At 48.7% G+C, this 71,742-nt stretch overlaps 2 protein-coding genes and 1 long non-coding RNA gene across 11 annotated transcripts; all 3 read right to left on the reverse strand.

Annotated features, from left to right (window-relative positions):
• Positions 1-22,743: 22,743 nt before the first annotated feature.
• On the reverse strand, positions 22,744-25,298 carry LOC125515123 (auxin response factor 5-like). 2 transcript variants are annotated; one of them, XM_048680551.1, is made up of 4 exons: positions 25,180-25,298; positions 24,239-24,285; positions 23,345-23,535; positions 22,744-23,074 (listed from the first exon to the last, which is right to left on the reverse strand). In XM_048680551.1, the coding sequence occupies exons 2-4, from the start codon at positions 24,251-24,253 to the stop codon at positions 22,972-22,974; spliced, it is 309 nt and encodes a 102-aa protein (XP_048536508.1). In that variant the 5' UTR covers positions 24,254-24,285; positions 25,180-25,298; the 3' UTR covers positions 22,744-22,971. The 2 variants fall into 2 exon arrangements, with proteins under 2 accessions (XP_048536508.1, XP_048536507.1); XM_048680550.1 differs by lacking the exon at positions 25,180-25,298 and adding an exon at positions 25,043-25,094.
• A 4,571-nt stretch (positions 25,299-29,869) lies between these two features.
• On the reverse strand, positions 29,870-35,975 carry LOC125513558 (mitochondrial import inner membrane translocase subunit TIM22-4-like). Its single transcript, XM_048678684.1, has 5 exons — positions 35,821-35,975; positions 35,216-35,638; positions 31,060-31,250; positions 30,893-30,965; positions 29,870-30,273 (listed from the first exon to the last, which is right to left on the reverse strand). The coding sequence occupies exons 2-5, from the start codon at positions 35,361-35,363 to the stop codon at positions 30,188-30,190; spliced, it is 498 nt and encodes a 165-aa protein (XP_048534641.1). The 5' UTR covers positions 35,364-35,638; positions 35,821-35,975; the 3' UTR covers positions 29,870-30,187.
• A 231-nt stretch (positions 35,976-36,206) lies between these two features.
• Positions 36,207-41,189, reverse strand: LOC125513559. Of its 8 annotated transcripts, XR_007286020.1 has the most exons (4): positions 40,193-41,184; positions 39,321-40,075; positions 37,776-37,886; positions 36,769-37,463 (listed from the first exon to the last, which is right to left on the reverse strand). It is a non-coding gene; the product is annotated as an uncharacterized LOC125513559 (long non-coding RNA). The 8 variants fall into 8 exon arrangements; XR_007286019.1 differs by having other exon boundaries at positions 36,207-37,463; positions 37,776-40,075; positions 40,193-41,188; XR_007286021.1 differs by lacking the exon at positions 36,769-37,463 and having other exon boundaries at positions 37,559-40,075; positions 40,193-40,596; positions 40,709-41,185.
• Between the last annotated feature and the right edge of the window lie 30,553 nt (positions 41,190-71,742).

Genomic DNA, 71,742 nt, shown 5'->3' on the forward strand with positions numbered 1-71,742 from the left:
ACCTAACTTTCAAAGTGGTGGTTTCCTGCAATTTACTCTCAAGCCTTGTTTAGTTAATCCTCTCCCCAAGAGGATTGGAGGGGATTGGCAAGGATTGGTTCGTATTTTGACTTATATAAGAGGTTTAAATCCCCCTCAAACCCCTTCAATCCATTCGGATTCACACGCAACTGAACAAGGCCTCATGGGTCTTTGTCATTTATTATTTTCATTAGTGCTTTTGTGTATCTTAATTTGCTACAAGTTTTCAGTCGTGTAGCTATGGTCTATAGCATCAGTCTTCTCGGTTTTAATTTTGTTCCTCTGTTTATTTTATTTTATCATTTTATTACTTATCTAGTACCCACTTAATCTGTTTATCTTATTTCTTCATTTTTCCCTTAGTCTATTATTTTTTCCAGTCTTGGTTTAGTTCTTATTAGCAGTCATTAGTTTTCAGTCAATTTATTTAATAGTGGCGATATTTGGTGTCGGGTTCTTCAGATCGATTCAAGGATTCAACGATGACGACTAAGGCTCCGGGGCGCTGGTCCTTAGGGCCACATGCACGAGGACTTATCGGATATCATCGACAAGGTCAGGCCGGTTTCGGTATGGGAGCGCGACAGCGGCGTGTTGGCGACTCGTTCTGGCGACGATAATGGTATTCGATGATCCATGGACCTTGATGTAATTTTTATTATATTTGAGGTATTTTGTACTTTCAATAAATCTTTATGATATATTTGATCATGTTTGAAGAAAAAAGCGACCTGGGAAGAACTCACTGACATGCAGCATTAGTTTCCATCGACGACTTGGGGTCAGACCATTCCACAAGGGGAGGGGGTGGGGTGGGTATGTCATGGCGTGTGAACCCAATGACACTGACAGAGGGAAGGGGGAGCCTAGTGGGCCAAGGCCCTGTAGCCAACAACTATCTACTTAAGGTGTCGTCTTCTTAATCACGGGGCATCAAAGATTAAGCTGCCCTTCCTCCTAAAACCCTAGGATTTGAAACTCCTCCGCTCAAATCCCATGGACCATGAACTATATACCGCCTTGCCCAGTGTGCTGCTAGGGATGTCATGACCGTGACAATAACCACCCGATTTCTTGACTTAGTGCACGTTCCTCACCCATGGTGACACACTCGGGACCTAATAGCCCCTCAACTGTGATGTGCTTCAACTTCAATAGTGTCTCTCAGAAACAATCAAGCACTTGTACACAAATACTGTACTAAATCAAAGACATTTGTTTTTGAACAAAGGGGGTACTTACACAAACTTCATGACTCATCCCCCTTAGAGGCATCATGTTACCCATCTCATATGGGAATTTTCACTGACTGTGGTGTGATCGAAGTCAACATTCACCAATTTTGTACAAAAATGATCTCACACCATCGCCATCGGCCTCACACCCTATCACACTGGCCTTGCGCCAAAATATCGCTCCCGCTAGGATATGGATCGAACCACGGCTCACGGACATGGTGCTGACAAGGTGTGCTTACATTACATGAATACACATGACTTCATGATTCGTCTAACTCCCTCGAAGATGATCTTGACGCGCTCCACAGGAAGATGATCATCGCCCTTGCTAACAGCAATGTGCTCACCATCTTTGCCTTATCGCTCCACCAAATAATGATCGCCCGTCCCGAGGCATTAGCATGGGTCACCTCTCCTGGACAAGCACGGCTTGAAATCTTGGACCTCAGCCCTGCATGGGTTTGCCAAGGATCCATCACATCAAATAACACTAACTAGAGTACACCATTTCGTGTTGTAATTTGAAACATACACGAACATATACCTGCTATGATCATGATTTGGAAGCTAACCAAATCAACAAGCTCGGATTATTTTCCAAATACCGACAATTGTGAATGAGTTGTCGTGTGTAACGCGATGTGAATGTCAAGCTATAAATCTTAGACGATAATATGATCAGTTGAAACACAGGGTTTAGGGTTTTGCATGAGTCATTGACATCCAGCCTCACGTCTTAATATATAGATGATCACAATTACAATTACATACGTATACAAATACATGTACAAGGACAATATAGTAGACCCTACTTTACATGCCCCCTCAATCTGAACTACATACAAGATTCAGATTGGTTCTAAAACGGTCTAGCATCTGTCTAGTAGCGGGTTTAGTAAATACATCCGCTAACTGATCATCTGTAGAAATAAACCCGACTTCCAATTCACAAGCAGCTACTCGTTCTCTCACAAAATGGAAATCAATCTCAATGTGTTTTGTCCAAGCATGAAACACTGGATTCGCCGTCAAGTAAGTTGCCCCTAAGTTATCACACCACAATATAGGAGTGCGCTGCCGTGGGACTCCAAGTTCTGTGAGAACTGAGTCTATCCAAATGGCTTCAGCCGCGCCATTGGCCAATGTCTTATACTCTGCCTCGGTGCTTGACCTTGAGACTGTGGGTTGCTTCTTCGAGCTCCAGGATACAAGATTGGGTCCAACAAATATAGCAAAACCACCAGTAGAGCGCCTATCATCAACATAGCCTGCCTAGTCTGCATCGGTGAATATACTCACTCCAGTAAATCTGGACTTACGAATCCGTAGTCCCATGTCTAGCGTACCTTTGACATATCTCAGAATACGCTTGACTGCTTCCCAATGATCCTTCGTTGGCTGAGACAGGAACTGACACACTTTGTTCACTGCGAAGGAGATATCAGGACGAAGCCATTGTCTCAGACAGGAACAAAGCCAAGTTGTGAGAGACGCTGACACAGCCGAGCATACCAGGCATGCTGCGACTGTTTGAGTCCGTAGATAGACCTCTGGAGTTTGCAGACATGAGAGGGAGAACGAGCATCCTCAAAACTAGGGGGCTGCTACATGTAGACATCTTCGGCCAAAAAACCATGGAGAAAAGCATTACTCACATCAATCTGTCGAAGACTCCACCCGCGGGAGACAGCAAGAGAGAGGACCGGACGAACCGTGGCAGGCTTCACCACGGGGCTGAAAGTATCTCCATAGTCGATCCCTTGCTGTTGAGTAAAACCACGAGCAACAAGGTGAGCTTTGTGCTTGTCAACAGAACCATCCAGTCGATGCTTGGTCTTGAAGATCCACTTGCAGCCCACAACATTAACACCACGAGGCCGAGGCACCAACACCCATGTGTGCGTATGACGAAGGGCAACAAATTCCTCAGACATGGCGGCACGCCAAGCCGGTTCACCATGAGCATCACGATGAGAAGTGGGTGCGGCGAAGAATGCACGTCGACGAGTGTCGTACCGCACCGTGCCATCCGTGTATGTCTTGGCCTTATCTGTATGATCACGGTGACGGGTGACCATAGTGTGCCCGGGAGCCGCATCATCGGTAGATGGTGGTGGCGAGGACGGAGACCCGACCAGTGGTGTCGCGGCTGAACGATCTTCAGCAGTAGGCAACATGGGCCGGGGAGACGCGTCGGGCCTCATGTAACGCCCGGATAATCTTGCTACAGTAATCCCACGCTAATCATGCCATGTCATCCCGATTACTGTTGCTAAACGCCCGTTAGTTCAAACCGCGTCAAATTCAAATTTAAAATTAAAATTAATGTCGGCAATAAAAGTTTTCAAAAATTGAAACAAAAATGTTCGGTGGTTGCCAAAAATTACAAAGGTAATTATGGTGCAGCAAACACATTTTTATAAAATGTCTAATTAATTTAAAAGGTTTAAAAATAGAAGTGCAAATAGATAAAAACAAAACAGGAAAAAAAAAGAGAAACCCCCCTGGGCCGTGGCCCAACTGGGCCAACCCAACCGGCCCAGCCGGCCACCCCACCAGGCCGGCCCACCCCCCCCCCGACTAACCCCACCCCGACCGAAACCCTAACTCCCCTCCCGCACGATCCCCACCCCACTCTCTCGTCCCTCTCGCCCCCGATCTGGATCGGGGCTCAACCCTGACCGCGCCTCGCCGAAGTTGCCGTTGCCGCCCGTGGATTCCGCTGCCCGCTGCCAAGCTTCGTCGCCGGATCCGTGGCCTCCTCGTCTCCTCCTCACGCTGCCTCGACCACGCCTCCTCGCCGGACGCCATCGCCGTTGTCATCTCCAACGACGCCGCCGTCCCCGTCCTCCTCCCCGCGCCCACTGCCCGTGCCCTACTCCTCCTCTCTGAGCCCCCCTCCCTCCTATCTCTGCCGTGGTCGCGCCCTCTCCCCTCACGCCCGCGCGTTGCGCCCACCAGCCGGCCCCCGTCCTCCGCGCGCGCCCACCCTTGCCGTTTTCGCCGTCACCGCATCGGCCATGGCCTCGTCCGCCGCTCACGCACGCACGCGCCCGCGCACGCCTGCACCACTCCGCATCGCCCCGCTCACCGCTGCGTGCCCAGCCACACGCGCCTCGCTGCCGCTGCCGCCAGTGTTGGCCACGCTCGCCTCGCCCCGGCTGTGGTCTCCCTCGCCAACCGTGCCGGGCCGTGCCTGCGCTGCTCCCGCGCCGCTGCTCGCCCCGGCGCGCGCCTCCCCTACTTCTTCATCGGCTTGCCCGCGCCGTCACCTGAACCGCGCCGCCTCTGCTCGTCCCGTGCCCCGCCTCCGCCTCTGGCCCCGCAGGCCACCGCCGCGCCGGTGGCCAACCCCGGCACCCCACCGCTCGCCGGCGACACCCCGCCGTGCCCTGGTTGCCTCGCCCCCCCCGGACGGGCTCGACCCCGCACGGGGCGCCCGTAACCGCATCGCGGGCAACCGCACGCCCGGTATGGCCCTAGGCCACTGACCGAACAGGGCCCACCCTGAGAACAAAAAAAAGAGAAAAGGAATTAAAAATAAATAATAAATAAAATTATTAAATTAATTAATTAAAGGATTAATTAACTTAATTAATCTTGCTTAATTAAGCTAATTAATTAACTAAACTAATTAATCCTGATAAGATTAGCCTAAGCAGATAACTAAACCCTACTTAAAATAACAAAGTATGACAGGTGGGTCCCACTGGACCCACGCATCAGTTGACCCAGTCAACCCCTGTTGACTGGTGACGTCAGCATGACATCATGCTGATGTCATAAATCCAAATTTTGAATTAAATTAAATAATTAATTAAATTCCAGAAATTAGTAAAATCTTTAGAAAATCATATCTTTTAATCCGTAACTCGGATTAAATTATTTTCAACATGAAAGTTGCTCGGAACGACGAGACGAATCCGGATACGCAGCCCGTTCGCCCGCCACGCATCCCTAGCATAGCGAACACGCAACTTTCCCCCTCCGGTTCATCTGTCCAACGCGAAACACCGGGGATACTTTCCCGGATGTTATCCCCCTTCACCGGTATCACCTACTACCGCGTTAGGGCACCTCTAACGCCGTTACTTGTCATGTCATGCATCACTATGCATATGCTTGCTAATATTTATTGTTTCTTCCCCCTCTTCTCTCGATAGACACCGAGACCGACGCCGCTGCTACCCAGTACGACTACGGTGTTGACGACCCCTCTCTCTTGCCAGAGCAACCAGGCAAGCCCCCCCTTGATCACCAGATATCGCCTACTCTCTCTATACTGCTTGCATTAGAGTAGTGTAGCATGTTACTGCTTTTCCGTTAATCCTATTCTGATGCATAGCCTGTCATTGTTGCTACAGTTGTTACCTTACCTGCTATCCTACTGCTTAGTATAGGATGCTAGTGTTCCATCAGTGGCCCTACACTCTTGTCCGTCTGCCATGCTATACTACTGGGCCGTGATCACTTCGGGAGGTGATCACGGGCATATACTATATACTTTACACTGTTACATTACCTGTGATACTGTTCGGAGATGGGGGCTGAAGGGGCAGGTGGCTCCATCCCGGTAGAGGTGGGCCTGGGTTCCCGACGGCCCCCGGTTACTTTGAGGCGGAGCGACAGGGCAGGTTGAGACCACCTAGGAGAGAGGTGGGCCTGGCCCTGGTCGGCGTTCGCGGATACTTAACACGTTTAACGAGATCTTGGTATTTGATCTGAGTCTGGCTACTGGCCTATACGCACTAACCATCTACGCGGGGACAGTTATGGGCACTCGACGTCGTGGTATCAGCCGAAGCACTTCGTGACGCCAGCGACTGAGCGGCGCGCGCCGGGTTGGACCGCGTAACGTGACTTCCTTTGTAATGGAGGTTGCTAGGTCTGCTCTCCGGCCGCGTACGCAACGTGCAGGTGTGCTAATGGGCGATGGGCCCAGACCCCTGTGCGCTTAGGTTTAGACCGGCGTGCTGGACCTCTCTGTTGTGCCTAGGTAGGGCTGCGACGTGTTGATCTTCCGAGGCCGGGCATGACCCAGGAAAGTGTGTCCGGCCAAATGGGATCGAGCGTGTTGGGTTATGTGGTGCACCCCTGCAGGGAAGTTAATCTATTCGAATAGCCGTGATCTTCGGTAACAGGACGACTTGGAGTTGTACCTTGACCTTATGACAACTAGAACCGGATACTTAATAAAACACACCCTTCCAAGTGCCAGATACAACCGGTGATCGCTCTCTCACAGGGCGACGAGGGGAGGATCATCGGTTAGGATTATGCTATGTGATGATACTTGGAGGACTTCAGTCTACTCTCTTCTACATGCTGCAAGACGGAGGCTGCCAGAAGCGTAGTCTTCGAAAGGACTAGCTATCCCCCTCTTATTCGGCATTCTGCAGTTCAGTCCACATATGATACCCCTTATTCCATTTGATACCCATGCATATGTAGTGTAGCTCCTTGCTTGCGAGTACTTTGGATGAGTACTCACGGTTGCTTTCTCCCCCTTTTTCCCCCTTTCCTTTCTTCCTGGTTGTCGCAACCAGATGTTGGAGCCCAGGAGCCAGACGCCACCTTCGACGATGACTCCTACTACACCGGAGGTGCCTACTACTACGTGCTTCCCGCTGACGACGACCAGGAGTAGTTTAGGAGGATCCCAGGCAGGAGGCCTGCGCCTCTTTCGATCTGTATCCCAGTTTGTGCTAGCCTTCTTAAGGCAAACTTGTTTAACTTATGTCTGTACTCAGATATTGTTGTTTCCGCTGACTCGTCTATGATCGAGCTCTTGTATTCGAGCCTTCGAGGCCCCTGGCTTGTAATATGATGCTTGTATGACTTATTTTATTTGTAGAGTTGTGTTGTGATATCTTCCCGTGAGTCCCTGATCTTGATCGTACACGTTTGCGTGTATGTTTAGTGTACGGTCAAATCGGGGGCGTCACAAGTTGGTATCAGAGCCGACTGCCTGTAGGAATTCCCCCTCCACACTCCTTGGCCGAAGTTGAGTCTAGACATTACAAAATCTTTTACTAACATGGCTGTGTGCCTTACGGGCCCACATCGCCATCTGGGTGGTATTAGGCTCTTTTACTCCTCGATCCTTACTCTGGGACACTGAACTCTCTCCTACTCGGGTTAAACGATTTTACTAACTCTAACACTAGGATCCCGTGACCACGTTCACCCCGAAGTTGGATAAGCCCTAGTTATTCTTTAGAGTAGTATCTGAACATTATCCACATTGTCATTTGACTCCTGTGAAAACATCTTTGTTTTCAGATGGAACCCACGAGGCAGGTCGTGCGCCACACGACGGCCATTGGTGCCTCAGGATCACCTGTTGTGTTAGTTGAGATGATGACCTATCTGGGTTATCGCTGGCACCCTGAGTACACCGTCTATGAGGAGTATCAGGACTTCAACCAGGAGCAGTACCGTGCCATCGTCCACCTCTACTCTCGGGAGTATGACTCCACTACCGTGCTGCACACTGCTCATGGTGTTGGAGTGACTATCGATATGGCGGTCCACGATGCTGCTTATGCTGCTCTGGCACGTCTTCGTGGAGAGTATCAGGAGTTGGATACCTCCCCCTTCAGGCACATTGCTATCGCATCCGATGTTGGTGCGGAGGGATACTACACTGCTGCCTACTCCACTGTCACCCGAGAGCCCTTCTACCATCAGAACCTTGTTCAGCATGCTGATGGGCTGGATAGAGCTAACCGAGCTCTTCGCCACGAGTTGTACACCACCCGTCAGCACCTGTATCGTGCTCTGACGCTGTTGCACCCCTCTGTCCGCTCTGGTGATCTGCCGCGTTCTGCGATCTACCCTGCCCGGACCGTGATGCCCCAGGGCGTCGGCTGGCCAGATGTGGGAGGCTACTCTCCTGCATTGGGTCCTCTCCTACCACCTGCGCATCGGGTTCCGCACCAGAGTATCCGCGGAGCCCAGGCTACTCGCGTGGAGGTCTTCCCTTCGCGTCACTACCAGCTGTCGGGCTACACCTACCTCTGCAGTACCGCATGGGATTGACGTAGACTTGCTTATTAGGGTTAGATGCATTCGCCGCGAGCCTGTGTGCCGCCTATGATGTCTTAGCCTATGTACTGAACACCGTGTAACGAACTCTATGCATTATCTCTTTTGTAAGATATGCCGACTACTATGTAGTATCTATCGTGCTGCTTTCGTTGTGCATGTTTCATCATGAATGATTCTCGTCTTTGCAAATTTCTCAATGCTGAACTACCCCTGTTATATATTAGTAGGATGGTTAGACCAGGTGGTCGTGGTCGTGGTGGCAACGCCCCACCACCGCCTGAGTACATGACTGGTATGACCCAACAGCTTGAGATGAATCGCCAGTTCATGGAGAACATGATGGCTCAGTTTCCTCGCCCCAATATGAACCAGCAGCCAACCCCAGTAACTCTACAGGATTTCATGCGCCTGAACCCAACTGTGTACCGCAGCTCAACTCAGCCTCTGGATGCTGATGACTGGCTCCGTGACATCACCTATGAGATGGAGTCTGCTGATGTAGCCCCTGCCAGCTATGTCACCTTTGCTTCCTTCTTCCTGAAGGGACCCGCGGCTCAATGGTGGGACAGCCACAGGCGTACTCTGCCAGCTGGAACAATCATCACCTGGCCAGACTTCCAAGCTGCCTTTCGAGCTCGCTTCATTCCTCAGGGAGTCATGGACCGGAAGAAACGTGAGTTCCGCAACCTCACCCAAGGCAACAAAACTGTGGAAGCTTACCAGCGGGAGTTTCTTGACTTGTCCCGCTATGCTGAAGAGGACATTGCTACTGATGCACGCAGACAGGAGAAGTTCCGTGATGGCCTTCAAGCTGACATCAAGCTCGCACTTCTAGTGCATGACTTTGCTGATTTCGCCACTCTGGTGAACAAGGCCATCAATGTCGAAACTGGTCTGCAGGAATACCAGAGCTCTCACAGGCGCAACCGTGACACGGGCTCATCTTCGGGCCCGTCTTCGCAGAAGCGCAAGATATGGATTCCCAACAGCATGTACCAGCCGAACGCACCTGCCCCAAGGCAGACCTATGCTGCACCTCGTCTGCCTGCTCCTCCAACTAGGCAGCCAAGACTTCCAGCTCCACCACTACAAGCTCCTGTTCCCACTCCTAATAATGGTCTGTGCTACAAGTGTGGTCAACCAGGTCACCTTGCCAGGAACTGCAATCAGAATCAGAATCAACTGTCCCTTCCCGCAACTGGCCGTGGAAGCAACCAGCCCCGCAACAACAGTGCCAAGTCTTATGGTCGTGTTCATACCAACCACGTTGATCTCAACGAAGCTCAAGACCAGCCTGCTACTGTGATGGGTACACTCCTCGTAAATTCAGTACCAGCATCCGTTTTATTCGATTCAGGAGCATCGCATTCATTCATGTCAGAAGATTTTGCATACAAGCATGACGTTAAATGTGAGGACATGAACACTTCGGTATTGGTAAAAACCCCCGTGGGACAATGTCAAACCTCACTGGTTGGCATCGATGTCCCCGTGGAAATTGAAGGGCTGGAATTCTATGCCTCTCCCATTATCCTGAAGTCGTCTAACATCGACCTCATTCCGGGAATGGATTGGTTGAAAGCGCATACTGCTTCTATAGTTTGCGCCACTAAGGTCGTCCATCTGCTACACCCTTCTGACGAAATAATAGCTTACCAAGCTCATCTAGTTCAGAACGCCGAGGCACGACTTTATGTCTTGAATGCGTTGAACGTTGCGCCACTCGAGGGCATTGAAAACATTCTCGTCGTTCGTGAATTCCAAGACGTCTTCCCAGAAGAACTTCCAGGGATTCCCCCTGCTAGAGCTGTCGAGTTCATCATCGACTTGAAACCCGGCACCACCCCTATAGCTAAACGACCCTATAAGATGCCGCCGCATGAACTCATTGAGATTAAGGAGGAAATCGACAAATCTCTTGTCAAAGGTTTCATTCGCCCAAGTTGCTCTCCTTGGGGAGCACCTTCTCTTTTTGTTAGGAAGAAGGATGGGACAAACCGATTGGTCCAAGACTACCGTCCTATAAACCAAGCTACCATTCAGAATAAATACCCTCTTCCTCGGATCAATGATCTTTATGATCAACTGGCTGGCTCATCAGTGTTCTCCAAACTCGACTTGAGGTTGGGTTACCACCAGATCCGTGTTCGTGAGGAGGACATCCCAAAAACCGCCTTCGTGACTCGGTATGGATCATACGAGTACACCGTCATGTCATTCGGCTTAACGAATGCTCCCGCCACCTTCTCTCGTCTGATGAACTATATATTCATGGATTACCTCGACAAGTTCGTCGTGGTTTATCTGGACGATATCCTTGTATTTTCCAAGAACGAGGAAGAACATGCTGGACATCTTCGACTGGTGCTAGAAAAACTTCGAGAGTATCAACTGTATGCTAAGTATTCCAAGTGTGAATTCTGGCTCCCCGAAGTAACCTATCTTGGGCATGTCATCTCCAAGGATGGTATTGCCGTCAACCCTGAACGAGTTCAGGCTATTCTCGATTGGACTCCTCCAAAGAATGTCAAGCAAGTCCAAAGTTTTCTCGGTCTCGCCAGCTATTGCCGTCGATTCGTCGAGAACTTCTCCAAGATTGCCAGGCCTCTGACTAATCTCTTGCATAAGGGTGTCAAGTTCGAATGGACAGACATGTGTCAGGAAAGTTTCCAGGCGCTCAAAGACAAGTTGACTTCTGCCCCCGTGCTTGCTCCACCTGATACTAAGAAGGACTTCGTCATTTACTGCGACGCTTCCCGCTAAGGATTAGGCTGTGTCCTAATGCAAGAGCGCAGAGTGATTGCTTATGCCTCTCGTCAATTGCGCCCTCACGAAGAAAACTACCCAGTTCACGACCTCGAGCTTGCTGCTTTCATTCATGCACTGAAGCAGTGGCGACATTACCTTCTCGGTAATCGTTGCGAGATCTTCACCGACCATCAAAGTCTGAAGTATCTGTTTACTCAGCCAGATTTGAACCTACGTCAGCAAAGATGGATGGAGACTGTTGCAGACTTTGACATGGATATATCATATACCCCCGGCAAGGCTAATGTAATGGCTGATGCCCTGAGCCGCAAGTCTTACTGCAACCACCTCCAGGTTCACAAAGTTCAGCCCTCGCTTGTCGAAGAATTTAGAAAGCTGAACCTCCATATTGTTCCTCCTGGAGCACTTGCTCCCCCTCCCCCGGAGTTCCGCAAGATGAATCTTCTTGTTGTTACTAAGGGTTCTCCAAATACCCTGGCTGTTGTACCAGATCTCGTAGCTGGTATAAAGACTATTCAAGGTTATGACTCTGAAGTCCATAAGATTAAACGCCATCCAGCAGAAGGAAAGCACTCATTCTTCTCTATCGCCGACGTTGGTGCCTTGTATTTCAAAGGCCGCCTAGTGGTACCATGTTCGAAGAAAAACCTGGATAAGACTAAAAGGGTTATGCAAGAAGCCCATGATATGCCTCTGTCCATCCATCCTGGTAGTACGAAGATGTACCAGGATATTCGTCAAAGATTCTGGTGGTCTAATATGAAACAGGACATTGCTCGTTATGTTGCTGAGTGTGACATTTGTCGCCGAATCAAAGCAGAGCATCAAAGGCCTGCTGGAACTCTGCAACCTATCTCTATTCCTGAATGGAAATGGGACCATGTTGAAATGGACTTCGTCACTGGATTTCCCAAATCGCAGAAAGGTAATGATACTATTCTTGTCGTCATTGACCGGCTTTCCAAAGTTGCCCATTTTCTGGCGGTCAAACAGACAATCACTGCTAGTCAGCTTGCTACTCTCTACATGTCCAGAATTGTTTCACTTCACGGAATTCCACTGGTTATCAGTTCAGACCGTGGCAGCTTATTCACTTCAAGATTCTGGGCAAGTTTCCAAGAAGCTATGGGGACTCACTTATCTTTCAGTACTGCGTTTCATCCGCAGTCACAAGGGCAAGTTGAACGTGTCAACCAAGTTCTCGAAGACATGCTTCGAGCTTGTGTAATCTCATTCGGCAAGAAATGGGAGGAATATCTTCCATATGCCGAGTTCTCTTATAATAATAGCTATCAAGCTAGTCTGAAGATGTCCCCCTTCGAAGTGCTATATGGACGAAAGTGCCGAACCCCTCTGAACTGGTCAGAAACTGGGGAACGTCCACTCTTTGGTCCGGATATTATCCAACAGGCCGAAGAACAAGTTCGCATTATTCGCGAGAATCTCAAGACTGCTCAGTCACGTCAGAAAAGTCAGTATGACCGTCATCACCAAGACATGGTCTATCAACCTGGCGAAAAGGCTTATCTTCGAGTTACACCAATGAAGGGTGCACACCGCTTCAGGATCAAAGGAAAGCTAGCTCCCCGCTATATTGGTCCTTTCAATATTCTCGAAAGGCGTGGAAAAGTGGCATATCAACTGGAGCTTCCGCCGAACCTTTCTCAGGTTCACGATGTGTTCCAGGTGTCACAACTCCGACGCTGCTTCAAGGACCCAATCCGAGCAGTGGATCATGAAGTGCTTGAATTGCAACAAGACCTCTCCTATAAAGAGCATCCGGTCCGCATTCTTGACCAAGCTGAACGCCGCACACGTCAGAAGGCGATCAAGTTCCTCAAGGTCCAGTGGTCGAATCACTCTGAAGACGAAGCCACCTGGGAATGCGAGGATCGTCTTCGTGATGAATACCCCGCACTGTTTCCTTCTACCTCCTAAATCTCGGGACAAGATTTCTTGTAGTGGAGGAGATTTGTAACGCCCGGATAATCTTGCTACAGTAATCCCACGCTAATCATGCCATGTCATCCCGATTACTGTTGCTAAACGCCCGTTAGTTCAAACTGCGTCAAATTCAAATTTAAAATTAAAATTAATGTCGGCAATAAAAGTTTTCAAAAATTGAAACAAAAATGTTCGGTGGTTGCCAAAAATTACAAAGGTAATTATGGTGCAGCAAACACATTTTTATAAAATGTCTAATTAATTTAAAAGGTTTAAAAACAGAAGTGCAAATAGATAAAAACAAAACAGGAAAAAAAAAGAGAAACCCCCCTGGGCCGTGGCCCAACTGGGCCAACCCAACCGGCCCAGCCGGCCACCCCACCAGGCCGGCCCACCTCCCCTCCTACTAACCCCACCCCGACCGAAACCCTAACTCCCCTCCCGCACGATCCCCACCCCACTCTCTCGTCCCTCTCGCCCCCGATCTGGATCGGGGCTCAACCCCGGCCTCGCCTCGCCGAAGTCGCCGTTGCCGCCCGTGGATTCCGCTGCCCGCTGCCAAGCTTCGTCGCCGGATCCGTGGCCTCCTCGTCTCCTCCTCAAGCTGCCTCGACCACGCCTCCTCGCCGGACGCCATCGCCGTTGTCATCTCCAACGACGCCGCCGTCCCCGTCCTCCTCCCCGCGCCCACTGCCCGTGCCCTACTCCTCCTCTGTGAGCCCCCTCCCTCCTATCTCTGCCATGGTCGCGCCCTCTCCCCTCACGCCCGCGCGTTGCGCCCACCAGCCGGCCCCCATCCTCCGGGCGCGCCCACCCTTGCCGTTTTCGCCGTCGCCGCATCGGCCATGGCCTCGTCCGCCGCTCACGCATGCACGCGCCCGCGCACGCCTGCACCACTCCGCATCACCCCGCTCACCGCTGCGTGCCCAGCCACGCGTGCCTCGCTGCCGCTGCCGCCAGTGTTGGCCACGATCGCCTCGCCCAGGTTGCGGTCTCCCTCGCCAACCGTGCCGGGCCGTGCCTGCGCTGCTCCCGCGCCGCTGCTCGCCCCGGCGCGCGCCTCCCCTACTTCTTCATCGGCTTGCCCGCGCCGTCACCTGAACCGCGCCGCCTCTGCTCGTCCCGTGCCCCGCCTCCGGCTCTGGCCCCGCAGGCCACCGCCGCGCCGGCGGCCAACCCCGGCACCCCACCGCTCGCCGGCGACACCCCCCCGTGCCCTGGTTGCCTCCCCCCCCCCCCCCGGACGGGCTCGACCCCGCACGGGGCGCCCGTAACCGCATCGCGGGCAACCGCACGCCCGCTATGGCCCTAGGCCACTGACCGAACGGGGCCCACCCTGAGAACAAAAAAAAGAGAAAAGGAATTAAAAATAAATAATAAATAAAATTATTAAATTAATTAATTAAAGGATTAATTAACTTAATTAATCTTGCTTAATTAACCTAATTAATTAACTAAACTAATTAATCCTGATTAGATTAGCCTAAGCAGATAACTAAACCCTACTTAAAATAACAAAGTATGACAGGTGGGTCCCACTGGACCCACGCATCAGTTGACCCAGTCAACCCCTGTTGACTGGTGACGTCAGCATGACATCATGCTGATGTCATAAATCCAAATTTTGAATTAAATTAAATAATTAATTAAATTCCAGAAATTAGTAAAATCTTTAGAAAATCATATCTTTTAATCCGTAACTCGGATTAAATTATTTTCAACATGAAAGTTGCTCAGAACGACGAGACGAATACGGATACGCAGCCCGTTCGCCCGCCACGCATCCCTAGCATAGCGAACACGCAACTTTCCCCCTCCGGTTCATCTGTCCGAAAACGCGAAACACCGGGGATACTTTCCCGGATGTTATCCCCCTTCACCGGTATCACCTACTACCGCGTTAGGGCACCTCTAACGCCGTTACTTGACATGTCATGCATCACTATGCATATACTTGCTTAAATGTTTATTGTTTCTCCCCCCTCTTCTCTGATAGACACCGAGACCGACGCCGCTGCTACCCAGTACGACTACGGAGTTGACGACCCCTCTCTCTTGCCAGAGCAACCAGGCAACCCCCCCCCCTTGATCACCAGATATCGCCTACCCTCCTCTATACTGCTTGCATTAGAGTAGTGTAGCATGTTACTGTTTTCCGTTAATCCTATTCTGATGCATAGCCTGTCATTGTTGCTACAGTTGTTACCCTTACCTGCTATCCTACTGCTTAGTATAGGATGCTAGTTTACCATCAGTGGCCCTACATTCTTGTCCGTCTGCCATGCTATACTACTGGGCCGTGATCACTTCGGGAGGTGATCACGGGCATATGCTATATACTTTACACTGTTACATTACCTGTGATACTGTTCAGAGATGGGGGCTGAAGGGGCAGGTGGCTCCATCCAGGTAGAGGTGGGCCTGGGTTCCCGACGGCCCCCGGCGGTTACTTTGAGGCGGAGCGTCAGGGCAGGTTGAGACCACCTAGGAGAGAGGTGGGCCTGGCCCTGGTCGGCGTTCGCGGATACTTAACACGTTTAACGAGATCTTGGTATTTGATCTGAGTCTGGCCACTGGCTTATACGCACTAACCATCTACGCGGGGGCAGTTATGGGCACTCGACATCGTGGTATCAGCCGAAGCACTTCGTGACGCCAGCAACTGAGCGGCGCGCGCCGGGTTGGACCGCGTAACGTGACTTCCTTTGTAATGGAGGTTGCTAGGTCTGCTCTCCGGCCGCGTACGCAACGTGGAGGTGTGCTATGGGCGATGGGCCCAGACCCCTGTGCGCTTAGGTTTAGACCGGCGTGCTGGCCTCTCTGTTGTGCCTAGGTAGGGCTGCGACGTGTTGATCTTCCGAGGCCGGGCATGACCCAGGAAAGTGTGTCCGGCCAAATGGGATCGAGCGTGTTGGGTTATGTGGTGCACCCCTGCAGGGAAGTTAATCTATTCGAATAGCCGTGATCTTCGGTAACAGGACGACTTGGAGTTGTACCTTGACCTTATGACAACTAGAACCGGATACTTAATAAAACACACCCTTCCAAGTGCCAGATACAACCGGTGGTCGCTCTCTCACAGGGCGACGAGGGGAGGATCATCGGTTAGGATTATGGATTATGCTATGCGATGCTACTTGGAGGACTTCAGTCTACTCTCTTCTACATGTGCAAGACGGAGGCTGCCAGAAGCGTAGTCTTCGAAAGGACTAGTTATCCCCCTCTTATTCTGGCATTCTGCAGTTCAGTCCACATATGATACCCTTTCCATTTGATACCCATGCATATGTAGTGTAGCTCCTTGCTTGCGAGTACTTTGGATGAGTACTCACGGTTGCTTTCTCCCCCTTTTTCCCCCTTTCCTTTCTTCTGGTTGTCGCAACCAGATGTTGGAGCCCAGGAGCCAGACGCCACTTCGACGACGACTCCTACTACACCGGAGGTGCCTACTACTACGTGATGCCCGCTGACGACGACCAGGAGTAGTTAGGAGGATCCCAGGCAGGAGGCCTGCGCCTCTTTCGATCTGTATCCCAGTTTGTGCTAGCCTTCTTAAGGCAAACTTGTTTAACTTATGTCTGTACTCAGATATTGTTGCTTCCGCTGACTCGTCTATGATCGAGCTCTTGTATTCGAGCCTCGAGGCCCCTGGCTTGTAATATGATGCTTGTATGACTTATTTTTATTTTATTTGTAGAGTTGTATTGTGATATCTTCCCGTGAGTCCCTGATCTTGATCGTACACGTTTGCGTGTATGTTTAGTGTACGGTCAAATCGGGGGCGTCACACCTCACGTCTCAATATATAGATAATCACAATTACAATACCAAGTTGAAACATAGGGTTTAGGGTTTTGCATGGATGGTTGACATCCAGCCTCATGTCTCAATATATAGATAATCATAATTACAATTACATACGTATACAAATACGTGTATAAGCACTATATACTAGACCCTACTTTACATGATCTTCTCTTTCTCAGAGAGTTTAACACATTATTGTTGTGAGAAAATACATATATGAAAAGAGTAGAACCCAGAGGCAATGTGCATAGCATTTAAATGGCGTGTCGCATCACCCATGCTCAAGCTAGTTTTGTTAGAAATATTATGTGGTCTACCCTCTATTCCTCCGCGCTTTTCCGTGGTGCCGCTCACAATCGCATATCCGAGGCTAGGGGGTAGGGACCTTCTTATACTGTGTTTCCAAAGAGTCCGCCTCTTATACAGTTATAAGATTCCTAGTCTTTAAACTAGTTTCCGGATAGAGTCCAGATCAAACTACCAACCATGATATAATTTTTTTGTTAGTGGATCATATCCGTCGAGTCCCTGAAGCACGCGACTGTGAGCAACGCGTCATAATAGAGTATAAATTCCTCTAATTATGTAGATCAATATTAGTGCTGTAATCTAATTGCACGATCTAGCTTCTTCCAATTATCAGGGTATCCGGGTAGTCTTTCCAATATATAAAGCATATTGTATTCCACCGATAATTGACCGGCTTCCTTAAGCATGCAACACTTAAGTACATTCCAGCAAGAGTAATTCCATGCACAAAACACATGTATAATTCCATATGAGGTATTCCGAATATTAATGATAATAAGTATTTGAATATAGTTGCAGGACACATAATCCCAACATCTCCCACTTGTCCAAAACGATCATTCAAAAAATTCGTAAACCCATAGCTTGAACATGTTTACCAAATACCACCTGACTAAGTAACTTAGCCAAGGGATCGGCAACCATATCAGTACTAGGTAGAAACTCTAAAGAAACAGACTTAAGTATATTAATTACACCACGTATATAGTGATACCTTCCCTCAATATGTTTGATCTTGCTGTGGAACTTGGGATATCTGGAAACCTTTATTGCAGCCTGATTATCACAATACACCACCACTGGTTTGCTAGCACTTTCAACAATCTTCAAAGTCGAAAGAAATTCCTTCAGCCACTTCCTTCAGCCACACCGCCTCCTTCACAGCTTCTGACGCAGCAATATACTCCACCTCCATGGAAGATAATGCCACTGAATCTTGCTTCTTACTACTCCAAGATATAGCGCCACCAGCTAATGTAAATAGATACCCACACGTAGACTTCCGGTCATCCAGATCACCCTGCCAATCAGCATCAGTATAGCCCTGCAAGTGTAGATCCGTTTGGTTAAAACAGAGTGAATAATCTAGTGTTCCTTGAACATAACGAAGAGCATGCTTAATTTGATTCCAATGCCCAATTCATGGATTCATTTGATATCTACTCAACACTCCAACAGTATAGCACACATCAGGGCGTGTGAATAAAATGGCATACATCAAAGATCCCAAGGCAGAAGCATATGGAGTCTTCTCCATTCTCTTCTTTTCCTCGGGAGTTTTAGGACACATCCCCTCACTAAGTTTAATTCCTACAGCCATGGGCACTAAAGCAGGCTTGCAGTTTTCCATAGAGAAACGTTTAAGAACAGATTTTAAATAATTCCTTTGAGACAAACTCAAAGTACCTTTATTCCGATCTCTAAGTATTTCCACTCCTAGAACATAGGAAGCGTTTCCCATATCTTTCATTTCAAATGTAGAAGATAACCAAGTTTTAACTTCTACCAACATTTCCTTACTACTAGAAGCAATAAGTATATCATCAACATAAAGTGACAACAGTGTAAAATTTCCTCCCACTATTTTAAAATAAATGCAATGATCTCCTTCCATCATAGAAAACCCATATGATGTGATAGCATCATCAAACAAAATATTCCATTGTCGTGAAGTTTGCCTAAGACCATAAATAGATCTATTTAGCTTACACACTTTTCCCTGATTTTCCTTTTCAACAAAACCATCAGGTTGAGACATATAAATCTCTTCCTTCAAATGACCATTCAAGAAGGCAGTTTTAACATCCATTTGATGAAGTTCCAGATCAAAATAAGCAGTCAACGCAGCAATAATACGAATAGAAGTAAATTTTGCTACAGGGGAAAAAATTTCCACAAAGTCAACGCCTTCCTTTTGTGTGTACCCTTTAGCAACCAACCTAGCTTTGTATTTTTCAACATTACCAGAAGCATTCAGTTTCCTTTTAAAAATCCACTTTGATCCAATTGCCTTTCGGACATTAGGAAGATCAACCAATTCAATTCCTAAACTTTATTTTTTTTCATGGAGTATAGTTCCTCATGCATGGCTTCCATCCATAACTTTGATTCTGAACAAGACATGGCATGTTTAAAAGATTTTGGTTCTTCCTCCAAACTAGAAGTTTTAGAGTATACTTCCCCCATAAATACATAATAATCATCAAGGTATGATGGGGCTGCTACATTCCTCCCACTTCTCCTAGGTAAACTAGTTATGGGAGTCTCAACATTTACGTTGCCATCCATTTGGTTTTCCTGATTGTTAGAATCAGTTTCAACATTAGTATCTAACGGGCTTGTCAATAATTCCACTCTCGCACGTTTTGCACGGCGAGGTGTATCTTGATCTAGAAAAATTGCATCTCTACTTTCAATTAACTTCTTCTTCTCTGGATCATAAAATCTATGTCCATTTGAACCAGAAGCATATCCAATAAATATTCCTGGAAAACTCTTAGGTTCCAGTTTTGTTCTTAGTTGACTAGGTACTCTAATTTGTGCATTGCATCCCCACACTGCTAAGTTCAACAATGTAGGTTTCCTCCCTTTCCATAATTCATAAGGAGTAGAACTAACAGATTTAGAAGGTGAATGATTAAGCAAGTAAACAGCAGTATGAAGAGCCTCTCCCCAAAATGATAAAGGAAGATCTGAATATGCCATCATAGACCTAACCATGTCCATTAAAGTTCTATTCCTCCTTTCAGCTACGCCATTTTGTTGAGGAGTATATGGTAAGGTATAATGGTGAATAATTCCATTTTCCTTGAAAAAACCATCTAATTTCCTGATGTGTATTCACCACCACGATCAGTTCTAAGCACCTTGATCTTTTTGTTCAACTGATTTTCTACCTCGGCTTTAAATAACTTGAACATGTCAAAACCTTCTGACTTATGCTTAATTAAGTAAACATAGCCGTATCTAGAGAAATCATCTATAAAAGTAGTGAAATAGACCTTCTGCCCAAATGTAGGTATAGACATCTCACCACAAATATCTGAATGAACAATAGCAAGTGGTTCAGTAGACCTTGAAGCTTTAGGAAAAGGCGCCCTGGTCTTTTTTCCTACAACACATGCCTCACAAATGCCGTAGTCTTCCCACTTGAAGTTTAAAAATCCAGAAGTAATTAGCCTTTTAATTATGTTCTTTGAGATATGACCCAAACGAAGATGCCAGAGATATGATTCTGAACAATTATTGCTTCCATCTATATTCCTCACTACCGAGTTTTGTTCAGTCACCATACAATCCATCCTATCGATGTCCATAAAATCCTCAATATAGTAGAGACCATCAAATCTATTTCCTGATTGAACTAAATTTCCATTCATCAGTATTTTAACTTTGCCATCTCCAAATAAGACCTTAAAACCTATAGATTCCAGTCTAGAAACAGAGATTAAATTCTTTCTCATGCTAGGGGAATAGACTGTGTATTTCAAAATTAATTTTCCTCCATCGGGGAGTTTGAGTGTATAATCACCTATGCCCAAGATATCATCTTTTGCAGTTGTTCCTAGATAAATAAATCTAGTTCCTTTTGGTATGGGTTTTAAAGAGGTGAAACCAGCACTATTCCTTGCAATATGCGAAGTGGAACCAGAGTGTACTACCCAATGATCTGAAGCTGAAGTAGTAAACAATGATTCAGAACAAACAAATAGATTGTACGTACCATCAGGAGAAGAGTTATCCTTCTTGTTGCCCTGATGCTTGTCCTGATGCTGCTTCTTAGACTTTTCATCTTGTTTATAAGGCTTCTTATTCTTGCACTCAGTTCTAAAATGCCCATACTCTCCACAACCATGACATCTAAATTTCCTCTTATCAAAACTAGAGTTTGGACCACTTCCATTATGATCTTCCCAGTTTCTCTTCCTGTTGATTTTGTCCCTCAAATCACCTCCTTGATTCTTCTTCTGCCAACGCCTCCTATCTTCACCAAGGTGTAACTCCTGATGATGTGAGTGTCTCTCTTTACCTTGTGAAGTTTTCCTATCTTCTTCCATGAGAAAATGATGCCTCAAATTGCGCATGTTCAGTAATCTTTCAGAGTGGCAGAATGATATTTTAAATTGTTCCCAAGTGTGCGGAAGTGAGTTCAGAGCCACCATTACTTGCACCTCCTCAGAAAAGGGATAGCCATCATTTTTCAATTCCTCATTCAGCACGCACAACTTGTTTAAGTGCTCATTGACAGAAGTAGTATCTGTCATCTTAGACGTCAAGAATCTGTTCAGCAAACTAAGCACTTTGATTAAAGAAACTTCACCAAAATCCTCTTCCAGCCTTCTCATAATTCTGTGTGCAGCAACCTCTGTTTCATATTCACCTGCCAACGAATCAGACATGGAGCCAAGAATAAAAATCCTAGCCTTTTTATTGTCCTTATTCCACTCCTTGAGTTCTTCTGCATAATTATCCTTTTCCTCATCTGAAGCGTCATTAGCAGGTTTGTTAGGCTCGGCTGTCGAAATTACATACTCAATATTCTCAGCTGTACGGAGAAACATCATCTTTCTTTTCCAAACAGTGTAATTTGCGCCATCTAATTTGTAGTTCCTGAGCAACTCAGCAAACACGCTATTAGAAGCCATCTATCCACAAAGTTCAAAACAGAAAAAATTCCTTTGGTGGTGTTGAACCGGAGCAGCAGTAGCAGATGAGAGGCCTGACAAATTCCGAGCAGTCATTCGTGGATAGCTCGTGTACCTGAGGACTCGTCGAGGTGGATGGCTTGGAGCGGTGACGGGCGGCTGGACGAGAGCTTCCGGCGGAGTGTGGATGGAGATCGGGCCGCCGGCGGAGTCGGTGACTTTGGGCGGTGGCTGTCGGCGAGGCGAGAGTGCGGCGCGGCGCGGCGAGGCGACAGTGCGGCGCGGCAGGGCGACAGTGCGGCCGCGCGAGACGGGAACGGCGAGGCGAGACGAGAAAATCGATCTGGAGCGATTCCTTTGCGGCGGAGCGCACACGAGATCAATCTAATCCAAGTTGGACTTGTGAGCGACTAGTTGACCACAAGCAGAGTACGCAACGGAATTGTTTTCCGGTCGAATCGAGTCATACGACTATTGTCGTTAACCCTAATCCGCTCTGATACCAATGTTAGAAATATGTTGTTGTCTACCCCCTATTCTTCCGCGCTTTTTCGTAATGCCGCTCACAATTGCATATCCGATGCTAGGGGGTAGGGACCTTCTTATACTGTGTTTCCAAAGAGTCCGCCTCTTATACAGTTATAAGATTCCTAGTCTTTAAACTAGTTTCCGGATAGAGTCCAAATCAAACTACCAACCACGATATAATTTGTCTATTAGTGGATCCTATCCATCGAGTCCCTGAAGCACGCGCCTGTGAGCAACGCGTCATAATAGAGTATAAATTCCTCTAATTATGTAGATTAACATTAGGGCCGTAATCTAATTACACGATCTAGCTTCTTTCAATTATCAGCGTATCCGGATAGTCTTTCCAATATATAAAGCATATCCACCGATAATTGACCGGTTTCCTTAAGCATGCAACACTTAAGTACATTCTAGCAAGAGCAATTCCATGCACAAAACACATGTATAATTCCATATGAGGTATTCCGAATATTAATGATAATAAGTATTTGAATATAGTTGCAGGACACATAATCCCAACAAGTTTTAGGAGAACTATAATCCTCACGGCAAATGTCGCAGCGCGCGTGATCAAGCTAGTATTAGGAGAATTTTAGCCCTCACAACAATAAGCTCACACATATACACTATATTCTTCACTGCATTGATTTTGTAAGCTACAGCCTTGATGCTAAACCACCACCCAGCTTCTGCAGAAACTTCTGGTCAACCTCTTGAGGTGACATGATCTGAATGGACTTGATGCTGATCACAAACTCCCTGCAGCATCCATGTCAAAAATGTCAGGGTACCCAACCAATAGAATCTTTACCGAAAAATAATAGAATCTTTCATCATATGTCATATGAACAGTAAAAGAAAAAAGGGCAGTCTCCTAAACTTCCCTTTTAAGGAAATATGCACACATTTGTGTTTCAGTTGTATCAACTGCTGACATTTTAACAGCTTCCAGTTTCTCGGGGAATATTTGAGATCAGGAATCTTGAGAAGTTCATATTGCCATAGGCAGAAAGTTAACGGTGGACTTACTCCCATGGGCCATCACCGAGAAGTAGGAAGTCACCCTCATCATCCTGGTAGAGACACGTCCAACCTTTAGTCTGTCGTTCTTCGAGTTGCCCTTCGATGCCAAACATGTGGGCCAAAGCTTGATATAATTCTCCGTATTCAGAGAACCTAGCGATGTCAATGGAGCGGCCTATAGCCCCACGTTTGTGGACCTAAAAAACATAGGTTAAGATAACATGCAGAAGAATGAATGAACACAACAAAGAAAGCATATGGTCAAGAGATCACGGCTCATTAATAGAACAATACCCATGTTTGGCATCATAGGCATAATATCCAATTGTCTAAAGCTAATAGAACAATACCCATGCAACAATGTTTAAGAAGGACACTACACTATCATTTGGCTGAGCTAAATTCACCCATACCCGCTCTCATTTAAATGGTTTGGGCCAGGTCAACAGTTGGCGTGGCCCGAAGATGAATAGACCACCACCACAAATTGAAGATCTTCATAGGAGTAAGGATATTATGCCTAAATACTTGCCTATATCTGACCATACATACAACCGTCATCTTACTACATATCCTGATAGTCCTTATATGATGGATATTAGAAAATTAGAGTTCCAAACTTTTTTTTTGCGGGGGCACAGTTACAAACTTTGATAACTAGCCAGAGCATAACTTAGTTTTGATATGATGATTATGTGCATAAATATGTCCTGATAGTCCTTGTATGATGGATATCTATTCTAACATTTGGAGGAGGCTCTGCTTCATAATAAATCAGCATTACAGTGCAGTGGTCAGAAATGCACTTCTGTTTCTCAGTAATGCCTCACAAATTACTCATTATGCATTAGGAAACATACACTGCTTGAAAAAACATATTGTCTAGAGGAAAGAGCAAACCTTAATGAGTGGCATCCTCTGGCAAAGGGGCAAGGCGCCGAGAATTTCTGTTCAACAATCAACAAGGCGGCATCGTTAATTAGAGAATCGATGGGACTCCAAGCCATATCTGATGACAAAATGACAGAAACCATGCAAACCGACATTTCCCGACGAGCATCCTCTCTTTGCATTCTGTAGTTGAGATACGATTTTGACACTTGGCAAACTCAAGTGCAGTTACCAGCAAGACTAGTGTTTCCATACCCTCTGCCCAAACTGCCACTCCTGGTTACTACTTGGATCCATGGCTCGACTAAAATTATCCAAAGCGGGGTTTCACTCTTTAGAAAAGATACCTAGTACTTATATTTGGCTTCACATCTTAGCTCATCAACAATCGCTAAAAGTATTGGCGCAAGTCAATTTCAAGCACACATGAGATATTTTTGTCTAAGCTCATCTCACGCAAGTGTTTTGCGCGTTGGTACAACCCCTTTAAAAGTTTGCATGAATCTTTGCATGAATCTTATAAAGATACTTTAAAAGGTTATCGTCATATTAGCCTGCAAACGTATGAGTAGATTGATTTGTAGACAAAAGACTATATTATCTCTTTTTTGTTAAAGGGGTACCTTCTAGTAATCACCACCTTTTAATCTGAATCGAAACCTGTAAACTTTTCTAGGGCACGCAATTAAGAAAAAACTTCTTTATTTTCTCGTAGAGCAATCAACGAAAACTGACTGTATCGGATCATACCCCCAACGGACCCCATATCGTTGCCTTGCTACATCAATCCGAAGCAGTGCAGTTTAGCTCAACCTGAGGATCCGGGGCGTAGGAACCCTGCCCAGATCATCCCAATCCGGAGGCGCTCGAGGTTTCCCCGCCACCTAAAAAGGGGAATGGACCGAGGGAAATGGAGGAGCGATGGCTGGGGGAGGGACGAGGTTTCTCACCTGACCTGACCACGGGCGGGCGGGGGGCGGAGGAGCCGGAGAGCAGTGGTAGTGGTGGTTTGGTACAGGACAACAGATCAAGTGATCAACCGGCTCTGCGGTGCGCGTAGAGGGGGGTAGGGGCCAGCTCTCACCGCACCCAGCAACGCGGTAGGCGAACGAGCACACGACAGGTGCAGCTGTTTGTTGGCGTCCGCATCGGTCAAATCAGCATACAGAATTATTGGTTCCCTCGTCACTCGTCAGCCCAGGTCAGACACGATGTAACTTAAAAAATAAACCAAGTTCATAGAAAAGTTTATCAGAAGTTTTTCTGGGGTCAAACAATCAAAGTTTTACTTTGCGTATGAGGTTTGTCTGAAATCAAACAATCAAAATTTTAATCAAGTTCGTAGAAACGTTTATCAACATTCACAACAAAAAGTGTGAATGTTATATTGTGACATGGCAAAATTTCTACATGTGAGGGCCCCGCTCTCACCTCACCGCACCCAACAGCGCGGTAGGCGAACAGGCACACGACACGTGCTCTAGTTTGTTGCCGTCCGCATCGGTCAAATCAGCGTACAGAGTTATTGGTTCCCTCGTCACTCTACGATATACTCCCTCCGTCTGAAAAAATTTATTCCAAATTTGTCCCTCAAATGGATGTATGTATCTGTATATACGTACTTGTAAAATAAATTGGTTTTTCTTAAACACCGGCCCTACTTTCTTTTTTTACTTCGTACATTAGGTTTGTCTGAGGCAGAACTATTGAAAATTTGACCAAGTTTATAAAAAAGTTTATCGACATTCTTAATACGAAATCGATACTATTAGATCCATCATAAAATAGTAGGCTAGCCCTGGAAGCGGATTAGGAGCACTCGGGTGCTCCACCCCCCCCCCCCCCCCCCCCCCCCCCCCCCACCCCCCCTATATTCAAAAATAATTTAATAATTCAAAAAAAGCCAAAAAAATGTTGGATATATTTTTGAACGAAATATGACTAGGTATTGTACTCATATAAAATGTTTGGCCAAGGAATAATTCTCGTTGATTTCAGGACAAAAAAACAAATTTATGACGACAATATAGCATAAATAGTACTTGTATCTAGTATTTTTTGAGAAATCTTTAACCCCAGATACAATAAAAGTCATTTCCTATTTAAATCTTTTTATACGAGTGCAATACCTGATCATGTTTGATTCCATAAAAAATTCCGGGATTTTTTTGACTTTTTGTGAATTATTAAATTATTTTTGAATATAGAAGGGCGTAGCACCTGAGAGCTCCTATGCATTCTCGGCTAGCCCTGTGGTTTAATGGCTATAGGATTGAAGAGCTAGCCCTGCCAGTTTTTTTAGCGAAAACCTTCATGGCGGGTTTATTCATTATTAGGCAAAAAAAACATCGTTTGACAAGACAGCCACAAGAAAATTAGGAGGATCCTTTTACCACACAATAGGGCTAAGCTCCGACTTACTAGCTAAAACATGTGTCGTCATATTGCCTTCCCTAGAACAAAACTCGAACGAAACATCACTGAGCTCATGACAAAGGAAGAAGCAATCGTAGTACTAGATCGCTGCCGCGGGCCCAAAAGAATGGCCACCATGTTTTATAATCTCAATCACCTCCATGCAATCGGAGTTCACTATAATCATGTTGCACCCCATGGCTAGCCCTGCAAGTTTACAACAGGGTGACCAAACGAACAAGGGATAGGCGGAGTGTCTACGATGCTCTATCCGATGGAGCTTGGGCTCGTGATGTTGGGCCGTCAATGGACGCGGCAGCCGTAGAGCATCTCCAGCCGTGTCCCCGACAAGGCCCCCTAGGCGACTTTTCAGTCGCCGATGTCAAAAAATCGATTCAGTCGCGCCCCCATGGGCTCAATTTTCGCCGGCTCGGGTCGAAATTGGTGCTAACGGATCCAACCCGACCTCGGTGAGTTGGGGGCGCTCGGGGGCGCCGGGCGAATCGTTTTTGACGTGAAAGAGCCGCGGGCCCTCTTTGTCAGCGACTTGTCTCGCTTCTCGTCGCTTCGTCGTCCTCATCGCCTCGTTTTCCGCGATGAATCAATGCCAAAGCTGCCGCGCCGGTCAGCCTCCGCCACTGATGCCTCACGGGCGGCGCAATGAAGGCAATGACCCCGTGCATGCCATGCGTAACGCGGCGGCCACACGTGCGTGCGGCACCTCCGCCTATATAAGCCGACCCCCAGCGCGCCGGTGGCACGCACAGAGTCTCCACCGCCGATGCGTCCTCTCTCCCCTTCCTCCCTCTCCCCTCGCCGTCCCCGGTTCAAAGAAATGGCTGAACGCTTCCCAGGTGACGGTGCGGCGGCGAATGGCTTCGGCCGCCGTCACCTTCACGAGGATGAAGCCCGGCTCCTCTTCGAGGTCGAGTACCCGGTCCCGCCGGACATGCGGGTGCCCGGGGCATGGAGAATCAGCGCCGGCGGGGTCCCGGTGCCACCACCACCCACCGGGGCGGCGCGGCGTGCGGAGATCGCGCGTATCCGCGCCTCCCTATCGCGGGCGGCGAGGGAAGGGCCACGGTACGTCCCGGACAGCCCGCTCTAGGAGTCTTACTTCCGCCACCGCCACGCCGAGCAGCTCGAGGCCACCAACGGCGTCGTGCCCTCCGGCAGACTCAACTCCGAGGGGCGGCGCCGATGGTGGGGCGTGCCCGACCGCATGCTGGAGGCCATCCTCGAGTACATCGAGGGCGGCAACACGCCGAGGCTGGAGTACCCGGAGCCCCCGTCCTTCTCTCGTCGCCATGGGAGCTCGTGGACGCCGAGGCGCATGGACCCCGGGGCGTCCTCTTCCTCGTCCGGTCGGTCAGGTGGCTCTCCCTGCCTCCGCCCCGTCAAGCCGAAGCCCCAGGACGACACGCCTGTCAGCCGGCGCACCTGCAGCTCCGGTGTCCGCATCGCCGACTCCGCCCCCGCCTCGGACTGTCTCGTCCTCGTCGCGCCCAAACCAGAGCTCAGCCTCCCCCCGGAGTACGAGGAGATAGCCCGGCGCGGCTTCTCCGACGCGGACGCCCTATGGTGGGCGCGCGACGACTACCTCCGGACTAAGATGGCCCGGCAGACCCGGGCCCTGGAGGAGATCGCCGCCCGCAAGCGTGGGCGCGAGGACGAGCACGGCGTCGTGATCCCCAACAGCGACGACGACGAGGACGCTGCCGGACCGTCCAACCCGCCGCGCCAACCGGGGGAGGGTTGCAGCAGGGACGGCGGCCGCGGCGGAGGCGGGACGACGACGACTACGACGACAACGACAACGACGACGACGACGACGACAGCGACTACACGCGGTTCTACAGCCTCCTCGGCATGTAGAACTACAAGGGCAGCGGGCGGCGAGGAGCGGCGAGGCGAGCGAGACGGCGGGCGGGCCTAGTAGTGTATTTTTTTTCTTTTTATAAAATATTTTAAATATGTATGAGTGGGCGTGTTTGTGCCGTGTTTGGTTGAATTTGGTTTGAAGTCGCCGAAACGCCTTGTTTGTGCCGTACTTTAATTTTCAAAAAAAATCCGTGAACGTCGCGACTGGGTGGCATCACGTCCCAGCGCGCGTTTTGCACCGGTGCATCCCTAGGGGCGATTTTTAGCGCCTCCTGGAAGACCAACGGCTGGAGATGTTCCTAACGCAATTCCTACACCTTTGGCCGCTCATGGCCGGGATTGTTCTGGACCCGCAGCAAAGGGATACCATTGCTTGGTAATGGGAGAAAGGAGGCTGGTTTATGGCCAAGTCTGAATACGCGGCCAAGTTCACGACTATGGAGGTGTCGCCCACTACTTCGTTCACTTGGGTGGAGTGGGGGCATACATACAATAACAACATGTAAACCCAGTTGCGACGGGGCTCTTTCCCATCTCTTTCATAATACTCCCTTCGTTTTAAAATAAATGACTCAACTTATATCCTAACTCTAGTATAAAGTTAATATAAAATTGAGTCACTTATTTTAGGAAGGGGTGAGTAATACACATGAGAAAAACAAGATAACCGCATCAATGAGCAGGGTATTATGTAGTATATATGATTTATAATACCACTCTTGAGAAAACCATGATATGCATATTTGATTGCAATATAGGGAGTATTATGAAATATAATGTGGATGGAACATACAGCATCCAAAAACACATGTAATTTACTCATGTTGGTTGGATGTACTATACTGTAGAAATGCTTTCGTTTTGGAAAGATGATACCGTTGGAAACCCTAACAGACTTCCTAACTTGGAATGCTAACAAATACTCCCGTCCGAAATTACTTGTTGGAGAAATGAATATATTTCTCTGACAAGTATTCCTAGACGGAGGGAGTACAAAGATTACCAGGCCAGCATGATGATCATACTCGTTGGAATGTACGGATAGATTAAATTTGTCTCGTTGGGTCTTAGTTCTAGGTCTAACGAACTGTTGAATAATATACTTTACCCTGGAGTGTGTTCTGATATTTACCATTGGCATGATTAAATTTAGAGTCGTTGCCAGAAAATAAAATTGATACCCCACACGGAATAACAAAAATACATTGTATAATTGCATTGACTACTTATCACAAAAAGAAATCACATTGATTACTATAGAGAACTTAGTAATGCTATTATTACTTTGTCAGCCTAACAGGTACAAGACCAGAGCAGGTTTCAAGTCATTGCCACGCACAAGTATGAAAAGTAAAATAGACTTCTCTGAAATCATTCAAACATCAGCACAGATAACATGGCGCGAGATCGCATCAGCGAAAATGCGTATATACCCCATCTCTGGGTACATGGCATCAAACTGGCTACAGACTAATTTAGCTACTCAGTGCTATGAATAGCCGCAAGACTTCAAAAATTTAGGCTACCCCACCTCTGGGTACATGCCAACGACTGAATATTGCAAGATAACCAAAACTTCTTCGGCCAATGCTGAATCCTGCTAATGATTTGCTACAAAGACGCACCACTTGATTTATAGGATGCAGCGTTTCCATCGCCGATTCAAGTATGCCGTTCCATGAACTTCTCAATCGCCACAGAGAAGGCACCAAAACCCACGCACCCGATACATGTAGCTTGAGGGCCACCTGCAAGAAAAATACCAGTTCCATTAGGGAGGATGAAATATCAAATTGGGCTGTATAACCAATAACAGTATAACAACTTGCTAGTGGTGCTAGAGTGCTTTGCTAATTGTTATCCACGCTTCTCTCGTCCTCATTATTATTATTTAATGCTTTATTAGCTAGCAAAAAAATGATTCAAAATAAGCAATCACAACTTTGGCTAAGCAGTAAAGAATCAAGGGGTAGACAAGGCAAGTGGTCAAAACACCATAACAGAATGCTGGCCTGGCACACCGACTACATGATGAGTATCTATAAGCTCCCGAATACAGTAAGAAGTATAGCATTGGTTAAACTATCTGAAATCTCATAACAGAGAATGTGGGACACAAACTGCTAGCCTGACGCACCGACTACATGATGAGTACGACTGCCCTTCAACTTGCCCTAGTAGAACCAAACTACTTTTAGAGTGAGTTTACTCCCATTCTTACAGTCAAAAAGAAATGTCGGCCCATCCACCTCAAGCCAGCCTAAAACATCTCTAACGATTGCAGATAGGGAAATTCTCTTAGGAGCATAAGTCGATCCATTGTAAAAATTATGTTGGTTCTCATCCACAGTTATTTACAAGACGTACCTTTTGCGGCTAAAGCCCCTCCTGTGACACAGCCAGCTACTGCCGAATTGGTAATGTCATGCTTTGCCCGAGCCTGACAGGATATGACCATTCGAAGCGTCCAAATAAGTATGTTTTTACAGAAATGCTCATAAATGGAATGAAAAAAAATGTCACGCTGCACCTACCTTCTCTACGACGCATTCAGCTGCAGAGAAAATCAAGCCCATCACTGCAAAGGTCTTAGCATGGCTCATACTTTTCCTACCCATCTGTTTTGCCTGGTAGACTATTTGTTGCCTTGCTGTCATCTCCTCTGACATTATCGGATTTTCCAAAGCTCCAAAAAACAGTCCCATAAGTACACCAAGACCACCACCTATTGAATGAAAGCAATGCAGTTAATAACAGATGTGCATACTCCATAAGTCCATTTTATGAAACATTATGCACTTGTAAGTGAGCCCCATGTGGGATAAGCCCATAGCTGATGCTCTAAGTAGTTTAGCATGACGCAAAATGATTGACAAGCATAGAAGCACAAGCCAGTAGCCAACAACTCAACATGACTTCTAAGTTAGTATAGGACGGAGTATCCAGCCACTGACTATTGGCTGTTGTCTTAAGGATACCAACTGTCAAACTATAGGAAATACTGATAGTTTGGTAATACATAAAATAGAGTGCACGGTATCAACATCACTGATTCTATCCTCTAAACGTTAACAAACAAATCATTAAGCAGGGCAAAATCAGACAATAAATACTTTAACATCGCAGGCCTTTGCCATGTTCTAGATTCAATGAAATATCAACAAGTTGTTGGAAAGCTACATATACTGCACAAGTGAAATGTTACTAGTACTCACACGTGGACGCACATACACACACAATGCTATAGCATTAGATCCGATGTTTAGTTTCTTCATTTGAAGCAGAAGAAACAGCAGATCATGGAATGAATGGATCAGAGCAAACTTTTTTTAGGAGACAACTGGATGAACCACACCTGCTCTGATCGATTTTATTCACGCAGCAAAAACTGTACAATCAAGCATGCAAACAGAGGAAGGCACATACCCAATGCTAAAAGGAACAACACTAGGAAACCAGGAGATAAGATGGCCAACATCCAAGGCAGAGGAAATGCAAACCTTCCAAAGGTCAGATTGGTTGCGAATAACACTAGGAAAGGCCACAACATCAGTGTTGACATGATCAAACACCAAGCCATTACCAGCATGGCTGCGATGTATGTCTATTGCATTATACTTCTTGCAGCATTGACATGAAAAGGATTCAGAGAGGCGCACTGCCAAACAGCAACCTTTCTAAAGCTGTACAAAAATATTCAGATTATTGCTCAAAAATTAGAAAAACTGGCAGACCAACCTTCACTAAACGCCAACCTTGCTATTTTCTGCACATCACGCTGTATGCCTATGGCACAATGTTGTAGCTACAACAGATAACGATTGTGCATTGTTAAGCAGCAACCTTTCTAATGCTCTACCAAAACCCTTTTCAGACTACTTGAAACTTTATCCAACCACTTTCTGAATACTTGACCATCTGACATGTAGAGAAACTCTCAATCTTTAATTCTTTGAAAGGTAATAATACTACGTGTGTTATGGCCGTCATATACTACAGCCCAGGCAGTTAGGGGCCTGGCCCAGTTATCGTATTTGGAGATTATATAAACTCATGTAAGGACTCATTTGAAGTTAAGCAGAAGTAAACATATTTGCTCGGCTTCCTGAAGGGAGCTGGGAGACCTAACCCTAGCCGCCGGCGACCTCACCTTCCTCCATGCCAAGCCCCCTTCCACCCCTACAACCTACGAGCTAGACCCGGTAGGAACCCAGCTCCTACCAATCTGGTATCAGGTGTCTCAGGCTCGATCATGTCCGCGCCACCGCCCACCCCCTCCCTTCCGCTGCCGATCGCCTCTTCGTCGCCGATGACCGCGGCCAGCACGCCGTCCCTGACCGGGCCGGCCTCCTCCGCCGCCTGGACGCCACCCGCGCCCGCCCCCGCCGTGCTCACCCCGGAGGAGATGACGGCGGCGCTCCGGGACCTGACTCAGGTGGTCCAGGGCATCTGCACCTTCCTCGCGGGGCACTATGGGTTGCAGGCCTGCAGCCGCCCGCCCCCATCACCACCATCCCGGGGCCGCAGCAGCTCCCGTGGCAGCCGCCCCCACCAGCGACCTCGGCGCATCCATCATGCCACTGCCGCAGCGGAAGCAGCCGCCGCCACCACCGGCGATCTCGGGGCCGGGCCTTCCGTCGACGGCGCCCGGGGTGCCCATCCACCAGGTCCTTTTCCCCCGTCGCCATCTCGGCTACCGGCCTGGCTCGTCGGATCCATCGAGCCTGTCTACACGATGGCTTCAGGACAGCCACACGTGCTGTCACCGCCGGCGCCGCCCCCGATCATGCAATTCGGCGGGTCCTCGGGTGCCGCGGGTCCCTACAATGGTGTGGACAGGCCCCTTTTCCATGGCAGTACTCTACAGCCCGCACACTCGACGCCGTCGCACGGATGACACATACCCGCCCGTCGTCCACGCTCAGCCACCGCCGAGATTCTCCAAGCTGGAGTTCGCGACCTACGACGGCACCGTCGACCCCCTGAATTGGCTCAACCAATGCGACCAATTTTTCAGGGGGCAGCGCATGCTTGCGTCCGACCGCACCTGGATCGCCTCCTATCATCTCCGAGGCGCCGCCCAGACGTGGTATTACGCCCTCAAGCAGGACGAGGACGGCATGCCACCATGGGAGCATTTCCGCGATCTGTGCCTCTTGCGCTTCCGTCCGCCTACACGCAGGAGCCATCTGGCGGAGCTTGGGGCCTTCCGTTCCTCACCACAGTGCAAGACTTCGTCGACCGCTTCCAGGCACTGGCATGCCACGCCCACGGTGTTTCGGCTCGTCAGCGGGCTGAGCTCTTCGTCGGCGGCCTACCGGACCACATCCGCGTGGACGTGGAGATGCGCGGGCCACAGGACCTCCAAACGGCCATGTACTACGCTTGCGTGTTCGAGCGCCACGCGGTGGCCATCCAGCAGGCGTCACCACCCCGGGCCGCTGGGCCGCCACCCTGGCCGGAAGTTCCCGCGCAGGGTCGGCCTGCTCAGGCTTCCGTGGCGCCCCTCGCCGTGACAGCGGCGCGCCCGTTCCGCCGGCTCACCCCGGCCGAGCAACTCGAACGTCGCCGCCAAGGGTTGTGCTTCAACTGCGGCGAGCCCTACGTGCCCGGCCACGTCTGCGTTGGCGCCCGTTGATCACCTCGAGGAATTCCGCAAGCGCTTCCCCACCCTTCCAGCTCGAGGACGAGCTGTTTGTGCAGGCGGGGAGAGATGTTATGGCCGGCATATACTACAGCCCAGGCAATTAGGGGCCTGGCCCAGTTATCTTATCATTATTAGAGGCTTAGCCCAGTTATCATATTTGGAGATTATATAAACTCATGTAAGGACTCGTTTGAAGTTAAGCAGAAGCAATCATATTTGCTCGGCTTCCTGAAGGGAGCCGGGAGACCTAACCCTTGAGCCCTCTCTCTCTCTCTCTCTCTCTCTCTCTCTCTCTCTCTCTCTCTCTCGTGACGGCGCCCCAGCGCCGGCGACCTCGCCTTCCTCCACGCCAAGCCCCCTTCCACCCCTACAACCTACGAGCTAGACCCGGTAGGAACCCAGCTCCTACCAACGTGTTAAGTACCGGAATTTAATTGGGTTGATTTCATGACCCCAACTTTACTTCACGAATCACTACAAAAACTTAGACCCCAACTCTCCCAGGCAAATTCACTTGAAACAAAGGTATTTCCCTCAATAACAAAAAAAAGTTGAAACAAAGGCACCTCCATTATGCACTATCACATGCCACTTCGCATGAAGGATCATCAAGACGGGATCAAAGAAGTGTTTTCTATTGCCACCAAAGATTTTGAGCAGCTAGAGTAACTAATTAACAGTAGACAGTTGTACAAGTGAGTACAAACGAATCAGCATATGAACATATTTAAGTTCTTAAGCTCAAAATAAATTTAAGTTCATCTCTTGCAGAGCTGGCATTGTTTTATTTGTAATTCTTCAGGTGAAGAGCTAACCATCTAAAGAATGAACAACCACATCCATGTGACACCATCCAGAAACTCTGATTGCATGGCATTTGAGCAAGATCATGGAGACATATTAACTTGGCATTTTAGCATAATTCAATTACAGAGTTGTATAATGCGCCCCGGTAGTACAATTTGCTCAGTAACCGAATAGCACTAACCATATACTGTACATAGTATTAAGAGATTTGAGTTGGAGGTGGTGAGTAACGTTACCCATGACTCCACTGAGGACGCTCCGGACGGCGCAGTTGTTCATCATCTCCTGCCCCTTGATCTCCTCCGGCGTTGGCAGCTGGAGCGGCTGCACCGCAGCACTCTGGCTGGCCGCATCGCCGCCAGCGGATGGCTCCGGCGAAGCCATCTCACAGTCTGATCTCCCCCTCCCGGTAGTACGACGGTGGAGCTAGCTGCGGGCCGTGAGGATCACTGGAAAGGCGATGAATGGGATTGGAGAAGAAGCCGAGCGCTGGCTACTTGTCCTGCTCGGCTTTCCTTTCTTTTCCTCCCCTCCAAGAAAAGAGGCGGCGGTAAGGGAGGCAGGGGAAGGGGATCCCGGTGGCGCCTGCCTCTTCCCGCTACCGGAGGACGCAAACGTACTCTCGGGAGTACGCTGCCGTGTCCCCTTATCAGCAAGACCTGCAAAACATGAATCTGTGGTTAGTATGGCGGGATGGAGGGGCTGCGCCGGCTCGCGCGGGAGAGGAAAGATGGCTGCAGGGGAAGGAAAGGGGCGGCGGCCGCGGGGGCCTGAAGATCCTCCGCCGTGGGAGAGAGGAGGAGGAGGAGGAGGAGGAGGGCCAGCGAGTGGGGAACCATACCTGAGCCGCCGCCGCCGCCGCCTGAAGCTTCTCGCGCGGCGAGGAAAGGCCAGGTCTCCCTCGAGCCTGTGTCCCAGCGGCCCCAAGTTTTGCCGAGGAGGGCCAAGTCGACCCAAATGGGAGGCACATTCGAAGGGGGATGCTATTTGGCGAACGTTCGCCAGCAAAGTTTCAATCAGAAGCACTCATCTTAAAGCACGAGCAACAGCCACGTCACTTTTCTTCTCGTTGATGTGCGTTGTGGAGAGAGCCTCAGCCATCTTTGTTTGTAAAGGTTTCAGTTGCTAGCGGATTTCACGGGCACCGATAGGAATTTTATAGGAATAAAAAAATCATAGAAAATGAGATGACATGCATGTCTATTCCTATAAAGAAAGAAATGTCATTTGATACATAGGATAGGATTTTTACATTGAGTCTAGGCTAATGTTTTTTTTCCTCCAAAACGTGAAGGATTGATTCCTATCCTACATAGGAATAAGAATCCATTCCTACAAATCAAAAGGCTTCAAAGGATTTTTTTTCTTTTCTTTTGTAAATCCTATCCTATAGAATTCCTACAAAAATCTTACACAGCAAAAGAGGCCTTACATTGTGTGGGGGAGTGAAAAAAAAAGAATAAGTATGATCGGTGCTTTATATATAAAACGGAGCGAAAGTCTTTTTCCATAAAAGAATAGAGTGAGTCATTGGAACACTTGGGGAACATTTCGAAAAGGCTACAACTAAACTCGGTGCACTTGCAAAAACATCAAAGGCAACTAGGAAAAGGTCTTCCTCCCCTCGACCTTCACCGGTGAGGTCGTGGATTCATCTCCTCTTTGACTGCCGCTCTAGTGACCGGTGGCAGGGAATGGAATCCTAGTGCCTCGGCTCTAGGCTCCAACTAGTAGATAGTTTAGGGTTTTAGTGCTCGCAGGGGCAGTGCTTGGGCAGATGGCGACACTCCATATTTGAGTCGGTCTTCTAATCTTCAATCCTCCTCGAGCTCGTCCTTCGGGGCGGATTAGACGCAGCTCCGGTATTGATTCTTGGCGGCCCCTCGAGGAAGCGAGGTTAGGGTTTCTCATTGTGCATAGGCTACGACGTGATTTGGTGTCAGGTTCTTCGGATCGATTCAAGGGTTCAACGATGGCGATCGTGGCTCCATGGCATTGGTTCTCGACTGTCATTGACAAGGTTAGGTCAGCGCCGGCAAGGGAGCCACAACAGTGACGTGTCGGTGGCTCGTTGTGATATAGAAACTGGTCATTGTCCAGTGGTTCAAGAACTCAATGTGATTTTTATTATATTTATGATGTTTTGTGTTTTTGATGAATCTTTATAACAAATCTGAGTTCTTTAAAAAACGATCGGTGACGACAGTTACAAGAAACGAAGTTCTTACAGAAATTTATGTCGTCGCGAGGATGACAATTTATTTTAACAAGAACGGAAAATCATGTCTAGAAAACTAAACTGAAGTGGATTTGCTATGTTTGCTAACTAATTTTTTCTTCCTCGGCCAACACAAACCGTCATGGAAGACATTCGCATTTACCATGTCCCTGAGCAAACATTCGCCAGTTAAGCCTGTTCTACAAGAAACTATACTCCTTCCCCATCCGTTCTTCTCAAAGCCGCCGCCGCCTTCTCCCACAAACCTAATTAATCAGCTTCTGTCATCAGTACGCACGTAGCAGAGGTTTATGAGAGCATCTCTAGCAGATTCGACATAACCCGTCCCGCAAAAATTGGCTTACAGGATACTGTAAAACTTTTTTTTGCATTTTTATACTATGACTATTGTTCTGACAGAACAGATCGTGTAAAATATTTCATGGTCCCAGCAAAATTGCACAAACCCCCTTTTTACAGTATGACTTTTTTTTGCATTTTTACAGTATGACCTTTGTTCTAACTAAATTTATCATCATCGGCCAACAGAAACCATCATGAAAAACATTCGTGTTTACCATGTTTCCATGCGAGCGAACGTTCGCTGGTTAAGCCAGACTTACAGGAAACTGTACTCCGTCCTTCCCCATCCGTTCTTCTCAAAGCCGTCGCCGCCTTCTCCCACAAACCTAATTAATCAACTTCTGTCATCAGTACGCACATAGCAGAGGTTTGTGAGAGCATCTCTAGCAGATTCGACATACCCCGTCCCGCAAAAATTGGCTTACAGGATACTGCAAAACTTTTTTTTCTACATTTTTATAGTATGACTGTTGTTCTGACAGAACAGATCGCGTAAAATATTTCATGGTCCCAGCAAAATTGCACAAACCCCCTTTTTACGGTATGACTTTTTTGCATTTTTACAGTACTAGTAAGTTTGCACGTGCAATGCACGTGTATCCTTAGGAATTTTTTTGAGCCGCCTATCTTGCATCCAGAACAAAACTTTAATGGTTTACTCATGTCGTTCTCCACCCATTGTCTTCAAGTTTATTTCCTCCGTTTTATGACTAAGGAAACATTTCATGAAAAATTTCCTCTTTGTCCATAAAAATTTGTTGAAAAAAATGTATCATGGTTGTTCACCCTTTTCTTGACAGAATGTTTCATGGTTGTGTCGCTTGGCAATGGCATATTGCAAGTGCCATAACTGTTACTCCCTCCGTTCGAAATTACTCGTCCAAGAAATGAATGTATCTAGATGCATTTTAGTTGTAGATACATCCATTTTTGTGACAAGTAACTCCGAACGGAGGGAGTACATACGTGCCACCTTCAATCATCCCGTCATTTTCCAAATTGGAATAGTTAAGTTGTGAATTAATGTCACTATATTTGATCCATGAATGCTTTTTTAATAGCAGGTGATACATATACCTTATTTTTTCACGCAAATCCAACATCGACAAACTGATTATGTCATACCACAAAAGAAAATCCATTTCATATGTGTAACAAAAAGACAAACCTCTCAAGTATTCAATATCAGGAAAGCAATCTGTAGAAGCTAGCCTTCACCAGGTGCAAGGCCGCGTATCTGGTTCATATTCCTACGCGAACTGTTTACTTGCATCAACAACACGAAGACTAAGGCCTCAATCGGTTTGAAGGATTTTTGTAGAAAAAACACAGGAACAAGGATTCCGGAGGAAATTTTTCTATATATGCATTCAGTTTGTAGGAAATGCGTACAGGAATTTCATAGGAATACTACTCATTTCCTGTGTTTTTGGAGGAAACTACACACCCATTCAAAGCTCATTTTACGCGTAGGAACGAGGCAAGTCAAATCCTTAGGATGGCAAGTGCCATCCTATCAAATTCCTATACTACTTTTAATTCCTACGTTTTGATTTCCTTCAAACCGAATGAGCCCTAAAGTGTGTACATCTATATCAATATAAAAAACCCCAAAGGGGTAGATCCAACATATCTTGACCATCCAATCACGTTAATCCAAAAACACCCTTTTCTATACAAAATACCAAAGCTTATACTACCTTAAAATCCCAGCAGATGAAACTACAAAAGAATCTGAAATTTACCGTACACTCATTTACCTAGCCAATTGTACAATTGTGCATAAGAGAACATGTAGGAAAGGACCCCCAGTCAACCGCTCAAGAACCCTGCATGTTAGAATTTCAACACTTGTTATGAGTGTGAATGTCAAGGCACCAATGAAATGCAGAGCTAAGAAAAAAAATACATCAAAGTTGAGTGGATATAGAGCTAGACAAAAGAAAAGGGTGCCTTGAGAACTAATAAAGCTTAAAAAAAGAAATAACCTCAACAAAATTGTCTAAGCTTTGGCTAATAGCAAATAACATGGCAGGTTAACATGACTAATTGTACGTACGTCCACTGTGGATTCCAACAAACAACCTCTCCTTACCTCCTTACCCTTTTTTATGGTATTAGGTCCATACTGTTACTGTCATGTGAAAACACTTTTCTGAATGACCTCGTCTTGTATCTCATATTATACTGAATTTTAAGTAAGACCACTTGATAATGTGCTATCCAAATGACCAAATCTGCGAGCAAAGAAAGAAGATAAAAAAGCATTCCCATATGGTCGTACATAGCCTGTATCGCTGTGTATATACAACATTCCAATTGGGTGGCTGTGGGTGTCCAGGAAGCTATATGCTGAATTGGATTGCATCATAGTTGGGCCAGCCGCCATGTGCCTATAGGAACTGTTACAGCAACGCTTGAGGCGAGTCTTGAACTGCACAAGATCAATTGTGGTTCCTTCCTGAAGGCTGATTGCACAAGACAACAAAGGAATGCTGGATCCCCTCCGTGCCAGCTGAAAAACGGCAAACATAATGGTTGGATAATCTCTTGTCACAATGATCCCCTTCCAATAGAAAAATTAGAGAAACCAAAAAAAAATGAATGATTGGACAGGGCTGGCATGTCTAACTCGAATACTCGTTGTGAATCCCTGACTGCTTGCTCTGCCGCCGCATGCGCCGCTCTGTCCATCTTTTGCCTGGCATCTGAGATGTAGATAGTTCCAACCGACGAGCTTCCCATGTGGTTCACCACTTCACATCTCCACCGATGGATGAATGGAGGATAGCTACATTGCACGAAAAACTAGGAACAATTCCCTAATCATGATGGAGAAGCGCCCCGAATGACTATTTTTCATCTGCTTGATGTGTGTACAAAATCAGGGAAATCAGTATAATATGATCATTGGCGAGTCAAAAACACAAGCAATGCAAATCACATTGGTAATGAAGCTTAACTGCTGAATGTCTGCATTCAAATAACCCATGGAGGATTTATTTAGAACTCTAGTAACAAGCTTGCTTTGGCTGGCTTCAGTTTTATCAATGTGAATCAATATGTCACACATGAAGAAAATTTTCAAATGTGAAGCAACACGTCACTGGAAAAACAAGATGAACCAAAGAAAGCAGAGATGACAGACCTCCGGCTTGGCGGCTGTGTGTTTGAAGGCGGCTCGTCCCCTGACTGTGCGAGGTGAGGGGGAGATGTGAACAAAGGGCGGTTTAGGCAGCGTCCTTGACAGTCGGCAAGGCGGTTTAGGCGGCGTCCCCGACGGCCCGCAACGCGGTTTAGGCGACACCTCCCCCTCCCTGACGGTTGGCTAGGCGGCGTCCCCGACGGTCTGCGGACCAGGCGATGTAGGAGGCGGCATCCCTGATGGACGGTCAGCCAGGCGGTGTAAGAGGCGGCTTCACCACTGGCGTCGCCGGCGATGGCCGAGGCCAGACGAGGCGATTGGTGGGGGCGATACGAAGATCTGAGGGGTGGCAGATCGAGGCGATGGGGACGGCGTCCTCAAGGCACGACGGGTCGGTGGGGCAGCTGGATGCGTTGGGGGCGGCGGCTCGATATGATTGAGGCGGAGAGAGGAGGCGTCGGTTCCCCTGTGAGTTTCGTTTTGTGCGATAGGAACAACATCAGCGAATGGAAAGCCTGTTTAGCGCTAAGGGTCAGTTCTTTTGGGCGGCTTAAAAAAATAAGCCGCCTCTCCTCAGCTTAAAAAATAAGCTGCTGCCCAAATTTGTTGAGGCTTCTATATTATTTATCCTATAACTAGTCCATAAGCCTCGATGAATGAAAAAGGCGGCTTATAAAAAAAGTTGGGAAGGATGTGGTTTATTTTTTAAGCCGCTAAAAGAACTGACCCTAAATGTGTTTAGTCGCTCACCATTAGGATAATAAAGACCGTTGGATTAACGTGATTGATGGTCAAGATATGTTGGATCTACCCCTTTGGTCTTTTTATATTGGTATAGATGACTTTTGTTCTGACTAAATTTATCATCATCGGCCAACACAAACCATCATGAAAAACATTCACGTTTACCATGTTTCCACGCGAGCGAACGTTCACTGCTTAAGCCAGACTTACAGGAAAGAGGGAATTCCTTATTTGACACTTCCTTAAAATCATGTTCTTTATTTGACACTGAAAAAAAATTCTTCCATATATGACCTATAGTCTTAATTTTTTTCCCTATATGACACTCTAGTTCATTTTGTACACGTGAAAAGACCTTTTTAACCCTGTACATAATGTGAACAGAAATATGCAAATTTCTTTCCCTATTCGAAAGCTCGGTTATATTTTTCAATTTAACACGGCTTTGCACTCCAGCGACCCACCTGGCCAATGTATGCACTATAAAATAAAGGCGCTTCCTAAATTAAGCAAGCAAATGTTGATTGCTCAGTTGGTCGGCTCATCCTACCGAGAAAGTAGAAACCCGAGGTTGCTGGTTCGAGTGGTGCTACCACCTGGCCAATGTACGGGAGCCACTCTTCGCTCACAAAGAACTTAGCAATTTATTTAGTCCCATACCGCCTACTAAGCTAAGATTTCGCCTGTTTAAAGGGGAGCCACATATCGTCTCTTAAAGATTCTCTAACATAATAGGAAATGACGCTGTGTAGTGTGATTTAGTATGACGTATATGGGTATGGGTATATGGGTACTGTATCATGATGACCTGTTTGTACATGTGTGTTAGCGTGCTACCACTATTTTTTTTGTACGGGAGCCACTCTTCGCTCACAAAGAACTTAGCAATTTATTTAGTCCCATACCGCCTACTGAGCTAAGATTTCGCCTGTTTAAAGGGGAGCCATATATCGTCTCTTAAAGATTCTCTAACATAATAGGAAATGACGCTGTGTAGTGTGATTCAGTATGGCGTATATGGGTATGGGTATATGGGTACTGTATCGTGATGACCTGTTTGTACATGTGTGTTAGCGTGCGTACAGGAATGGGATTTGAATACACTGACAAACGGGGGGAAGAGTACGTGCGTGTGAGTGACCCTGCCTCCTTTTGTTACTACCAACCGGGTGCAGTTTCACAGGTGTACTTCAAAACGCCCTCAAAGATATATTGAGGCATTCTACTGAAGCGCCTGCAAAAACCTTTCCCTTCAGGACCATCTCTAGCATTTTTCCAAAATGCCTTCTTATGTCTTTGAGGGCGCCTTTTGAGCTTTTAAAGGCATTTTTCAATGCCTCCGAATCTCTACCATGTTGTAGTGCCCGCCGCTTATCCAGGGAAAAATTCCTAAACGTAGTACACTTGACTTGATTTTTTACTGGCCGGCCTAATTCAATAGACTCTTCAAAAGTGTGGGGGGTCAAACCAAACCACATGCTTTCTTGAGGTCAAATGTTTACGTGACCTTGCACTTACGCACCTACGTAGGTACGGTGCTCCTCGTGTTGCACAGTTGCATGGTGATGCATGCTGGCGTGCTCCCATATTTAACAAAAAATGTAGCATGGATCATTTCCACATATATGCTACTGTAGGTATACAATCTAACCAGAAGTCCAGAACAGTAGCAAATCGACTGGCATGACAATACCAGCATATCTGATGTCACATATGGATAACTCGACTGATTTTTTTTGGAACAACTATTATCTTGTACATATTTGTGGTCACATTATACATATGGGTAAAATGGTCTTTTCATGTGTACAAAATGCACTAGAGTGTCGTATAGGGAAAAAATGAAGACTAGAGATCATATAGGGAAGAAATTTTTCTCCAGTGTCAAATAAGGAACACAATTTTAAGAGAGTGTCAAATAAGGAATTCTCTCTACAGGAAACTGTACTCCGTCCTTCCCCATCCGTTCTTCTCAAAGCCACCGCCGCCTTCTTCTCCCACGAACCTAATTAATCAGCTTCTGCAGTCAGTACGCACGTAGCAGAGGCTTGTGACGGAGGTTCTATTGTTAACTCATCGATCAGTTCTTTTTTTCGAGGATACGCAAATTGCGTACCTTAACTTTATAGAAGGAGAGAAATAAGGCATACAACAACATCTACCACTCGCTGCGAACAAGGAAGGCGACTAACTCCACACCCGATTCGTACAAGGACAACCAAACACAACAACACAACTACGACATAAAAAGCCTACCCAACATCGAGCCCCTCGCCGCGTCTCGGCCAACATTGAAGACCTCCGAAGAACAGCAACTCCAACTTCCTTGGAATAGCCCGCGACGACCGTACATGGCGCCGAAGGAGAAAGATCCGGGCAGCGGTGAACACCGGAGGAGCGCATCATGGGACCTCAAGTCTCCCTGCACAATGCTCCCAACAAAGTAACAACCTCAAAGACGTTGCCATCATGCCGATCCTACGAATCAAGGCTTTCGCCCCCGGAGACAGCTGCCGATACGAGGTCGCAAGGAAGATGGCGTTGCACTCGGCGAAGCCTCCAGGAAGGTGAATGACACCCGCAGGTGCCACCAACGCCGGTCCAGCCACAACCAAACATGATTTTCATCCGTAGCGCTGCACATCTCCACGTCTCCAAGATCCCGACCACTCCCGATCAGAGGCCTCGCACCGCCGTTGATGAAGGAATGTACCTAGGGTAGGGTCACGGACCTGTCCTAACTGCCCTACCCAAGGACACCTTTAGAATAAATCACCTTTCAATCGACTTGGAGGTGTTCCACTCGACAGACATTCGACTAAGAAGCAATTACTCGACCAAGATCCAACCACTCGACGGCCAGGAGACCTAAAGTCACTCCGCACGCTAACGGTCGGTCATTAAGTAGCCTTTATGGTCATCATAGCACTTTATTACTAGCATTATCAGTAACGCCCTGCCTTAATGTACATTGAACCCTTCGTAACGTGGGTTGGCCGGGGTCCTGGCGCACTCTATATAAGCCACCCCCTCCTCCGAGACAAGGGTTCGCACCTCTGTAACTCATACACCCATAATCCAGTCGACCGCCTCCGGGCTCCGAGACGTAGGGCTTTTACTTCCTCCGAGAAGGGCCTGAACTCGTAAACCTTGCGTCCTTACAACCTCTCCATAGCTAAGACCTCGCCTCTCCATACTTACCCCCCTACATTACTGTCAGACTTAGAACCACGACAGTTGGCGCCCACCGTGGGGCTGGTGTTTTAGCGTTTTGTTGGAGGAGTTGCGATCTTTTCCGACCCGAATCATCATGGTTTTCGACGGAGTTTTGGTGGAGGGCCGCGAGATCCGTCTCGGCGCGCTCACGTTCATCACCGACGACTCCGCCTGGCTTCAAGAGGCTCCGCTCGATGTGGACGCGCTCCCTGTCCGTGGGGCAACGCACTTTAGCGCCTGCGTCCGCGGCGTTCTCCTGCGGCAACCGTCGACCCCCTACCGGTCGGCTCCTGTGCTGTCCTCCCTCCCCGTTTCCCGCCGGCGCAAGAGCTCCGGTCGGTCAAGACTTCAGCGGTGGGTGAGACACGCGGTGGCCCGTCAGTCGGCCACCCCTCAAGTCACGGCGATCGAGCCCGACGAATCCCTCTACGACCTGTTCGACTGACTCCGAATAGACTGCATCCGAGTGCGACAGCAGCGATCCGGCGGTGAAGGTTCTGATGGTCGATGGGCCGCCCAGTCCCCCCGGTTTTACCCGCACCGACGGAGGCACAGGAGGAGGCGACCCGTCGCGTCCCCATGAGGAATATCTTCCCGAGCCTCTCACATCACTGCAGAGAGAAGAACTTCACCGCCGGAACATGGATGCTCTGCACACTCCAATCGTTGGGGAAACCCCCGAGGCTCGCGCCTTGGAGGATGCGCGCCTGGCAAACTTGGCCGAGCGCACTCGACTGGAGAACCTCCAGCGAGCACTCGACGAGCGTGCGCGACAACGGGTTCCCGAATCCAGTCGACGTCAGCTCTTCCCGCCCCCGCAAGTATATCGGACTCCGATTTAGAATTTAGCAGCTGCGGCCCGTATAGCAGAGTCGATTCAGCCTTCCGAGTCGGAGGCTGGCAGAGGCTTGCTGCAGATCAGAGCGTTACTCCGGGCAGCAGGAGATCAGAATTCCGCTGTTTCTCAGTCGCGGAACAGAATTCACAGCAGATCCGTTGCCGCGGACACAGTCTAGTCGGCTCACAGCCCGAGATCGCCCCCGAGGCGTGAGGGACGTGGAGACCGGCGTGACCAGTATGGGAACCATGAGCAGTATGATCACCGAGTCGATCGTGACGGTCGACGTCGAGTGCCCACGCCTCCCCCGAGGAGCGGGTCGTATGTGCCTCGCCAGCAGGATGACAGGCGCCCTCATAGTGGTGGGCGAAGGATTCCAGTCGACCCCAGAGGGCCAGGCTTTGACGCGAGATCCATCCTCGTCCAGGGTCTGGTCGACAGGAACAGAGCTCACCGAGAAGGCCACGACAGAGATGCGCCTGCCAGCAGCAGAGTACATATTTTGGGGCCAGAGTGCTTTAGTAGAGCCATTAGGGCTGCTGTGATTCCTCCCAATTTCAGGTTGGCGACTGGAGTCAGTAAGTTCACTGGCGAGTCCAAGCCCGATACTTGGCTTGAGGACTACCGAGTGGCCGTCCAGATTGGCGGCGGCAATGATGAAATGGCCATGAAGCACCTGCCTCTCATGTTGGAGGGCTCGGCCAGAGCGTGGCTAAACCAGTTAGCGCCTAGCAGCATTTACACTTGGGAAGATCTCTCCCAAGTGTTCATCACCACATTTGAGGGCACATGCAAGCGACCAGCAAGACTGACGGAACTGCGGTCTTGTGTGCAAAAGCCGAATGAAACTTTGAGAGATTACATCCAGAGATGGATCACGTTACATCACTCGGTGGAGAATGTGCCTGACCACCAAGCAGTTTGTGCCTTCAAGGAAGGCGTCAAGTACAGAGAGCTGAATTTGAAATTCGGTCGAACCGGAGATATGTCCCTGAATCGGATGATGGAGATTGCCACCAAGTACGCTAATGGTGAAGATGAGGATCGACTCAGAAGTGGCAAGCTCAAGTCAGTCGCCCAAGAAACTGGAGGCAATTCCAATCGGAAACAGAAGCGGAAAGCCGAGCCAGTGGCTCCCGAGGAAGCCTTAGCTTTGGCCCAAGGAAAGTCTAAAGGGAAACCTAAAGGGCCTTGGAATCCCAAAAAGGTTAAAGACCAGGAGGGAAATGATGTGTTGGACTTACCATGTCTCGTCCACACGAAGAAAGATCAAGAGGGTAATTTTATTTACTCGAAACATACCACTCGGCAGTGTCGACTCTTGATCCAGCAGTTTCAGGGCAAGCAGCCCAAGGGTAAGGAAAAGGAGTCAGACAAGGTCGAGGACAAAGAGGACAGTGATGACGGATACCCTCAAGTCAATTCCACCCTGATGATTTTTGCTGATGTTGAGAGCAAAAAGTCGACTGAAAGTTATTAACCGAGGGTGAATATGGTCGCTCCGGCGACACCTAGTTACCTAAAATGGTCTCAGACTGCCATAACATTCGACCAGTCCGACCACCCAACGCACATCGCCACCCCTGGGGGGCAAGCTTTGGTGGTCGACCCAGTTGTTGAAGGCACTCAACTGACCAAAGTCCTGATGGATGGTGGCAGTGGTTTGAACATATTATACGCTGAGACATTGAAGAGGGAATGGGCATTCCGATGTCCAGACTCAGTGCCAGCAACATGAGTTTCCATGGAGTCATTCTTGGGAAGAAGGCTGAATCACTCGGCCAGATTGCTCTTGATGTGGTTTTCGGTGATTCCAAGAATTACCGCAAAGAAAAGTTGACATTTGAAGTTGTAGACTTCCAGAGTGCCTATCATGCTATTTTGGGCAGGCCGGCTTATGCACGCTTCATGGCCCGACCATGTTACGTGTATCTCAAATTGAAGATGCCTGGCCCCAAAGGTGTGATCACCATTACGGGCAATCGGAAGAAAGCGGAAGAATGTTTTCAGAAGGGTTCGAAGATCGCCGACGCACAGATGGCTGTGGTGGAGTTGCAGGAATACCAGAAGACTGCAGATCCGAGTGATCTGTTGCGAGCCAAGAAGCCCGCTACAGAGTCAGCTTTCCAGTCAACTGGCGACACGAAGACAGCTCACATCCACCCGACCGACCCCAGCGCCGCCCGACTCATATCTCGACAACACTCGACTCCAAATAGGAAGAAGCGCTCATCTAGTTCCTCCGTGAGAACTGGGACATCTTCGCATGGAAGCCTTCTGACATGCCAGGTGTTCCCAGGGAGCTGGCTGAGCATCGCCTGAGAGTCGACTCAAAAGTAAAACCTGTCAAGGAACATCTTCGACGGTCCACCGTCCAAAAGAGAAAAGCTATTGGCGAAGAGGTGGCTCGGCTCTTAGCAGCGGAGTTCATCCGAGAAATCTACCACTCCGAGTGGCTCGCCAACGTTGTCATGGTCCCCAAGAAGGACAAGTCACTTCGCATGTGCATTGACTTTAAACATATCAATCGAGCTTGCCCGAAAGATCATTTTCCTCTCCCCCGCATCGACCAGATAGTCGACTCGACTATGGGATGTGAGCGACTGTCTTTCTTAGACGCCTATTCCGGGTACCATCAGATCCGTCTGTATGGACCTGACGAGATCAAGACAGCTTTCATCACTCCATTCGGGTGCTTCTGTTATGTTACCATGCCGTTCGGCCTCAAGAATGCCGGAGCCACATTCATGAGGATGATTCAGAAGTGTTTACTCACTCAAATCAGCCGGAACATGGAAGCATACATGGACGATATTGTGGTCAAGTCATGGAAGGGTTCCGACCTGCTGACTGACCTTGCTGAAACCTTTGCCAACCTCAGGAGGTATGATATCAAGCTTAATCCATCAAAGTGTACATTCGGAGTCCCTGGCGGAAAGTTACTCGGCTTTCTCGTTTCCGAACGGGGAATCGACGCCAATCCAGAAAAAGTTGGCACTATACTCCGAATGAAAAGCCCTGTGCAAGTGCACGACGTCCAGAAGCTTACTGGTTGTTTGGCCGCCCTAAGTCGATTCATATCTCATCTCGGTGAAAAGGCATTACCTATTTACCGATTGATGAAGAAGTCCGACAAGTTCGAGTGGACTCCTGAAGCTGATGCAGCGTTTGCAGAGCTCAAAGCTCTGCTCTCCACCCAGCCGGTGCTTGCTGCCCCAATCAGCAAAGAGCCTTTGTTGCTTTACATTGCAGCCACAGGACAAGTCGTCAGTACGGTAGTTACGGTCGAGCGGGAAGAAGAAGGGAAAACCTTCAAAGTTCAGCGCCTAGTATATTATATTTCTGAAGTCTTGACCCCATCGAAGCAAAGATATCCTCACTATCAGAAGCTTGTATATGGGATTTATATGACCACCAAGAAAGTTGCTCACTACTTCTCTGATCATTCCATTACAGTCGTCAGTGACGCTCCATTGTCAGAGATCCTGCATAACAGGGATGCAACCGGTCGAGTGGCAAAATGGGCGATCGAACTCCTTCCCCTAGATATCAAGTTTGAGGCAAAGAAAGCTATCAAGTCCCAGGCAATCGCGGATTTCGTCACCGAGTGGATTGAACAACAACTGCTGACTCAGGTTCACTCGGAGCATTGGACCATGTTCTTTGACGGTTCCAAGATGCTAAATGGTTCCGGTGCCGGAGTGGTGTTGATCTCCCCCAGAGGAGATAAACTCAGATATGTTCTTCAAATCCACTTTGATTCCTATAACAACGAGGCAGAATACGAAGCACTTTTATATGGGTTGCGCATGGCCATTTCACTCGGCGTCCTTCGCCTCATGGTCTATGGCGACTCAGATTTGGTGGTCAATCAAGTGATGAAGGAATGGGACGTCAGAAGTCCAGCCATGACTGGTTATTGCAATGCAGTGAGAAAGCTGGAGAAGAAATTCGAGGGGTTAGAGCTTCACCACATACCCCGACTGAAAAATCAAGCAGCTGATGATCTGGCAAAAATAGGTTCCAAAAGAGAAGCCATTCCCAGCAATGTGTTTCTGGAACATATCCACACACCATCAGTCCAGGAGGATCCCTTCACGGAAGAGGCCCCGCAGCCAAAAAGCGCCACGGATCCGACTGAAGTGGAAATTCCAGCTGTGGTCGACTTGATAATGGAAGTGCTGGTTATCACTCCCGTCTGGACAGAACCGTACATCGCGTACATCCTAAGGAAAGAACTCCCAGAAGACGAGGAAGAGGCTCGACAGATCGTCCGTCGATCCAAGGCCTTTATAGTCATAAAGGGACAATTATATAGGGAAAGTGCGACTGGGGTCGGCCAGAAGTGTATCACACCAGAAGAAGGTCGGATGATCCTTAACGATATCCACTCGGGGACCTGTGGTCATCATGCGTCCTCTCGGACCATTGTGGCTAAAGCATACCGAGCGGGGTTCTACTGGCCAAGGGCCAATGAGATGGCTAAAGAGATAGTCAACAAATGTGAAGGATGTCAGTATTACTCCAATATGCCGCACAAGCCCGCGTCAGCCCTGAAAACCATTCCACTCGTCTGGCCCTTCGCTATTTGGGGGCTGGACATGGTTGGTCCACTGAGAACAGGCAGGAGAGGCTTCACTCACGTGCTTGTAGCAGTCGACAAGTTCACCAAATGGATTGAAGCCAAGCCTATCAAGAATCTTGATGCTTGCACCGCTATCAGTTTCATTAGAGAGTTGATATTCAGATATGGAGTTCCACACAGCATCATCACCGACAACGGGTCAAACTTCGATTCCAACAAATTTAGGGCCTTCTGCGCCTCTCAAGGCACTCGGGTCGACTATGCTTCAGTCGCTCACCCCCAGTCGAATGGGCAAGCAGAAAGGGCAAACGGCCTAATTCTCAAAGGACTGAAACCCCGATTGATGCGCGATCTCAAGCACGCAGCAGGTGCATGGGTCGACGAGCTTCCATCAGTCCTTTGGGGATTGAGGACAATCCCAAATCGATCGACCGGAAGAACCCCATTCTTTCTGGTCTACGGAGCCGAGGTAGTCTTACCGAGTGACCTGCTTCACAACGCTCCCAGAGTCGAGCTCTACTCAGAAGATGAGGCAGAACAAGCCCGACAGGACGCAGTCGACCTCCTAGAAGAAGAAAGAGAAATGGCCTTGATTCGATTGACCATCTATCAGCAAGACTTGCGTCGATTCCATGCCAGAAACGTGAAGAGCCGAGCCTTCCAAGAAGGAGACTTAGTCCTCTGAGTGGATCAGCAGAAACCACACAAGCTCGCTCCTACTTGGGAAGGGCCCTTCATAGTCACCAGAGTACTCCACAATGGAGCATACCACCTCTACAATGTCGATCACCAGATTGATGAGCCACGAGCCTGGAATGCGGAGCTACTCCGCCCCTTTTATACTTGAATTCTCACTCGGATGAGATGTAATAAGAAAAACTCCTGTAGTTTATTTATCAAAGACAAGAGCGTTATAATTTTCCCAGTGATTATTATTGTTTTTGTTTGCGTAAGAAATCCCCCAGTGGGTGGCTTAGCTGCGAATCCGCTTCGCCTAAGTTTGTAAAAACAATTTCCTACCTAGTGGCGAGCCAGCCTCCCACTCGGGGGCTTAGCTGTGAATCCGTTTCGCCTAAGTTTGAAAAAATCCTAGCGAGTGGAGAGCAATCCTCCCACTCGGGGGCTTAGCTGCAGTCCAGTACTCGCCTAAGTTCTCTCACTTGGAGACTTAGCTGCAGTCAGGCACTCGCCTAAGTTTGAAAAAATCCTACCGAGTGGAGAGCAATCCTCCCACTCGGGGGCTTAGCTGCAGTCCAGTACTCGCCTAAGTTCTCTCACTTGGAGACTTAGCTGCAGTCAGGCACTCGCCTAAGTTTGAAAAAATCCTACCGAGTGGAGAGCAATCCTCCCACTCGGGGGCTTAGCTGCAGTCCAGCACTCGCCTAAGTTCTCCCACTTAGAGACTTAGCTGCAGTCAGGCACTCGCCTAAGTTTGAAAAAATCCTACCGAGTGGAGAGCAATCCTCCCACTCGGGGGCTTAGCTGCAGTCCAGTACTCGCCTAAGTTCTCTCACTAGAGACTTAGCTGCAGTCCACACTCGCCTAAGTTTGAAAAAATCCTACCGAGTGGAGAGCAATCCTCCCACTCGGGGGCTTAGCTGCAGTCCAGTACTCGCCTAAGTTCTCTCACTAGAAGACTTAGCTGCAGTCAGGCACTCGCCTAAGTTTGAAAAAATCCTACCGAGTGGAGAGCAATCCTCCCACTCGGGGGCTTAGCTGCAGTCCAGTACTCGCCTAAGTTCTCCCACTTAGAGACTTAGCTGCAGTCAGGCACTCGCCTAAGTTTGAAAAAATCCTACCGAGTGGAGAGCAATCCTCCCACTCGGGGGCTTAGCTGCAGTCCAGTACTCGCCTAAGTTCTCCCACTTAGAGGCTTAGCTGCAGTCAGGCACTCGCCTAAGTTTGAAAAAATCCTACCGAGTGGAGAGCAATCCTCCCACTCGGGGGCTTAGCTGCAGTCCAGTACTCGCCTAAGTTCTCCCACTTGGAGACTTAGCTGCAGTCAGCACTCGCCTAAGTTTGAAAAAATCCTACCGAGTGGAGAGCAATCCTCCCACTCGGGGGCTTAGCTGCAGTCCAGTACTCGCCTAAGTTCTCTCACTGGAGACTTAGCTGCAGTCCGGCACTCGCCTAAGTTTGAAAAAATCCTACCGAGTGGAGAGCGATCCTCCCACTCGGGGGCTTAGCTGCAGTCCAGTACTCGCCTAAGTACGAAACACATCTCAATCCTCAAGGACGACGAGGGGCAGGTCGACTGCCACCTTCTCCTGGAGAGCTTCGCCACAAATACAATGCGCGATTCATCCCGCTCTACAGTAACGAAGTGCGGGTCGACTGCCACCTTCTCCTGGAGAGCTTCGCCACAAATACAATGTGCGCTCCGTCCCACTCTGCAGTAACAGGGTGTGGGTCGACCGCCGCCTTCCCTGGGGAGCTTCGCCACAAATACAAGACATGGGTCGACTGCTTCCCTCTCCTTCGGAACTGCGCTGCGAGTGCAAAAGTTGTCTCGAATGAAGAATGGGTTCACTCAGCAGGAGATTCATAAAGATATTCAACGGTAAACCAAGTTCAGATAAATTCTAAAGGTTCCAGACCACAGATCGAAGTACTCGGGCATGCAGCCCGAAAAAGTTTAACGGTTACAAAAACCACTCGGCATTCCGAGGCAAATTTAAGGTGGGACATAAGAGTTTGTTCACTCCGCGGGAGGAGGGCTGGCAGGCTCGACGAACTCATCCAGGTCGACGCCGTCGGCTATCCGAGTGGCTGCAGCGATGAAAGTCTCCATAAAGGTTCGGAAGTCATGCTTCTGGGTGTTGGCGACCTTGATTGCTGCCAGCTTGTCTTGTCGCACCTCCTTGCAGTGGACACGAACCAAGGACAGAGCCACATCAGCGCCACACCGAGCAGAAGACTTCTTCCACTCCTGCACTCGGTCAGGGATTCCGTTAAGTCGAGTCATCAGAGACTCGAGATCGTTTTGGAGCGTAGCCTCTGGCCAAAGTGCCGGGTCGATCCGTGACATGGCGACCTTCAGTCGAGCCAAGTAGTCCACGGCACCGTCGATGCGAGATTCCAGTCGGAGCAGAATTCATGGCAGTTTCATCTTTCACGGGAGAGTTGATTGGATCCAAACCTGGTTCGATCCGCCCAGTCTCCTCTTCAAAGTTCTGGCAAAACTCTGCATTCACGATCCAAGGATAAGTCAATTTTCATACACTGAGTCGACACAAAAAACACCAGTCGGAACTAAATGTGCACCTTCAAGCTTGATGTACAACTTCTTGGCAAGGCTCCTCAGGTAGCTCTCCAGATCGTCCCTCCTGCGAGCGATGCCTTCCATCTTTTCGTTCAGGTTGAGGTTATCCTTCTTCCACGTGTACACTCCCTGTTGGCTTCATTCAGAGCGGTCTTCAGCCTGGTATTCTCTTCTTCTAACTGGCCGACCGAAGCCAGCTTCTGTTCGGCCAGAGCGGTCTTGTCGTCAGCCTCCTTACGGGCAGCAGCCAAGTCCTGATCCTTCTTCGCCAGAGCTTCTCTCAGTTTTTCTGCAAAGAAATGATGATTGATTCGGAAATAGCAGAAGGGTACTCAAGCCTAAAACTAACCAGTCGACAAAATCGTCTTACCTGCGGCGCCGTCTCTGACCTTTTGCAGCTCTGTCCTGGCCAGCTCCAAATCAAGGTTCAGTTGAATCTGCTGCTTCTCCAAGTCAGCAAAGCGAGCTCCAAGATCGCAAGATTTCTGAAATCAAAGGGGAGAAGTTATTTTTACAGCAAAAAACAACAAAGGCAATAAATACTAAGACTACGGTCGACTGCCCGCAGTCCACCATAGTCTCGGGGACTACACCCAGTGGGTGCACTTAGCGTGCCCCCACCGGTTCTGATCCCACTCGACCGGCCCGCCGAAGTCGAGTTCAAAAAAAAGAGAGAGAAAGAAAATAGAACTCAGACTACAGTCGACTGCCAGCAGTCCACCGTAGTCTCGGGGACTACACCCAGTGGGTGCACTTAGCGTGCCCCCACCGGTTCTGATCCCACTCGACCGGCCCGCCGAAGTCGAGTGGAAGAGACAAACTACCAGTTTGGTTATATACATTCGGCAAAATACAAAGACTACAGTCGACTGCCAGCAGTCCACCGTAGTCGCGGGACTACACCCAGTGTTGGGGAACGTGAGAGAAAACGAAAATTTTCGGTATAGCGAGCACGCCCAGGACCACTATGGAGACTGCATACAAGGTTTGATCTGTTCCGTACCGACTCGAAGCGCAGCGGAAGAAGAGTCGGTGGAGATCGTTGGTGCAGATCCCCGCAGCTAGGATTTACAACCTCCCAACCGCGAGGATGTACTCCCTCGCCGGACAGCCCTTCGGGAGGCGGTCGGACAGTCCCCCGGACGATGTCGCGGACAGCCCTTCGGGAGGACCCTCGAAACTCGAACGGAGACTCGGACAGCCCTTCGGGAGGACACTCGAACAGCCCCTCGGGCAAAAGACCGAAACTACGACCTCTCTACGTTGCACACATACGGTGCCAGCTATCCGGCAGGGCTTCGCCGTCCAGAACTAGTTCCTGCCGGAACCCAGACAGCCTTACGGCTCTACGAAACTCTTTTCGTGGGAGGGAGAGAAGAAGCCAGATAATGCATGGCATGTGTATGAGAGCAAGGGATGAAGTTTGGGCTGCCCACTCCTCCTCTATTTATAGGAAAGCCAAGGGGTAGGGATGGCCACAAAACCCAAAATGCCCATGCAAATGTCACACATGAAGGGCATAATGGGGAGGGAAGTGGAGCTCCATGGAGCCCCACACATGTGGCCGGCCAACCCCCTTGGGGGGCCCCCATGAGGAGCATGCTTGGCCCCCCAAGCCCTTCTAGAAGCCTTTTGGAAATATCCCAAAAGGTGACTCACCATAAAATATCCCAAAAAGCACTTTCACTATTCACGACGACATTTTTCAGCGTCCGTTCGAACTGAAAATATTTATGTGGGCTTAGAACATTTCCAGTACCCACCATAATAATTTTCAACGTGTTCCGAAAAATTCCGGTTTTAGTGATTTTCATCTGCGAAAAGCATCTGAAGTGGTCCGGCAGCTCCGGAACATTTCCGGTTTTATCTCAGAAAATTCCAAAAAGCTTCCTAGAATGATTCTGGCACCCTCCAAGAATTATCAGGCATGTGCCGAAACCAATTTGACTTAATGGTATCCCGAAACAACTTTTCGGTATCATTCGAAACTCATCCGATGACCTCTCTCTGCGTACGATTCCGCTGTCCGAAACTTTTTCGGTGATTTTCTCTCAGACTCCTGTCTAGTATTCAGCAGATAGATGACCCTTAAGCGTGTGACCCTATAGGTTCGGTGAAGTATAGACATGACCTGGAACCTCTTCCGATCAATGATCAACATCGGAGCCGTGGACACCCATATTGACCCCTATACCCACACGAATGAATATTCGAGTGAACCTCCAGTTGCCAGTGAGCTATTCCTGTTGCTTCGCGATATGTCACAAACACCCGAGGTGAGATTTATTGCATCCCCGTGGACAACAATTTGTCCACCATGCAAGTTACCTCGTTACCGGTTTTGTTCTCTTTTCTCGTTTCCGTGTTCCGGCATCCCAGTGATCAAATCACAATGTGTCTGGCCAGACGATGATGGATACCGTTACACCGAGAGGGCCCGAGTATATCTCTCCATCGTCGGAGGAGCAAATCCCAATCTTGAGCTATCTCGTTACTTGCCATACTTTTCCGTGAACCCGTAAGCCGCCGTAATAGCCACCCAGTTACGGATGACGTTTAACATACCCCAAAGTTCACGAAGCAAGTATGAAGGAACTCGATACTCTCATGGTCTAAGGAATTATGCAAACATTGACTTCTCTGTGTTATTAACCATTAACTTGTGACGAATGTATCTCATAGCATAACATCAAATTGGGTCGATACAACACAAGTGTTCTACTAATAATTGTGCCCTCAAAATTGCCGGCATAGTCATGCCCATGATCAGGAAAATAGGATCGTCATGCAATACTTGAGCCAGTCATAGAGGCTTGACTAGGAATACATTTTACCGTTTATTATCCCATACATGCACATGAGTTTCCCTCCAAGCCTCGTTTTATTTGCAGACTCGAGAATCATTGCAGTTATAGCATGGAACATAAACCTTCATTACAAACCATGAGATACAAAATAACTGATATTACTGCCTCTAGGGCATATCTCCTACAGACTCCCACTTGCACTAGAGTCATAATCCAGTTACATGGCTTCCCTAACACCAATGGCTATCCGGTGTTGCTCATGCTTTGCTCGTGGTAGAGGCTTTGTCATCGGGTCTGACACATTCAGATCCGTGTGAACTTTGCGTACTTTCACTAAACCCTCTTCGACATGATGTCGAATGAGTTTATATTTGCGTTGAATATGTCTTGTCTTATGGTGCGAACTTGGCTCCCTTGCCTGAGCCATGGCGCCACTATTATCACAATAGATCTCCACCGAGTCTTGGGCACTAGGAACCACACCAAGGTCTTCAAGAAATTGCTTGATCCATACCGCCTCCTTGGAGGCTTCTGAAGCAGCAACATATTCCGCCTCCGTCGTAGAATCCGCCATAGTCTTTTGTTTGGAACTTTTCCAATCTACTGCGCCACCGTTCAGAATGAAAACATAGCCTGATTGAGATTTGAAGTCATCTTGGTCAGTCATGAAGCCTGCATCAGTGTAACCACTTACAATGAGCTCTTCATCACCTCCGTACACAAGGAGTAAATCCTTGGTCCTTCTGAGGTACTTAAGAATACCCTTGACTGCGGCCCAGTGTTCCAATCCTGGATCACTTTGGTACCGACTGCTAACACTTAGTGCATAGGAAACATCCGGTCTTGTACATAGCATGGCATAATAGAACCAACTGCAGAGGCATATGGAACATCATTCATTTGCACTCGCTCATCGAGAGTCCGAGGACACTAATTCTTGCAAAGCACTGTGCCAGGTGACATGGGGAGAAGGCCCTTCTTGGAGTTCTCCAGGTTGAACCTTTTCAACACCTTGTCAATGTACGTGCTTTGGCTAAGCGCTATCAGGCGTTTTGATCTATCTCTATAGATTCTGATGCCCAATACATATGCCGCTTCGCCTAAGTCTTTCATTGAAAACCTCTTTTGCAATGAGTCTTTTATTTCGCTAAGAAAATTCACGTCATTTCCAATCAACAATATGTCATCCACATACAAGATTAGAAATGCTTTTGCGCTCCCACTAAACTTCTTGTAAACACAAGATTCTTCGTCATTCCTGATGAAGCCAAACTCTTTGACCACTTCATCAAAACGAATGTTCCAGCTCCTTGATGCTTGCTTCAGACCATAAATGGCTTTCTGAAGTTTGCATACCTTTCCAGCATCCTCATGAATGACAAAACCTTCTGGCTGTATCATGTATACATCCTCTTTGAGGTTTCCATTTAGGAAAGCCGTTTTGACATCCATCTGCCATATTTCATAGTCGAAATAAGCAGCAATTGCTAGCAATATCCGAACAGACCTAAGCATAGCTACGGGCGAGAAAGTCTCGTCGTAGTCCACTCCTGGAACTTGCGTGAACCCTTTCGCGACAAGTCTAGCTTTGTGGATAGTAATGTTACCATCCGCGTCTGTCTTTCTTTTGAAAATCCATTTACAACCAATCGGCTTTACGCCTTCTGGAAGTTCCTCCAAGTTCCAAACTTGGTTTTCGTACATGGATTCCATTTCAGATCTCATGGCTTTGTGCCATTCTTTTGAGCTGGGCCCCGCCATCGCTTCCTTGTAGTGCGCAGGTTCATCGTCTTCAAGAATGAAGATTTCGTTATGAAACCACTCAGGTGGCTGGATAGCCCTACCTGATCTGCGCGATTCAATTACAACATTGTCTGAAGTCTCCGCATCACATGCGACAACTTCCGGATCGGTTGTAGGGATAATTAGTGGAATTTCTTCCGGTTCCTTAGCCATATCAACGGTTGCCGAAGATTCACTAATCTCATTAAGTTGTACTGTCCTCCCACTCACTTCTTTAGTGAGAAACTCTTTCTCAAGAAAGACTCCATGTTTTGCAACAAACACTTTGTTCTCGGAGGCGTGGTAAAAAGAATACCCAACTGTCTCCTTGGGATAACCTACAAAGTAACATTTGTCTGATCTGGGATCAAGTTTGCTTGGCTGTAAACGCTTTACATAAGCTTCACAACCCCAAATTTTGAAAAACGACAGGTCAGGTTTCTTCCCGTGCCACATCTCATGTGGTGTTGTCTCAACAGATTTAGACAGTGCTTTGTTTAGTGTGTGAGCAGCAGTAAGTAGTGCGTGACCCCAAAAAGATATTGGAAGATTTGTAAGAGACATCATCGACCTTACCATGTCCAACAAGGTTCGGCTACGTCGTTCCGATACTCCGTTTCTCTGTGGAGTTCCGGGAGGCGTAAGTTGTGAAACGATTCCACGGTCACTCAGATGTTGGCCAAACTCATGACTAAGATACTCGCCTCTGCGATCAGACCGCAGAATCTTAATCTTTTTGTCACGATGATTTTCTACATCATTCTGAAATTCTTTAAACTTTTCAAAGGTTTCTGACTTATGCTTCATTAAGTAGATATATCCATACCGACTTAAATCATCAGTAAAAGTCACGAAGTAGAAATACCCACCCCGTGCGGCTGTGTTCATTGGACCACATACATCACTATGTATTATTCCCAATAATTCATCCTCCCGTTCAGGATGACCCATGAACGGCGTCTTGGTCATTTTCCCCATCAAGCAAGCTTTACATGTGTCAAATGATTCAAAATCAAAGGACGGCAAAGACTCCATTTTTTATGGAGTCTTTGCATGCGTTTCTTTCCGATGTGGCCAAGCCGACAGTGCCACAAGAAAGTGGTGGTGGTATCAACCTTCTTAAGGCGTTTAGCATTCACGTTAAAGAAATCATTTCCACATTCAAGATTTAGTATGAAAAGGCCCCCAACAATGGGTGCAAATCCATAAAACATATCCTTACAATAAAGTGAACAACCATTGTTCTCAGACTTGTACGAATACCCATCGTGTACTAAACATGATCCGGAGATAATGTTTCTACACAACAGTGGAACAAAATAACAGTTACTTAGTTCTAAGATAAATCCTGAAGGGAGACGTAGAGGCATAGTGCCGACGGCTTGAGCGGCGATCCCAGCGCCGTTCCCGACGCGCATCACGACTTCATTCTTTGCCAGCTTGCGCACCTTCTGAAGCCCCTGTATCGAGTTGTAAATGTGAGCAACCGATCCGGTATCAAATACCCAAGACTTAGAATTTTCGCTAGCAAGCAAAACGTCAATGACATTAACTTGTATAACAATTATACCTTTTTCGGTTTTCCCGGTCTTCTTATCTTCCAGATACTTCTTGCAGTTTCTCTTCTAGTGTCCTGTGCCCTTGCAGTAGAAGCACTCAGTTTCATTCTTGGCTCCGCCCTTAGAGTTGCTTTGGGAGCCGGTCTTACCGGCGCCCTTGCCCTTCTTTGGCTTGCCTTTCTTTTTGAAACTGGCGGTTTTATTCACAAGCAACACTTGCTTGCGATTTTTCCGTAGTCCTCCTTCTGTAGTTTTCAGCATGGCGAGCACCTCTTCCGGTGTCTTCTCCATCCCTGTCATGTTGTAGTTCATGACAAAACCGTCGTAAGACGGGGGGAGTGAAGAAAGCAACATGTCCATCATATGGCCAGGTGGAAGTGGAAATTCCAGGGCTTTAAGCCTTTCAGAATAGCCAATCATTTTGACCACGTGTTCGCCAACTGAACTACCCTCAGCCATCTTGCATTCCATCAAAGCCTTCATGATATCAAATCGTTCAGACTTTGCGGTTTCCTTGTACAGAGCATCCAATTCCCGGATCATATCACGGGGTTTATGGAATTCAAAACGTTTTTGAAGCCCTGGACTCATGCAAGCTAGCATGAGGCACTGCACTAAGTTGTGATCATCATCCTTAGTGGCCCAGACATTTTGTTCATCTTCCGGGGCCTCTGCCGCCGGTTTAGCTGGAAGAGCAGTTTCAAGCACGTACAATTTCTTAGCGCTCCTGAGGACAATCCTCAGGTTACGGACCCAGTCCGCATAGTTGTTTCCAGTCGTAGCTAACTTCTCTTTCTCTAACATCGAGCCTAAGTTGAACGCGGTGTTGCGAGCCATTTGATCTACAACGGAAAACACAAGTTTCACTTAGACTTTGTTTATAATGAAATTTGCACTAGTGAATAAATATTTTTATTCTAAAATGCACTCCCACTCAAATCAATATCTCTCAAAATTGATTATGAGTGATTCAAGATCCATGTCTTGATTGTTCGCCATTGGTGTAACACCACTGATGACAAAAATCTTAACCGGTAGGACAACTTGCCAATCACATCACTATATGACTCTTGTTCATCTTTCGATGCGTGTGTTCCGAGCTCATGACGGTCATGCCTGAACGTCAAGACAACCAAGTGATCTCGCTGCGAGGTCTCAACTCACCCGCCTCACACTTCTCTAATCGTTCGTACCCGTGTGACACGGCGCACCCCGAAAAGATAGGTGCCGTGACGGTGCTACACTTGGGAGAACACTATCTACTTGATATCTTTAAGTGAGAGATCACCCTAATAAAAGCGACTACCGCGCAATCAAGAAGGGTGCATCATAGGGGATAAACATCTCAGGCAATTCATAATTAGCATGATATGGTATAGCCCTTTCTGACGGAGAAGTCTTTCAATTCTTCGTCTTCGACATTTGCATCGGTGTTCACCTTCGCGAAGATTTCCACCACCTTGTCGATGCACCAGATAATATTGCTATCTCTATAGCTAATAAAATAAGTGCATTACTTAAGGTTGACACGCAGGTCATTAAAGTGCAATCGTACGGCTCCAGCCATCATGCCGAATCATGACACGCAGGTCATGTTAATTACATCATATAGTCATCTCATACATAATCAAATTGAATATGAGCATTGCTATACCACATCATATGCACATCCTGCAAAACCAAGTTAGACGCCTCTAATCGGTTTATGCAAAATTTTATTTTACGTGGCTTCTAAGGTTTTGACTTAAACCTAAGCTACCAACATTTTATCATCAAGTATGATTATTCAAGTTGCTATATTAACATCTCGGGGTGTATGAAACACGAGATAATTAAATCTCGAGCCCCATACTAAACTTCGTCATACGCATGACCCCCGTGCAGATCATATCTGCAATGCCCTTTCATCTGCGAATTTCATCCTTCTTTTGACTATGGCAGAACCCAAAGAACTGATAGCACTTCCATGATCAATCAGGATCACGGATTGCCAGAACTTTGTCAAATTCTACCATGTTGTCTCGAGATTGAGCAAACGCAAATTCTAGGGAAGCAACAAGAACGTCGGGTAACTGATTTCATCTGTCACCCGCATAAAAAAATTTCAGCAATAGATCTCATCTATTCCAAAATTATATTATGCAATACCCATACATCTCCATGTATTCTAGATCGTAACCTGCATCTACGCATAGCACGGCTCTGATACCACTGTTGGGGAACGCGACAGAAAACGAAAATTTTCGGTATAGCGAGCACGCCCAGGACCACTATGGAGACTACATACAAGGTTTGATCTGTTCCGTACCGACTCGAAACGCAGCGGAAGAAGAGTCGGTGGAGATCGTTGGTGCAAATCCCCGCAGCTAGGATTTACAACCTCCCAACCGCAAGGATGTACTCCCTCGCCGGACAGCCCTTCGGGAGGCGGTCGGACAGTCCCCCGGACGATGTCGCGGACAGCCCTTCGGAAGGACCCTCGAAACTCGAACGGAGACTCGGACAGCCCTTCGGGAGGACACTCGAACAGCCCCTCGGGCAAAAGACCGAAACTACGACCTCTCTACAGGGTTGCACACATACGGTGCCAGCTATCCGGCAGGGCTTCGCCGTCCAGAACTAGTTCCTGCCGGAACCCAGACAGCCTTACGGCTCTACGAAACTCTTTTCGTGGGAGGGAGAGAAGAAGCCAGATAATGCATGGCATGTGTATGAGAGCAAGGGGATCAGCTTTGGGCTGCCCACTCCTCCTCTATTTATAGGAAAGCCAAGGGGTAGGGATGGCCCACAAAAACCCAAAATGCCCATGCAAATGTCACACATGGAGGGCATAATGGGGAGGGAAGTGGAGCCCCACACATGTGGCCGGCCAACCCCCTTGGGGGGCCCCCATGAGGAGCATGCTTGGCCCCCAAGCCCTTCTAGAAGCCTTTTGGAAATATCCCAAAAGGTGACTCACCATAAAATATCCCAAAAAGCACTTTCACTATTCACGACGACATTTTTCAGCGTCCGTTCGAACTGAAAATATTTATGTGGGCTTAGAACATTTCCAGTACCCACCATAATAATTTTCAACGCGTTCTGAAACAATTCCGGTTTTAGTGATTTTCATCTGCGAAACGCATCTGAAGTGGCTCCGGCAGCTCCGGAACATTTCCGGTTTTTATCTCAGAAAATTCCAAAAAGCTTCTAGAATGATTCTGGCACCCTCCAAGAATTATCAGGCATTTGCAGAAACCAATTTGACTTAATGGTATATCCCGAAACAACTTTTCGGTATCATTGAAACTCATCCGATGACCTCTCTCTGCGGTACGATTCCGCTGTCCGAAACTTTTCCGGTGTCCGAAACTTTTTCGGTGATTTTCTCTCAGACTCCCTGTCTAGTATTCAGCAGATAGATGACCCTTAAGCGTGTGACCCTATAGGTTCGGTGAAGTATAGACATGACCTGGAACCTCTTCCGATCAATGATCAACATCGGAGCCGTGGACACCCATATTGACCCCTATACCCACACGAATGAATATTCGAGTGAACCTCCAGTTGCCTTGAGCTATTCCTGTTGCTTCGCGATATGTCACAAACACCCGAGGTGAGATTTATTGCATTCCTGTGGATCAACAATTTGTCCACCATGCAAGTTACCTCGTTACCGGTTTTGTTCTCTTTTCTCGTTTCCGTGTTCCGGCATCCCAGTGATCAAATCACAACGTGTCTGGCCAGACGATGATGGATACCGTTACACCGAGAGGGCCCGAGTATATCTCTCCATCGTCGGAGGAGCAAATCCCAATCTTGAGCTATCTCGTTACTTGCCATACTATTCCGTGAACCCGTAAGCCGCCGTAATAGCCACCCAGTTACGGATGACGTTTAACATACCCCAAAGTTCACGAAGCAAGTATGAAGGAACTCGATACTCTCATGGTCTAAGGAATTATGCAAACATTGACTTCTCTGTGTTATTAACCATTAACTTGTGACGAATGTATCTCATAGCATAACATCAAATTGGGTCGATACAACACAAGTGTTCTACTAATAATTGTGCCCTCAAAATTGCCGGCATAGTCATGCCCATGATCAGGAAAATAGGATCGTCATGCAATACTTGAGCCAGTCATAGAGGCTTGACTAGGAATACATTTTACCGTTTATTATCCCACACATGCACATGAGTTTCCCTCCAAGCCTCGTTTTATTTGCAGACTCGAGAATCATTGCAGTTATAGCATGGAACATAAACCTTCATTACAAACCAGGAGATACAAAATAACTGATATTACTACCTCTAGGGCATATCTCCTACACCCAGTGGGTGCACTCAGCGTGCCCCCACTAGTCCAAAACTTCAATCGACGCACCCAGTGGGTGTACAGATGCAAAGATTTACGGAAAGAATCTTCAGATAGCCGAATAACCTGAACGTTGCTCTGGAGAGCCGAGCTGGCATCATAGGCGGCTTGGCTGGCGTCCCGCACCATCTTCATCTTCTCCATCATAATGCCCGCCTGGCGTATGGCTTCCCTAGCAGCATTCACCTCGTCCTCTGGGACATGATGGGTCACAAAAACTGAAGGCGGGTCGACAGGGGCCTGAGCAGTCGAAGAAGAAGGCAAGGCACTCGACAGGGGCTCCGCGAAGGTAACAGAACCCCGATTGACGTCACCAGTGTCCTGAACGACTAGTTCCGCCCTTGGCGTCGACTGTAGCGCCTCACTTATAGGAGCTCGCCTACTCTTCCTCGTCAAAGGCCTCTCACGATCTTCATCATCATCAGGGAGGTCAATAATGTTGGGAGCTGCGCAAAGTTCAAATTGCCAAAATCACGCCACCCAATGATGCACGATGCAGTTGAATCGACCGAAGAAAGATAGTATGGCAGAAATCATACCCGGATTAGAAGTGACCGCATCCTCCATCACCTCATCATTATCCCTGTAAGATGAGGTCCCGGAAGTGGCAGCGCTGAAAATTCCAAAGTTCGTCCAGTTAAAACAAGAAAAACAAACAGCGCGGAGCGTCGAATGAATACAAGGAGAGACACTCACGCGGAGGCGACAGGGATATCGATCTTGATTTTTGGCAGCGCCTTCCGAGTCTTTGGCTCTGCAACTTTGGGGTGCTTTGGCGCCTTCTCAGTCGGGGTTGGTGAAGAGATCCGAGGACGCTTCGAAGACTGACCAGCCTGAGCAGTTGCCTTGTCGCGGGCACTCGGCCGTTCTTGGTCAAGCTTGGATCGCCTCTCTATGCGAGGAGGCGACTCGACTTCTTCCCCATCACTTGAGTCGTTGCTTCCTCCATCCCCTTCACCATCGGAAGTCCACTCGCCACTTTCGCCACCACTCGCCTCGCCTTCCAGAGCTTGCTCTTGCTCCCGTTTGGGCATCGAATACATTTCAATAATGGCCTGAAAGAAAGCAGGGAGAACAAAGTCAGTCGACGCAATACAGACAGCTGCGCGAGTGAATTCAGATTACAAGCAAAAACTCAGAATCAGACCTGCTCTGGTGCACGCGACTGGTCGAATGGGGGAACTCTCCTGGCTCCTCTGGGATTGTCCTTGTTCCCGGTAATGCTCGACAGCCACTTCTCCAGCGTGTCATCATCGACCTCCTCCGGGTGGATCCGAGTGGAATCTTCTAGACCCGAATACATCCACATCGGGTGGTCTCGGGCTTGGAGAGGCTGGATGCGCCGCTGAAGGAAGACCTCCAAGAGATCCATACCAGTGACCCCATCGCGAATGAGCTGGACCACTCAGTTGACCAACACCTTCACGTGCGCCTTCTCCTCCGGGAGCACCTTCAAAGGGGAGGGTTTTTCCACTCGGTCCATGGTAAAGGGAGGGAGGCCAGTCGATTGCCCTGGCGTCGACTGGTCTTTGCAGTAGAACCAGGTCGACTGCCATCCGCGAACCGAGTCAGGAAGAATCATGGCCGGAAAGGAGCTTTTTCCCCTCGTCTGGATACCAAGACCCCCACACATCTGGATCACTTGGGTCCTCTCGTCACTCGGATTAGCCTTTTTCACTGTCTGGGAGCGACAAGTGAAAATATGCTTGAAAAGACCCCAGTGAGGTCGACAACCCAAGAAGTTCTCACACAAGGAAATGAACGCGGCAAGATAAACGATTGAGTTGGGGGTAAAATGGTGGAGTTGAACCCCAAAGAAGTTCAGAAACCCTCGGAAGAAAGGATGAGGAGGCAAGGAAAACCCATGGTCGACGTGGGTGGCAAGAAGAACGCGCTCACGCTCCCGGGGTTGCGGCTCGGATTCCTTCCCCGGAAGCCGTGCCGAGTCGTAGGGGATCAGCCCTCCCTCGGCCAGGTCGTCGAGGTCTTCTTGGGAGATCCTCGAGTGGATCCAGTCGCCCTGGATCCAACCCTTCGGCAGGCCAGTCCGCGAGGAAGATCCGCCCCGGCTCGTCGCCTTCCCCTTTGACCTCGCCGTCGCCTTCTTTGCCCGCTCCAGAGCCGCTGTCTTCTCCTTCACCATTGTCGCCGACGAGGCGCGTGTGGCGCGGTGGCGCTGGAGCGAGAGCGAGCGCAGAGGAGAGGCGTGAGGAGGAGAAGAGATAATGGGGCGCACTGTTCGGGAGACTCCGGTCCAACGCCTTATATGAGGCCGCTTCCGAGTGGCTGACAGGTAGGCCCAGATGGCTCTGTCAAATCCCGTAATGACCACACGAGCGATACGTGGCGAAAAAGGTGGCGCGGGGATCGAGGCGGCTCCGCTCTATCTCGTCCGATTACTGCGGCCTCCCCCGTCCTGCGTGCTTCCCAAAATTCGGATCCCACTAAATCCGCGGGCAGAAAATAACTTGTCAGACCAAAGATCTCCTCCGCACCGTCACTCGGAGCCTTACAAGTAAAGAAACTCACTCGGCGAAGAATTAAGAATGGATCAAGGCAACTAAAAAGGGAGTTGCTGTCATCACCCAGGTCCGTTGATTCGAAACAAGATATGCTCACGGCATAGAAAACGAGTCGGAGAAGTCCTCAACTCCTTCCCCACTCAAATCTCGATCCATTCGGGGGCTAATGATGAAGGAATGTACCTAGGGTAGGGTCACGGACCTGTCCTAACTGCCCTACCCAAGGACACCTTTAGAATAAATCACCTTTCAATCGACTTGGAGGTGTTCCACTCGACAGACTCGAAGACATTCGACCAAGAAGCAATTACTAGACCAAGATCCAACCACTCGACGGCCAGGAGACCTAAAGTCACTCCGCACGCTAACGGTCGGTCATTAAGTAGCCTTTATGGTCATCATAGCACTTTATTACTAGCGTTATCAGTAACGCTCTGCCTTAATGTACATTGAACCCTTCGTAACGTGGGCTGGTCGGGGTCCTGGCGCACTCTATATAAGCCACCCCCTCCTCCGAGACAAGGGTTCGCACCTCTGTAACTCATACAGACATAATCCAGTCGACCGCCTCCGGGCTCCGAGACGTAGGGCTTTTACTTCCTCCGAGAAGGGCCTGAACTCGTAAACCTTGCGTCCTTACAACCTCTCCATAGCTAAGACCTCGCCTCTCCATACTTACCCCCCTACATTACTGTCAGACTTAGAACCACGACAGCCGTCACCGCAACAACTTGCCATCGAAGCCTCCCTCACTGCCAAGGGAACACGCCTAAAGCCATCACCTTCAACATCGATTAGGAGCCGCAGCAACCACCGAGCGGTGCAAAGCCAGTTCCGCCACGGTGGCCTTCACCCGCGCCAGGGGACTGCCACCAAAATGGATCCGACCCGCACCTCCGACCACACTCCGGCACCCACACCGCCGAGGCATCGCCGCACGCCTCACATGGCAGCAACTGAACGCCCGCTGCTAGCCAAGACCCTTCCTGGCAAGGCCTCGCACCGCCGCCACCGCCAATGCCGGTGCACCACCTACACCCTCCATCCTGCTACGCTCCATGCAAGGATCCAGAGACAACCGCCACAATCCCTGCCGTGAGCACCCCAAGGACGCTGGCCAGCGGCGAAGACGCACTAGATCCGGGTTGAGATCCCCGGATCCATGCTCCGGGCGCCGCCAGCTAGCACCACCGACCCGCCGCTAGCCATCCGCCGGGAGCGAGTCACCGCGACACCACCAACCCCTGCTCTGCCAGCTCCCGGAGGATTAGCGTCTCGCCGTTGTCCAGCCAGGAGAGCGCCGCCCCGTGCCGCCCATCAACCAGCGAGTGCCGCCAGCCATGGGGCGCCAGATCCGACAGCAGCCCGTCGGCCCGTGCCAGGCCACGCATCCCCCGAGCAGTGCCCAGCACTAACACCTCCGAGCGCCGCCGATCGTGGGCGCCAGATCCGGTCGGACCACGCCAGGTCGCGCCATCCCAAAGCAGCGCCCCGCTTCATCCAGCACTGCCAGGCCACACCGACACTGTCCTGAAGCGCACCACCGCTGAGTCGCCTGACACCAAGAGGAAGGGCGTCCCGCGCCGCTAGCGTGCCTCGAGGAAAGGGGGACTGTCGGTGTCAAAACCGGTGGATCTCGGGTAGGGGGTCCCGAACTGTGCGTCTAGGCGGATGATAACAGGAGACAAGGGACACGATGTTTTTACCCAGGTTCGGGCCCTCTCGATGGAGGTAAAACCCTACTTCTGCTTGATTAATATTGATGATATGGGTAGTACAAGAGTAGATCTACCACGAGATCAAGGAGGCTAAACCCTAGAAGCTAGCCTATGGTATGATTGTTGTTCCTATGGACTAAAACCCTCCGATTTATATAGAAACCTGAGAGGGCTAGGGTTACACAGAGTCGGTTACAATGGTAGGAGATCTACATATCCGTATCGCCAAGCTTGCCTTCCACGCCGAGGAAAGTCCCTTCCGGACACGGGACGAAGTCTTCAATCTTGTATCTTCATAGTCCAGGAGTCCGGCTGAAGGTATAGTCTGTCTATCCGGACACCCCCTAATACAGGACTCCCTTAGTAGCCCCTGAACCGGGCTTCAATGACGACGAGTCTGGCGCGCAGATTGTCTTCGGCATTGCAAGGCGGGTTCCTCCTCCAAGTACTTCATAGAAGATTTTGAACACAAAGGTAGTGTCCGGCTCTGCAAAATAATTGTCCACATATTGCCATAGAGAGAATAATATTTACACAAATCTAATCTGCTGACGTATTCCGTAGCGTGACATCACACCACGACCAAGTCTTTATTCGAATCGTTTTACTGTTCCACCTCAGCGTGTTTAGCGAGGCGGTTTCCTTGGCTCGTCTTGTCAAAGCAGAGATCGTGTCCCCTTATTCCGGGATTCTCATCAATACGGGCGTGGGTAACCCAACCATAGCCGTTGGTATGTTTTCTCGATCAAAGGCGAGTCCCAAACGGTCACGGGGAGGGCCCTTGGTATTCAACCTCTTATAAAGAGACCAAGGCCTTACTCCTTTCTTTCAATCCCAAACGAGTTCTCCCTTCGCCTCGAGTTCCAACACCCAAGGCTCCAGATTTCAGGCGCTTCGGACCTTCGACAATGTCCGGTTCGGACCTTCGAGGCCGATGGATGCCCTCCTCCATCACGGAAGAGGACGTGCTGAAGTTGAGAGAGGTCAGGTTCTTGACCGGCGAAATCTGGCATAGGCTGCCTGCTCAAGGGCAGGTCATTCCCACTCCCAAGCCCGGTGAGAGTGTGGTGTTCATGTCTCACTTCCTTCGGGGGCTAGGCTTCCCGACGGATCCCTTCGTGAGGGGGCTCATGTTTTATTATGGGCTGGAATTTCATGACTTAGCTCCGGAGTCCATCCTCCATATTTCCTCATTCATCGTCGTGTGTGAAGCCTTCCTCCGTATTACTCCTCACTTTGGACTATGGCTCAAGACCTTCAAAGTAGAGCCGAAGATGATCGAGGGACGGCACGCGGAGTGCAGAGGTGCTTTTATAAGCAAGAATGTTGGTGCTCCATGGCCCGAGGGCTCTTTTCAAGAGGAGTCCAGCTTATGGCAACGAGAGTGGTTTTACATCACCGTTCCTAGGGGCACCAAGTGGGTGGCGCCACCTTCCTTTCGCTCGGGTCCCCCACCACAGCTAGTGTCATGGGTCAATAAAGGACTAGACTGTGGGCCATCCAAGGACGTGACCTTGTTGCAGGGCCGCATTCGAGATCTCTTAGAAAGACACATTAGCCTGGTCATGGTGACGCAGGTCATGTTGATCCGCCGAGCCTTGCCCGGCAAATGTCGCCCCCTTCGCCTGTGGGAGTTCAATCCGGAGGGACCACGAGCTCTCCAGCATTTCATGGGCGCAACGCCCGTGGAGATGTACAAATTGTTCTTCGGATCACAAGCAATGTGTCTGGACTTGACCGAGGATGCAGGCCTGAGCTGCAATCGCCCGGATACTCAAGTAAGTAGCCTTGTGCCCGGACTCGCTATCCGTATATTTATCATAAAATTGCCCCTAAAAGAGATGTCCTTTAAACAGGAGTGGATAGCGAAAGCAAAGCTAATCAGGTGTCCGGCCCCCCTCCCCGAGGCCACGCCGGATCCCGTGCTAGTCAGGATGTTGGAGGTTGTGCCTTCGGAGGAAAGCAAGGGAGGGGACAAGGAAGCTACAGCCTCCTCGAAGAAGGTTGTACGGAAGGGAGGAATCGAAAATTCCTCTCCTCAGGGGAAGAAGAGGACCGCCTCTGACGACCCGAAGACCATGGCCTTAAAGCGGGGGAAGAAATCTTTGTCAAAGGATCCTGCGCCGAGGGATACTTCGGCCGAATTATGCCCTCAAGGGGATCAGCCCTCCACCGAACCGTAAGTAAAGAGAAGTTTTTCTTTTTAAGAAATGAGAGAAATCCTTGCGTTATATCTGAGAAGAGCAATCGAAAATTTACCTTGTAGCTCGGACCTTAGCCCTTCTCAGCAGAGCTCGTCTTTGGGGGATCTTCTTCCGGAGATGATGGAGAGCGGAACGCCTCCCCCTGCCGTACCGCCTCGCAAGGCGGGCGACCCTGAGGTATCGTCGCGGAGGGTTTCTCCGAATCCGGCAGGGCCGGAAGGTAGTCATATGGCCCCCCAAAGCCCTCCGCGTCCGGCCTTCGAAAAGGGCCATCGGACGAGTCCGGCACCGTCTGGTGCGCGGTCGGAGGAGCTGAAGGATCTGCTAGGGCGAGCATCTATCTCAGAGGAGCACCGTGCATTGATGGGTACGGTGATTGAGAGGATTTCATCTGCGGAGAGCAGATTGCATGAGGCCGTCAGGAGTTTACTGACAGGTTTTGAGGTACGCGAAATAATGTACCCTTTTTGGACAGTTGCGCATAAATAAGATGCGACCTGTGTAGATAGTAGCCCCTGAGACTCTGTGCGTTGTCAAAAGTGACGGCGCGCAGAGGATCATAATCCCAGGTCTAATATGCCGCCTTCATACGTAGGCGGCGAAGTGTTGGGTGGCCAGCCGGACTGATGGATTTGCCGAGCTAAAGCGGCAAGTTGACATGGCAGATGCCGACATCGCGCTTGTCAACAAGCGGCTTGACGAGGCACAAGGTATGTAATTACTCCGGCGGCACCTGGTAAGAGGAGCTTTATGCCAGTATCTTACAATGTGTGCGCTTGATGCAGATGGTGCTGCTGCCATGGAGAATCTTTGGGCGGAACTTGCCCGAGCCAAGGAGCAAGCCAGGAAAAGTGATGCGGCTGCCGGAAAGTCAATTGAAGAGCTGAAAGCCGAACAGGCTGCTCACTGCCGAAGCAAGAAGGAAATGGCCGAGATGGCTGTGAAGCTGAAGAGCGCTGCTGACCGTTGCAAGCTTCTTGAAAAAGAAGATCAGGCGGAACAGACGGGCCTAGAGAAGGCCGTTGCCGATGCCAAGGATGCTCGCTCTGCGATGAGAGCTATGAAGGAGGAGCTGCGTCAGGCCGGAGAGATCGCGGCTGGAAAGCCCTTTATGCTGTGGAGGAAGTTTTGTGATCCTAAACATGCTCCGTTAGACTGGATGTGGAGTACGGCGGACACCTATCTGGATTTGGCAGCGAGTGCCATAGATGCGGCCGAACACTTCCGAGATCAAGAAGATCGCGAAGTGGAAAAGCTCTTTTGGTCGCAGTTCCACAATCCGGAGCGTCCACTGTCATTAGCCGATCATTTGGCCGAATGGGCCGAGCTAAATAGGTTGTCCGGACTAGCCATGAAGTATGTCATGAGTCATCTGTGGCCAGAGAGGCCAGAGCCGAAAAGTTATTTCAACTTGGTGCAGCAGTTCCTTGGTGCGGCAC

Source organism: Triticum urartu, chromosome 6 (genome assembly GCF_003073215.2).
Source record: "Triticum urartu cultivar G1812 chromosome 6, Tu2.1, whole genome shotgun sequence".
Lineage (NCBI taxonomy): Eukaryota > Viridiplantae > Streptophyta > Magnoliopsida > Poales > Poaceae > Triticum > Triticum urartu.

Coding starts and splice junctions, on each gene's coding strand:
- LOC125515123 (XM_048680550.1), bottom strand. CDS start 25,079: ATGATCTGGGCAGGGTTCCTACGCCCCGGATCCTCAG. Junction 23,536..24,238: donor AGAGGATGCCACTCATTAAG/GTTTGCTCTTTC, acceptor TATGTTTTTTAG/GTCCACAAACGTGGGGCTAT. Junction 23,075..23,344: donor CTCGGTGATGGCCCATGGGA/GTAAGTCCACCG, acceptor TGGATGCTGCAG/GGAGTTTGTGATCAGCATCA.
- LOC125513558 (XM_048678684.1), bottom strand. CDS start 35,363: ATGGCTTCGCCGGAGCCATCCGCTGGCGGCGATGCGGCCAGCCAGAGT. Junction 30,966..31,059: donor CTGAATGCGTCGTAGAGAAG/GTAGGTGCAGCG, acceptor ATATCCTGTCAG/GCTCGGGCAAAGCATGACAT. Junction 30,274..30,892: donor AGGGGCTTTAGCCGCAAAAG/GTACGTCTTGTA, acceptor TTTTTCTTGCAG/GTGGCCCTCAAGCTACATGT.